Source organism: Canis lupus, chromosome 6 (genome assembly GCF_011100685.1).
Source record: "Canis lupus familiaris isolate Mischka breed German Shepherd chromosome 6, alternate assembly UU_Cfam_GSD_1.0, whole genome shotgun sequence".
NCBI lineage: Eukaryota > Metazoa > Chordata > Mammalia > Carnivora > Canidae > Canis > Canis lupus.
In genome coordinates this window covers 9,805,310-9,877,398 of record NC_049227.1, presented here as the reverse complement: position 1 = coordinate 9,877,398, position 72,089 = coordinate 9,805,310, and the positions used below count along the sequence as shown (strand labels likewise).

General features: G+C 40.9%; 2 protein-coding genes across 2 annotated transcripts; one reads left to right on the top strand and one right to left on the bottom strand.

Annotated features, from left to right (window-relative positions):
* Positions 1-28,030: 28,030 nt before the first annotated feature.
* Positions 28,031-65,892, top strand: CYP3A26 (cytochrome P450 3A26). Its single transcript, NM_001003338.1, is given in 13 exon segments — positions 28,031-28,182; positions 33,821-33,914; positions 35,822-35,874; positions 38,324-38,423; positions 45,681-45,794; positions 46,041-46,129; positions 47,310-47,458; positions 50,906-51,033; positions 52,703-52,769; positions 59,014-59,174; positions 60,974-61,200; positions 64,076-64,238; positions 65,489-65,892. Coding segments are annotated over 13 exon segments (1,512 nt in total). The 5' UTR covers positions 28,031-28,111; the 3' UTR covers positions 65,585-65,892.
* LOC102151885 (synaptosomal-associated protein 23-like) lies at positions 55,301-57,027 on the bottom strand. The gene is given in 2 exon segments (XM_038539353.1): positions 55,301-56,851; positions 56,854-57,027. Coding segments are annotated over 2 exon segments (585 nt in total). The 5' UTR covers positions 56,948-57,027; the 3' UTR covers positions 55,301-56,360.
* Positions 65,893-72,089: the final 6,197 nt, after the last annotated feature.

Sequence of the window (72,089 nt, the reverse complement as noted above, 5' to 3'; positions counted from 1 at the left end):
TTTTCTTATACCTGCGTTATCTAGAACCTGGGGACTTATTGTTTGCTTGGTAATAAGGAACTATGTGTTACTCACTTGATTTTCAAATGTTTGGCTCCAGACTTACATACATTCATTCAGTTCACCCCTCATTTGCAAAATGGTTTCCCGGTAAGTTCATGTGGCTAGGAATATGGGGGTTCTCCATGATCCTGGGTGAGCAGTGTATGATTCTACTACTTTCTACTACAACACCCTATGAAGTGGCAACCTCTATTATTTCCATTTAACAGTCAGGAAACTGAGCTATAGAGAAGACATATGACATTCTTAAACTATCACTAACTAGTAGTGTAGAATTCAAGCTAGGAGCCAAGTGCGTGGATCCTGATTGACCTCTAATCTGTACAATGTTGGGACTTACACAAAGCAGAAGTGATAGACATATATTGCCCACACTGTTTTCAGATCTCTGCCCATCCTGAAGTTCCTTCTTATGAAGAGACCTGACCCCCTGGGTCTGGAGTGGCCTGTTTGGCAAACAGTGAGACTCCAAAGTGACAACTAGGAGACCCTTCCAGCAACAGAGGGGTGGGGCTTAGAACAGGGTTCTGATCCCCTGTATTACTTTTCCTAGAACTGAAATTGTGTGCCCACAATTGGTAGCATCCAATGGTAGCCTTCTCTTGCCCCTTTTGCGTTGAAAGAAAGTAGTGTCTCCCCAAATTATTTAGTGTTTTTCTCCAAATATTGTAAATAGAATTGAAAAACTAGGAAGGCAGATATTTCAACTAGGACAGTTTATGAGGAAGAGGGGAGTTTTCTGTGGCACATTCTCCTTTCATGATACAGATGTGTCGCCCCTGTTTTGAAAGGAACAAAAGACTTCCAACAGATTTCATTTAAGATTAAGGGCCATAGGGAAGGGAAAATATGATTAAAACAGAGAAGGAGTTGGGATTCTGGGTGATGGGCACTGAGGAGGGCACTTGATGAGATGAGTACTGGGTGTTATACTATATGTTGGCCAATAGAACTTCAATAAAAACAAATGAAAAAAAAAAAACAGAGAGAGACAAGCCATAAGAGACTCTTAAGTATACGAAACAAATGAGGGGTTGCTGGAGAGGAGGTGGAAGCAGGGGTTAGGGTAGTAGGGTAATGGGGCATTAAGGAAGGCACTTGATGTAATGAGCGCTGGGTATTACATGAACTGAGCAGTCAGTTCTAATTCTAATTCTTCCTCTGAAAACTAATAATACACTATATGTTAATAAAAATTAAATTTAAACAAAAAATGTAGAAAAAAAAGGTCAAGGGTCACACTCTATTAGTCACTTTTGTTCACACACAGGAAGAAAAACCATTACCCTGGTAGTGGGAAGGGATTTCAGGCCCTGTGTAGGAGATCGTCATAGTGGTCTCCCCCAGTCATTACTATTGCTGCTTACGTCTATGACTCACATGTCAGTGAGCCATTGAGTAGATCAAAGGACATGCTAGACATTCAAATGTCCACAAATACCCTTTACCAAAATACATGATTCTTAGGTGTTCCTAATACTTCAGTAGTAGTATATACAGTGCATTGAACTTTGATCCCAAATCTCAATTTTTAAAAAGATTTTATTTATTTATTTATTTATTTATTTGAAGAGAGAGAGAGAGAGAGAAGGTAGAGACACAGGCAGAGGGAGAAGCAGGCTCCATGCAGGGAGCCTGACGCAGGACTTGATCCCGGGTCTCAAGGATCACACCCTACGCTGAAGGTGGTGCTAAACAGCTGAACCACCCGGGCTGCCCCCAATCTCAATTTATCAAAATCTGTTTCTTTCCTTCCAGGCATTGCCCACTTACGATGCCCTTGTGCAGATGGAATATCTGGACATGGGTGTTGAATGAAACTCTCCGATTATACCCAATCGCTGGTAGACTTGAGAGGGTCTGTAAGAAAGATGTGGAAATCAGTGGTGTGTTCATTCCCAAAGGGACAGTGGTGATGGTGCCAACCTTTACTCTTCATCGAGACCAGAGTCCTCTGGCCAGAGCCTGAGGAATTCCGACCTGAAAGGTACAGGGAACCCTGCAAAGGGGAAACCCACCCTCATATTGGAGGATATTCTGTATTTTCTTAGTATAGATGACAATCGTGTGGTGGTACAATGATTTATTTGTACATTTTTTATTCTTAGAAGTATTTTTCTTGTTACAAAAATGAACATTATTGTCCAAATTTTACAAACTCTAGTTGAGAATAGAGAAAATTAACATCATCACCAGTCACAATATATCAGGATTATTAATCATGTGATGTATGTCCTTGTGGATGTTTTTCTATGCATATATAGAAGCTTAAAAGTTAAGATGGCATTATATATTTTTGAGGTACTGAGTTAATGTAACAGTAAAGTATAAACAACGTACCATAATTGTGTTTGTGATTATATGTATATACATAATATACTTAACCATTATCTTAATTAAGAAAATGGGACTTTTTGTTACTTTAGTGTTTCTGTCCTCTTTAGGTCTCTGGATTTACTCCTTAGATTTTCGCATTCTGTGTTTGTAACCCTGCGCCACCATGTCTGCTAGGTATAGTGTGAGGACAGTGGCTGTGGTGCTGAGAGTTCACATCCCTGGCAGGAGGAGCAGCAGCCTGAGGACAGAGTGTGCTGGAGACCTGATAGGTCCTGTGCTGTCTGTGGTTGCAGTTCTAAGCATCTCTCATCTCTCTAGTATCTGGGATTTATCCAAAGTGAGGTCATCTGTTCTCTAGCCATTTAGACATCCTCCTTGGAGGGGTCTTGAGTTTTCTCTTCTGGGAATTCAGAGCAGAGTCTGGCTTTGGGTAAGCCTGAATTCTGCAAAAGTCCATGCTTTCCTGTTTATTGTATTGGTGGGCAAAATTTGGATGAGTTCTTAGAGACCTAGATGTTTAGCCCCCGACTCAAAGTCCCTGTTAACAGAGCTCTTTCTGGTCGCATGGTGTCCCTAGTGCTAGCAATGCGTCTACACATAGTACTTGCTGAAAGAACTTAGAGTTGACCAAGTCATCTGTTTTCTGGACCAGGAGACCTGTTGGCTCCCACAAGTTCAGCTGTTCAGTCTCCTATAGCTTCTCAAACAGAAACCAGTGATCACTCCTGTACTTGTTTATGATTCATTCAGCCATGAGAGGAAGTGCTTACCTACGTGTGTTAGGAACTGTGCCAGGTAGTGAAATCCATGTATTAAAAAATATCAATTATGAATAATTAAAAAGATTTTATTTATTATTTCAGATAGGCAGAGAGTGAGTGAGAGAGTGAGAGAGAGAGAGCACAAGCAGGGGGGAGGGACAGAAGGAGAAGCAGGATCCCTGTTGGGCAGGGAACTTGATGTGGGGCTCCACTGGAGTACCCTAATATCATGACCTGAGCCAAAGGCAGACACTTAACCAACTGAGCCACCCAGGTACCCCTTATGGATAATTTTTTAAAAAGATTTTATTTGTTTGAGAGAAAGCAAGCATAAGCAGGGGGAGGAGCAGAGGGAGAAGGAGAAGCCCCAATATGGGGCTTGATTACAGGACGTGAAGATCATTCCCTGAGCCAAAGGCAGATGCTTAACCATCTGAGCCACCCAGTCTCCCCTATTGCAGAGAATTTTTGACACATGCACAAACATTATATAGACACAAGTCTATGAAATACTTTTAATGAATTTATATATGCCCACCACCTGCCTAGTAACTACTAACCCATATCAGCTACTCCATCCACACACCATTATAATTCTTTTACTGTTTTCCATATTATTTTAAGGCATATCATGTAAACATTTCAGTATGTTCTTCATGATAAAAGGAGTTTAAATAATACCTCACCTAAATGCCATTATCATTTTCCCAAATCCACATGTTTCCTGACTATAAGTATTAAGGAATGAATTTTTAAAAAAGATTTTATTTATTTATTCATGGAAGTGTGTACAGAGAGAGAGAAAGGCAGAGACACAGGCAGAGAGAAAAGCACAGTCAGAGAGAAGCCCGATGTGGGGCTCAATCCCTGGACTCCAGGATCACGCCCTGGGCCAAAGGCAGGCGCTAAACCGCTGAGCCACCCAGGGATCCCAAGGAATGAATTTTGAATGAAGCATAGGTCTAACCCCAAAGGAATTTATAGTGTCTTAGAACAGATAGACAAAAAACTCAATGATTATAATGATTATACATAGATCTAAGTATCATTATAGTGGAGTAGCGTCACGTGCCCATGTAAATCATGTGAAAATCTTTTCCGTGTAAGTGGTTGGGAATGGTCCTAGCAGGGAGTGTAGGGATGTGAAGGGAAAAATAACAATGGTAAAACATAGGAGGCATTTCTCTACTTCCTTTTTCTATGAGCATGTGACCAACATAAGTGGGAATGGAGGCATCAACCTACCTTTCCTCCAGTCAGGCTCATTTCCTGCTTGCCTTTCAAAGTGTGAACATCACACCACCCTCAATATAATTCTAGTGTCTAAGGTAAATCTTTTCAACAGCTTTATGTCATGTCCTCAGCAAGACTGAATGCTCCCATAGGGCAAGGGGAATCCAACGACCTGTAGCTTACAATTGTCATAGCAGAATAAGCATAGCAGGATTACAGTAAACAACCCATCAAAGTTTCCTATATACTCCTGGTTGAGAACCCCAAACATGTACTTCTTGTGGTCTTTATGATTAACTAAACTTGTTTTCCACTTCCATTGTGGAGCCAGGTTCAGTAGGAAGAACAAGGACAGCATAAATCCTTATACATACCTGCCTTTTGGAACTGGACCCCGAAACTGCATTGGAATGAGGTTTGCGATCATGAACATGAAACTTGCCCTTGTTAGGGTCCTGCAGAACTTCTCCTTCAAACCTTGTAAAGAAACACAGGTCAGAGAGATAACGTTCTGCATAAATAGTGTTTTATTGGTTTTTTTTTTAACTAAGAGATATGAAATAGATGTGTGTGTGTGTGTGTGTGTGTGTGTGTTTGTGAGCGAATGTGCTCATTTATCCTTAGTAATTTGTTCTATCAGCCCAGTAATCTATTAGAGTCATCTGTGGCCTTGAAGGGTCCTTTAGCTCTTGAGTGCCACATCTGTGATTCATAACCGCCCAACCATAAGGGTCATCTGTCAGTATAGTTCACATGAAATTATTATGCACAGTCCTTTGATCTTGAGCAGTGTTTTAAATCTCTTTCAAGTCCACTGAAAGGAAAGGAACACGTTGTGCACAATCATGATGTGCAATGTGGTGATAACCATGATGTGACTTTTGAATGATGCTCTTCTCCACTACAATTTATAGACACTATTGTGACCATGGTTCTCAACCTTGGTTTTACTCTGAAGTCAGTGGGTTCATTAAAAATCCTATATTCTAACATAATTCACCCAGAGAATGGCTTTAAATGTGTCCCCACTGATTCTCAAGTGCAAGCAAGGTTGAGTGTCACTGGTGTGAAACATGCCTGACTGATGTGAAGGAGTCCCATGGTCCAGGCCATCCTAGCTACTTGGCTCCACCTTCTCCAGTCAGGCTGTGCTCCCTTTCCATGCTAGTCTGTTATCATGGATGGATGTTTCCATGGGAGAGAGTACAGGATGTTTATCAGTGTAGATGTTCATATGATAAAATGTGTAATAAACACTCAGGATGGCCTACAAGCTTCAACGTATACAAAATTATCTCTCTCACTTTTCAAAATTGTTTGCCATAATGGGTAAGAATCTGTCTTAAATTTAAATACTCATCCTTTTTACTTAAAATTTAAATATAAAAGTATATAAACCAATATGAGTTTGTCTCCAGCCTGGTACTGAGTGGGTGGTCAGTAGATACTCTGTTGAATGAGTGATGGATGAATGCTTACATACTCCAGTCTTGACAACTTACAGAATAATTTTAAAGAATCAGAGATATATGAATCTATAAGTAGTATTTATATATTTGTAATGCATTATTGTCCTTCATATAACTTGCCTGCTTTGCTTCTGTTGTTAGCTGGATTTTCATGGTCGTTTCTCATATACTTGTTTAAACTGTTGCAGATCCCCCTGAAATTAAATGCTCAAGGGATTATTCAACCTGAAAAGCCCATTGTTCTCAAGGTTGAGCCAAGAGATGGGAGTGTAAATGGAGCCTGACTTTCCCTAAGGACTTCCTTTTGTTCTTCAAGAAACTATCCCAGAACACCAGAGACCTCAATTTCCTTTGATTATGTGGTTTCACTCATGTAGGGAATATAAGAAATAGTGAAAGGGGTTGTAGGGGAAAGAAGGGAAAATGAGTGGGAAAAATTAGAGAGGGTGACACAGAATGAGAAACTCTTAACTCTGGGAAATGTACAAGGGATAGTGGAAGGGGAGGCAGGTGGGGGGATGGGGTGACTGACGGGCACTGAGGAGGGCACTTGACGGGATGAGCACTGGGTGTTACAATGTATGTTGGCAAATCAAACTTCAATAAAAAATATATTAAAAACCCCAGAAATGATCCCTGGGTGGCGCAGCGGTTTGGCGCCTGCCTTTGGCCCAGGGCGCGATCCTAGAGACCCGGAATCGAATCCCATGTCAGGCTCCTGGTGCACGGAGCCTGCTTCTCCCTCTGCCTGTGTCTGCCTCTCTCTCTCTCTCTCTCTCTCTCTCTCCCTGTGACTATCGTAAAAAAAAACAGAACAGAAATGAAGGTGGGCTTCATGTACAACCTGTGACAGATGACTAGGGATTCCACACATTCATTTAGCTTTCTCTGGTATCTGTGTAGAGCATTATATATTATGGGGAATAAAGGAAGTAGCTCATAAGTGCCAGACATGTAGACACAGTTTATCTGTTTCACACAGACTACCCCCAGTTTGTACCATCTACTACCCTGAGTGTTGATCTAGAATAAAACTTTATCAACAAACTTTAATGGAAACAGGAATTATTGTGGTGGTGGTGGTAATGACATTTATATCACATTCTTATTTGGAATTCTACATTGAATATTACACTTAGCAAGTCAATCAACATCTCTTTACAAAAGTAATTAACATGGTTTCATCCACATTAAGGGGGAATCTATAGAACTGATGAGTGAGAGCCAGTGAATGAATGCTTTGACCATTACAGTCCCTGGGTGAATGGAGCTTGTTCAGAACTCCATGTGCTCAGTTAAGATAGGTGAGAGTTAATCTACTGGTGACTTTGCCTATTGCTCAGAATGTATATTTCTAGTTTAATTCTACAGTTTTTGGATCACATGTTTTTTTTTATATCTCATTGATTGAGGCACTTAGTATTATAATTATTAGTTTTTGATTTAATATTTTCGTGTCCTCTTCCCTGCTGTTCTGGTAGGCAGCGAACATATTGTCTTTGTGTTCCAGCCTCAGCTCCCAAGTGTCCTGACACAATGAACATCAATAAGAGACGGTTTGGTGTCCAGTTGTTTGGGAAGAAAGGCCTAAAAGCAATTTGTCTGTGTTCAGCTGGTATCAGAAATGAATATGATTCTTCCTTTCCAACTCTCCCTTCCAGCCCTTCTTTCGCTTCTCCTCTCCTTTCCTTGTTTTCCTTCCTAGATAATTCAGTCCTTAAGCCATAGGTGGGGCACAGGGCGAGAGGGTAGCCTCACATTGGAGGTCAGGGACAGAGAAGCGAGTCACAGTGACTGACTCCAATTTAGAGACTGAGTAGGGTGGGGGAGGGGGTCCACATGGAGTGGTGTCCACATGGAGCATTCTGGGCATGGTCTGTGGGAGCCCAAGCTAGGTGAAGGGGTGTCCATATGGAGGTGTGGCTGGTAAGAGCCCCCAGAGCCTAAATACAGTGTATAGAGACCCAAGTAAAAATTGTGGGGGTATTCATGAGTGTTGAGGGATGGAGTAGGGATTAGTTTACATGGAGGTGGGGGATTTATCAAATAAGTAAATATATTAATGATAAAGTGGTTTCAGGAAGTTTTTACCGTAAGAGTAGGGAGTCATTGATTTGGAAAGGGAGAAAACCAAAAGAAGCCTATATAGTCAGAGATTGAAAGTGAGTGTGTCAATGTAAAGTCCTGCTTTTCTATAGATAGATGATAGATTGGTAGAAATGTTTGTCTCTCTGTGTGTAAAAACACATTTCCCCTACCTCTCTCCACAGATAGTTCTTAGAAATGGGTGACTTGTAAGAGCCTTAAGAACAACCTTGTATCCAAACCTTGGCTTATAAATGTCATTTTTCCCCACTAAAAAGAACTAGAGCTTCTCAGATACATGGCTGATTCCACTCTGAGACAGCACATGATGAAACTTGGAGCAGGTTGTGCTACACAGTGATAGGGACATGTCCAAGGAATGCAGAGCCAGCTTGAGGGGCTTCACCCACCCATAAAGCATGATTTGGGTATCATGATAACTAACAATAAGAAGAGATTATAACCCCTTGAATAAAATAGGAAAACAAATACACAAAGGTGGAGGATAAATACAGAGATAGATTACAATTGATGAGGACACTCACACAGTTTCAGAGTACTAATGCTGAAACACTCACGAGTTACCAAAAGGAAAGAGCAACTCATACAGTGGAGCCCTAGTTGACCAGTAAGCATCATCAGGAACAGGAGGAAATGATGGCAAATCACCCCTATAAGATGCAGTGAGAAAAAACTCAGTGGGCACCTCTGGGATATGCTTGCCAAGGAGGCAAACCTGAAAGAAATCCTGAAAAAAGTCAGACAAACTGAAGTTGAGGAATACCTACTCCTAATCTGTAGCTGGTGTGTATTCTTCTACAAAGTCAAGGTTCTTAAAGTTATAAAAAGAAAAAACAAGTCAGGATTGGAGTCACTTACCCCCAAACCTACCTCACCAGCAACAACACCTAATTATTAGGTTCAAGCTATCCCTGGAAGGTGACCTTCTCAGAAGTGCATCTGGCATGATACTTAATGTGGAAAACCCATAAGACTCCATCCCAAAATGGCTAGTTCTCATACAGCAATTCAGCATGGGGCAGGATATAAATCAATGCACAGAAATCAGTTGCATTTCTATACATTAACAATGAGAGAGAAGAAAGAGAAATTAAGGAATTGATCCCAATTACAACTGTACCAAAAACCATAAGATAACTATAGCCAATACCATAAGATAACTATGATAGATAACCTAACCAAAGAGGCAAAGAATTGGTACTCTAAAAACTACAGAACACTTATGAAAGAAATTGAGGAAGACACAAAGAGATTGATAAACATTCCATATTCATGGATTGGAAGAATAAATATTGTGAAAATGTCTATGCTACCCAGTACATTCTACATATTTAATGCAATCCCTATCAAAATACCACTGACATTTTTCACAGAGCTGGAACAAATAATCCTACAAATGTATACGGAACCAGAAAAGACCCTGAATAGCCAGAGGAATGTTGAAAAAGAAAACCAAAACTGGGGGGCATCACAATGCCTGATTTCAAGCTATATTACAAAGCTGTGAACATCAAGACAGCATGATACTGGCACAAAACAGATACATAGATCAATGGAACAGAATAGAGAACCCGAAAATGGACTTTCATCTCTATGATCAACTAATCTTTGACAAAGCGGAAAGGAATGTCCAAAAGAAAAAAGGGCAGTCTCTTCAATAATGGTGTTGGGAAAAATTGGACAGGCACATGAGAAGAATGAAAACTATACCATTCTCTTACACCATACACAAAGATAAACTCAAAAATGGATGAAAGACTTACATGTGAGTCAGGAATTCATAAAAATCCTAGAAGAGAACATAGGCAGCAACCTCTTTGACCTCGACTACAGCAACTTCTTGTTAGATATGTTCTTCAAAGACAAAGGAAACAAAAGCAAAAAACGAACTATTGGGACTTCATCAAGATCAAAAGCTTTTGCACAGCTAAGGAAACAGTCAACAAAATTAAAAGGCAATCCATGGAATGGGAGAAGATATTTGCAAATGATATATTAGATAAAGGGCTATTATCCAATATCTATAAAGAACTTATCAAATTCAACACCTAAAAAAACAAACGATCCAGTCAAGAAATGAGCAAGACATGAACAGACATTTCTCCAAAGAAGACATACAAATGGCCATAGGCACATGAAAAAATACTCCATATCATTTGTCATCAGGGAAATACAAATCAAAACCACAATGAGATACCACTTTACACCAGTCAAATGCTGAAATTAACAAGAGAGGAAACAGCAAATGTTAGCAAGGATGTGGAGAAAGGGGGCACCCTCTCACTCTGAGAACGCAAGCTGGTATAAGCCACTTTGGAAAACATTATGGAGCTTCCTCAAGAAGTTAAAAATACAGTTACCTTATGACCCAGCAATTGCAACCACTGGGTATTTAAAAACGCAAAGATACAGATGTATGAAACAAAGGGGCATCTACAACCCCAATGTTCATAGAAGCAATGTCCACAATAGCCAAACTGTGGAAGGAACTGAGATGTCCTTACACAGATAAATGGATAAAAATTATATATATAGTATTATATATATGAATACTACTCAGTCATTACAAAGGATGAATACTTACCATTTACAAACTGCTGTGGATGGAAGTGGAGTGAAATAAGTCATTGAAAATTAAAAAAATGATAATTATATAATGAGTATAATATATAATTATATATGATCTAATGTATAATGATGTAATTATTATATCATATAATGATATAGTATGATATAATATATAATAATATATAATTATATATGATATATATTATATATATGTAATATGTTTCACTCATATATGGAATATAAAAAAATAATGCAAGGGACCATAAGAGAAGGGGGGAACTGAATAGGGCAAAGTCAGAGAGGAAGACAAACTCTGAGAGACTCTAAATCTGGGAAACAAACTGAGGGTTGCTGAAGGGGAGGTGGGTGGGGAATGGGATAACTGGGTGACAGTCATTAAGGAGGACACGTGGGGAGGAGGGGCAAGATGGGCCGGAGGAGTAGAGTCCCCAAGTCACCTGTCCCCACCAATTCATCCTGAAAACCTACAAATTCGGCCTGAGATTTAAAGAGAGAACAGCTGGAATGCTACAGTGAGAAGAATTCGCGCTTCTATGAAGGTAAGAAAATGGGGAAAAAAAATAAAGAAATAAAAAGCATCCAAGGGGGAGGGGCCCCGCGAGGAGTAGGCTAAGGCTGTGGGGGCAAATGTCCCCAGGACAGGAAAGCCCCGACCGGAGAGCAGAAGCTTCACCAATCTTCCCGGTCGGGAAAGGTGCTTGCAGGGAGTTGGAGCAGGACCCCAGGAGGGGCGGAGATGCCCTCAGGCTCCAGGGGACACTAAGAGAGCTCCTGTGCCCCGGGAGGAGAGCACGCCACACACTGCGGCCGAGCTCCCTTAAGGCCTGCAGCGTGTACAAGGTGGAGCCCGGGAGCAGCTCCGGAGGCGTGGCTCCACGCGGAGGGGGCTGCGGGGCCCCAGCAGCTCGATTCCAGCAGCGCAGAGAGGCCCCGGAGCCCAGGGCGTGGTGGGGCCACAGCCCAGGATCCGGCGCTCCCCCGGAATAGGCAGAGGCTGGGAGAGCACAGAACAGCCAGGACGCTCCTGGCGCTGGCGGCTCTGAGCCGTGCAGATCAGCGCCCCTGCCCCCACCCGTGGAGCATCCAGGCCTCTGCACACTGAGAGCTGCGGTAGTTACTGCTGGAGCTGACTCCAGAGCTGGAGAGCTGGCCGCTGCCACTGTTGTTGTTCCTCCTGGGGCCTCACAGGATAAACAACTCCCACTGAGCCCTGCACCAGGCAGGGGCTGAGCAGCTCCCCCAAGTGCTCACACCTGAGAATCAGCACAGCAGGCCCCTCCCTCAAAGACCAGCTGGAAGGACAGGGGAAAAGCAAGTTATTGACCAAGCAATACTGGAAAGTTCCAGGGGAGTCGAGGGATTTACAGTATAAGAATCAGAGGATACTCCCCCTTGTTTTTTGTTTTCTGTTTGCCCCCCCTCCGCCTTTGTTTTTCTTTTTTTTCTTTCTCTCCTTTTCTCCTTTTTCCAGTACAACTTGTTTTTGGCCACTCTGCACTGAACAAAATGACTAGAAGGAAAAACTCACCTCAAAAGAGAGAATCAGAAACAGTCCTCTTTCCCACAGAGTTACAAAATTTGGATTACAATTTAATGTAAGAAAGCCAATTTAGAAGCACAATTATAAAGCTACTGGTGGCTCTAGAAAAAAGCATAAAGGACTCAAGAGACTTCATGACTGCAGAATTTAATCTAATCAGGCAGAAATAAAAAATAAATTAAATGAGATGCAATCTAAACTAGAGGTCCTAACGACGAGGGTTAACGAGGTAGAAGAACAAGTGAGTGACGTAGAAGACAAGTTGATGACAAAGAGGGAAACTGAGGAAAAAGAGAAAAACAAGAGATCATGAGGATAGGTTAAGGGAAATAAATGACAGCCTCAGAAGGAAAAATCTACTTTTAATTGGGGTTCCTGAGGGCGCCGAAAGGGACAGAGGTCCAGAATATGTATTTGAACAAATCATAGCTGAAAACTTTCCTAAATCTGGGAAGGGAAACAGGCATTTAGATCCAGGAAATAGAGAGATCCCCCCCCAAAATCAATAAAAACCGCTCAACACCTCGACATTTAATAGTGAAGCTTGCAAATTCCAAAGATAAAGAGAAAATCCTTAAAGCAGCAAGAGACAAGAATCTCTAACTTTTATGGGGAGAAATAATAGATTAATAGCAGACCTTTCCACAGAGACCTGGCAGGCCAGAAGAGCTGGCAGGGTATATTCAGCATCTAATGAGAAGAACATGCAGCCAAGAATACTTTATCCAGCAAGGCTCTCATTTAGAATAGAAGAGCTTCCAAGATAGGCAGAAACAGAAAGAATATGTGACCACCAAACCAGTTCTCCAAGAAATATTAAGGGGACTCCGTAAAAGAAAGAAGTCCAAGGGATCAATCCTCAAGAACAGGGACTGAATCAGTATCATGATGACGCTAAATTCGTATTTTTCAATAGTAACTCTGAACATGAATGGGCTTAATGACCCCATCAAAAGGTGCAGGGTTTCAGACTGGATAAAAAAACAAGACCCATCTATTTGCTGTCTACAAGAGACTCATTTTAGACAGAAGGACACTTACAGCCTGAAAATAAAGGTTGGAGAACCATTTACCATTCAAATGGCCCTCAAAAGAAAGCAGGGGTAGCCATCCTTATATCAGATAAACTAAAGTTTATCCCGAAGACTGTAGTAAGAGATGAAGAGGGACACTATAATCATACTTAAAGGATCTATCCAACAAGAGGACCTAACAATCATGAATATTTATGCCCTGAACGTGGGAGCTGCCAAGTATATCAATCAATTAATAACCAAAGTTAAGACATACTTAGATAATAATACACTTATACCTGGTGACTTCAATCTAGCGCTTTCTACAATCGACAGGTCTTCTAAGCATAACATCTCCAAAGAAACAAGAGCTTTAAATGATACACTGGACCAGATGGATTTCACAGATATTTATAGAACTTTACATCCAAACGCTACTGAATACACCTTCTTCTCCAGTGCACATGGAACTTTCTCCAGAATAGACCACATACTGGGTCACAAATCAGGTCTTAAACCGATACCAAAAGATTGAGATCGTCCCCTGCATATTCTCAGACCATAATGCTTTGAAATTAGAACTAAATCACAAGAAGAAGTTTGGAAGGATTTCAAGCACGTGGAGGTTAAGGACCACCCTGCTAAAAGATGAAAGGGTCAACCAGGAAATTAAGGAAGAATTAAAAAGATTCATAGAAACTAATGAGAATGAAGATACAACCATTCAAAATCTTTGGGATGCAGCAAAAGCAGTCCCGAGGGGGAAATATATCACAATACAGGCATCCATCCAAAAACTGGAAGGAACTCAAATACAAAAGCTAACCTTGCACCTAAAGGAGCTGGAGAAAAAAACAGCAAATAGATCCTGCACCCAGCAGAAGAAGAGAATTAGTAAAGATTTGAGCAGAACTCAATGAACTAGAGACCAGAAGAACTGTGGAACAGATCTACAAAACCAGTAGTTGGTTCTTTGAAAGAATTAGAAGATAGATAAACCATTAACCAGCCTTCTTAAAAAGAAGAGAGAAAAGACTCTAATAAAATCATGAATGAGAAAGGAGAGATCACCACCAACACCATGGAAATACAAACGATTTTAAAAACATATTATGAGCAGCTATATGTCAATAAATTAGGCAACCTAGAAGAAATGGATGCATTTCTGGAAAGCCACAAACTACCAAGACTGGAACAGGAAGAAATAGAAAACCTGAAAGGCCAATAACCAGGGAGGAAATTGAGGCAGTCATCAAAAACCTCCAAGACACAAAATTCCAGGGCCAGATTGGCTTCCCAGGGGAATTCTATCAAACGTTTAAAGAAACCATACCAATCTACTAAAGGTGTTTGGAAAGATAGAGAGAAAGAAGAAAGAAGAAAGAAAGAAGAAAGAAAGAAAGAAAGAAAGAAAGAAAGAAAGAAAGAAAAGAAAGAAGAAAGAAAGAAAGAAAGAAAGAAAGAAAGAAAGAAAGAAAGAAAGAAAGAAAGAAAGAAAGAAAGAGATGGAATACTTCCAAACTCCTTCTATGAGGCCAGCATCACCTTAATTCCCAAACCAGACAAAGACCCCACCAAAAAGGAGAATTATAGACCAATATCCCTGATGAATACGGATGCAAAAATTCTCAACAAGATACTAGCCAATAGGATACAACAATACATTAAGAAGATTATTCACCATGACCAAGTAGGGTTATCCCTGGATTGCAAGGCTGGTTCAACACTTGTAAAACAATCAGTGTGATTCATCATATCATCAAGAGAAAAAACAAGAACCATATGATCCTCTCAATAGATGCAGAGAAAGCATTTGACAAAATACAGCATCCATTTCTGATCAAAACTCTTCAGAGTGTAGGGATAGAGGGAACATTCCTCAGCATCTTAAAAGACAACTACAAAAAGCCCACAGCAAATATCATTCTCAATGGGGAAACACTGGGAGCCTTTCCCCTAAGATCATGAACAAGACAGGGATGTCCACTCTCACCACTGTTCTTCAACATAGTATTAGAAGTCCTAGCCTCAGCAGTCAGACAACAAAAAGAAATATAAGGCATTGAAATTGGCAAAGAAGAAGTCAAACTCTCCCTCTTCACAGATGACATGACACTGTCCACAGAAAACCCAAAGCTTCCACCCCAAGATTGCTAGAACTCATACAGCAATTCAGCAGTGTGGCAGGATACAAAATCAATGCCCAGAAGTCAGTGGCATTTCTCTACACTAACAATGAGACTGAAGAAAGAGAAATTAAGGAGTCAATCCCATTTACAATTGAACCCAAAAGCATAAGATACCTAGGAATAAACCTAACCAAAGAGGTAAAGGATCTATACCCTAAAAACTACAGAACACTTCTGAAAGAAATTGAGGAAGACACAAAGAGATGGAAAAATATTCCAAGCTCGTGGATTGGCAGAATTAATATTGTGAAAATGTCAATGCTACCCAGGGCAATTTACACATTTAATGCAATCCCTATCAAAATACCATGGACTTTCTTCAGAGAGTTGGAACAGATCATCTAAAGATTTGTGTGGAATCAGAAAAGACCCCGAATAGCTAGGGGAATATTAAAAAAGAAAACCGTAGCTGGGGGCATCACGATGTCGGATTTCAGGGTGTACTACAAAGATGTGGTCATCAAGACAGTGTGGTACTGACACAAAAACAGATAAACAGATAAATTCAATAAAGGAGGAAAGACTATCCATTGGAAGAAAGACAGTCTCTTCAATAAATGGTGCTGGGAAAATTGGACATCCACATGCAGAAGAATGAAACTAGACCACTCTCTTTCACCATACACAAAGATAAACTCAAAATGGATGAAAGATCTAAATGTGAGACAAGATTCCATCAAAATCCTAGAGGAGAACACAGGCAACACCCTTTTTGAATGCAGCCACAGTAACTTCTTGCAAGATACAAAAGCAAAAATGAACTATTGGGACTTCATCAAGATTAATAAGCTTCTGCACAGCAAAGGATACAGTCAACAAAACAAAAAGACAACCTACAGAATGGGAGAAGATATTTGCAAATGACGTATCAGAGAAAGGGCTAGTTTCCAAGATCTATAAAGAACTTCTTAAACTCAACACGAAAGAAACAATCCAATCATGAAATGGGCAAGAGACATGAAGAGAAATCTCACAGAGGAAGACATAGACATGGCCAACATGCACATGAGAAAATGCTCTGCATCACTGGCCATCAAGGAAATACAAATCAAAACCACAATGAGATACCACCTCACACCAGTGAGAATGGGGAACATTAACAAGGCAGGAAACCACAAATGTTGGAGAGGATGCAGAGAAAGGGGAACCCTCTTGCACTGTTGGTGGGAATGTGAACTGGTTCAGCCACTCTGGAAAACTGTGTGGAGGTTCCTCAAAGAGTTAAACATAGACCTTCCCTATGACCAGGCAATTGCACTGTTGGGGATTTACCCCAAAGATTCAGATGCAATGAAATGCCGGGTTACCTGCACCGCGATGTTTCTAGCAGCAATGTCCACAATAGCCAAACTATTGAAGGAGCCTCGGTGTCCATCGAAAGATGAGTGGATAAAGAAGATGTGGTTTATGTATACAACGGAATATTACTCAGCCATTAGAAACGACAAATACCCACCATTTGCTTCAACGTGGATGGAACTGGAGGGTATTATGCTGAGTGAAGTCAGTCAATCGGAGGACAAACAGTTTATGTTCTCATTCATTTGGGGAATATAAATAATAGTGAAAGGGAATATAAGGGAAGGGAGAAGAAATGTGTGGGAAATATCAGAAAGGGAGACAGAACATAAAGACTGCTAACTCTGGGAAATGAACTAGGGGTGATGGAAGGGGAGGAGGGCGGGGGTGGGGGTGAATGGGTGACGGGCACTGAGGGGGGCACTTGACGGGATGAGCACTGGGTGTTATTCTGTATGTTGGTAAATTGAACACCAATAAAAAACAAATTTATTTTTAAAGAAAGTTCCTACACCCAGCAGAAGAAGAGAGTCAATAATTGTCCTCTCTATAGAATCTTGTTTGAAGATGCAAATCCTTTTTTGTAAGTGTTTTAGTGGAAGTCTCTATGTAAGTATATAGGATTCCATATCTATCATCTAGTTACCTATCTCTATCTCTTTATCATCTATCCATATTCACCCTTTTATCTGTCATGTCTATCTCTAACTATCTGTCTATCTATCTACCCACCTATCATCTTTGTATGTATCTAGTAAGACAAATATCTGGGGAGCTCGAGGCATTCCAGGCCCAGCTGTTTGAATCTATCCAACTGGGACTTGTGAAGAGAGCTTTCAGGATGACCTCAGCCCTCGTCTTTCTGCAAACACCTGAGACTCCAAGTAAGGGCTGCCCCACTGAGTCCAGTCAACCCCAGATTCGTAAGTAAAATAAAAGATTATCCAATCCTTTGGGTGGTTATTATGCCACATTAAATCACTGGAATAGCCCTCCTTCATTTCAGTGCAGCCAGATGTATAGGACCCAGAAGAGAGTTGCCAACTGTGGGAAACTGGAAGTTATCACCTTTTATTTCCTGTAAGTCATGGGGGGTAGCAGTGGGGTTGTGGGTGAGGTCAGAGAAAGGAGTGTTGGTGTCTAAGCAGGGGTGGCCCTTAAAGTCTCATGGATCAGGTCAAAAGGAAGAAGGGAGAGGGCCGACTTTACTGGGCACCTGTTAAGTGCAGGGTCTCCTTCATATCAAGGCTTTGTGCCCCCAGCTTACCTCTCAGTAGAGCAACATTGTGGTTGTAGGCGTAGCCAGCTTTGAAGAGCATGCCAGTGTCTCTTTCCTCATGGTATATATTCTCCACCCCATGAACAGGGCTGGCCTGGTAATCGGGGGGATACTGTGGACATATCAGAGTGTGACTGTGGCTAATTCATAAGGGACAAAGATGCTTCCACCTTGCCCTATTTGGTCACTTGCTCTGGAAAGCCAGCTGCCATGTTGTGAGGATAGTCACAACCACATACCATGCACTGGAGATATCCTGCCATGGTTGGTGCTGACCTGCCAGGCCCATAAGTGAGTTACCCTTGAAGTGGGTTCCAGCTCGGTCCAGCATGCAGATTATGGCTTTAAAGACTCTGGTCAGAACTACTCAACCAAGTCACTTCTGAATTCCTCACCAAAAGATTCTGAGATAAAATCATTGATTTATTCCACTCAGTTATTTATTTTTAAATTAATTTATTTTTTTGTATATTTTTTATTGGAGTTCAATTTGCCAACATATAGTATAACATCCAGTGCTCATCCCATCCAGTGCCCTCCTCAGTGTCTGTCACCCAGTTACCCCCATCCCCCCGCCCACCACCCTTCCACTACCTCTTGTTCATTTTCCAGAGTTAGGAGTCTCTCATGTTCTGTCATCCTCCCTGATTTTTCCCACTCATTTTCTCTCGTTTCCCCTATAATCCTTTTCATTATTTTTTATATTCCCTATATCAGTGAAACCACATGTTTGTCCTTTTCCTATTGACCTACTTCACTCAGCATAATACTCTCCAGTTCCATCCACGTTGAAGCAAATGGTAGGTTATTCGTCCTTTCTAATGGCTGGGTAATATTCCATTGTGTGTGTGTGTGTGTGTGTGTGTGTGTGTATACAATTTATATTTATTTAATATATATTTATATATATTTATTCTGGATTTATATTTATTCTGCTTTCAACATCATTGAAGTCAGCAAGATCATTGTGAATATATTCTGAGCTGTCATTGCACTCATTATACACACACACACACCACATGTTTGTTTCAGCGTAATGACTGATACAGAAACAGAGGAATTGGGAACTCTTGGATGCCACAGCAAAGAACTCTGCAGACTGTCCAGGGTTGACTGTCAATTGGGCTTGCTGGGCAGGGACAGAAGTGGTGGTGGTGGTTTGTATGTGTGTGTGTCCAGGTGAGTGTATATGTACAGGTGTGTGTGTGTGTGTATAGGTTTGTGTATCTGTCTACAGGATTGTGTGCATTTGTATGTACAAGATGTGTGTGTACAGGGGAGTGTGTTGTGTGTATGGGTGTGTTTGTGTGTGTGTATATATGGGGTTTTTGTATATACACATAAAGGGTTAAGGTTAAAGCAGCTATTCTGTTGGGAGGATGAAGATTCCCGCCACCCGTAGACTCTGCTGGTTGAGGGGCAGACTCTTCTTGGATTCATTAGCCAGTTCTGCCAAAAAGAGCTGGAAGATCTAGTTATTCCACCTGGGGAGCCTCAGTTTCCCTATCTGTGATGCAGAGATGATAATAACACCTATTGGGGGAACTTGTGAGGACTGAAGGTATTAATGCAGATGATGCTCTGATGGGATTCCAGGCATGAGGCAAGCTACTAACACTGCTGTCCGTTGTCCCTGAGATTCACATTTCCTGAGCAGGCTCTTGTGAGTTACAGAAGCAAATGAAGTCACCCAGTTTATTTTTTATTTTTATTTTTAAAATTTTATTTATGTATTCATGAGAGACACAGAGAGAAAGAGAGGCAGAGACACATGCAGGGAGCCCGACGTGGGACTTGATCCTGGGTCTCCAGGATCATGCCCTGGGCTGAAGGCAGCGCTAAACTGCTGAGCTACCTGGGCTGCCCTGAAGTCACCCAGTTTAGCACAGATCAACATTTGCTGAATGACTCAGTCACTGGATTCCTGAGGATAGTTTCTGGTATTTCAGTTTTTCCCCCACCTCTTACCTCTGTGATATGAAGAAGGATATTTCTGTAAACGCACTTTACTATTTTAAATCAGGGCTTATATCCTGCCCTGACACCTAACTAACCCCTGCATTGTCCTTTCTTGGCCCACTCCACTGCCCCCATTCTGTGGGCATAATTAGTGCTTTGGCAGGCTTTTCCAAAAGGCCACTTTAGTGTTTTCTCCATTTCTGTGGAGTTATGCCTCTATCTCTAACAGAAAAATGAGAGTGATAGAGTATGCTAGATCTTAATGTCTTTCAGTTTTGGTGAATTGACTCATCTTGAATTAAGAGCCAGAGGGAAGTACTGGCTTGAAGTCATCAACTCTAGGTATCAATGTTGTCAAGGCTGTGGCCACATGGGCCAAAGCTTGACCTTCCCTATTCCAGTGACTTGCAAGGGGGATAACATCTTTAAGCCTCATGACCCTTCTGTTATGCAACCAGAACTGGTACTGATGGTTAATTAGTGGGTCTGTTTACAGAGTATGTGACTTCTGTACTCTCCATTTTACTGATATTTGAAGGTGATTGTGCAAAAAAAGATTATTCCATCTTTTGCCTTTGAAATTACCATGCCAGTTACAGCACTCTTAGGCCCCAAGAATATAGAAATGAGGAAGTTGTGATTCCTACCCAGGAGGATCTCATAAATTAATTCGAGAGACTGAAACATAATTACTGTACAACCAGTGAGCCTCATGCCCCCTGCTCTAGCCCACGAGAGAAGAATGGATCAGTTTTAGTTTGTTGGCCTATTGTAAAAAGTACCACCAACTGGGGAGCTCCAAAAATGGAAATTTATTCTGTCACATTTCTGGAGGCTGAAAGTCCAAGATTATGGGTTCAGCAAGTTTGGCTCCTTCCAAAGCCTCTCTCCATGGCTTGCAGATGGCCATCCTCTTCCTGTGTCTTCACATGGTCTGCCCTCTGTGGATGTCTGTGTTCTTATCTCTTCATGTTGGATTAGGGCCCATGCTAGAGATCTCATTTAACTTTGATTTCCTTCTTAAGGCCACATCTCCAACTGCAGTCACATTTTGAATTGCTGGGAGTTAGACATCAACATACAGATTGGGAGGGGGACACAATTCAGCTTACACCAGGATCTATGGGGAGAGTCTGTGAGCCGGTACATGACCACCACAGGAGGACAAAGAGACCTACAGCAGTGATCCTGCACTCTCATCAAAGCTGGGTGGAGGGTGGGGCTGGATCCTGGGTGCCAGTGAGAAGGGCCCAGGTCAGCGGGGGCAACTCCCAGGACTGATAGAACCACGGATATAGTCACAGATCATAAGGACCTTTGTAGAACCAGAGCAGGAAGCAAGTGTCACTGTAAGGCCCAGGGCAGAGAGAGGTTCTGAGGCCCACCTTCCCAGCCAGGAACATCCTGAGCTCATTCTGGGAGGAGCAGGGAAAGGGCAGTGGGGGATAAGATCAGAAAGACTGAACTTGGAAAATCTCATTACCTAAGTGAGACCAAGAAGTTGTTTTATGGGAACAAGAAATCTCCCTCCCCACTGTCACCACAGGAAACATCTCGTGGGGACAATAATGTCAAAGATGAAAAGTTAAAAGGTTACATTTTCTTTCAGTATCTGTTTGTTTTCAGAAGCAGTGTGTCTTTCATTTCTGCAGTTGGAACCATAACACACTTGATTGATTAACAAGATGAAAGAATCAGAGAGCTGGAAAGACTCTCACTATTTGAGTCCAAGGCCTTAATTTTACAGATTTATTATTTAATCCTCCTAACAACCCTCTGAAAAACCTGAGGCATGGAGAAGTTAATGACATGCTCAAGGTAAGAGAATGGGAATGATGGAGCCGTCTGACCCTGTGGCCTCACTCACTAGGTTGAGCTGCTTTCAGACAAGCTCATTAGTTCCAATGCTGGGCTGGAGCCCATAGGCCCCCAAAGGATAGGGATGGCTTTGTGACTAATGTTGACCCCACAACTATCCTCGAGGAGACTACACACTGCTGAACTCATAGTTGGCCTTCAGTAAAACATTGTGACTGTTTGTGAAACATATATTGGAAACAGCACATGGACTTCACCAAGTAGCTCTATCATTTTGTCACTTGGGCATTTCCCAATACCGGCTATCTAAAGATCATCTGAACCTCAAACATGCCTTAGAGGTCACCAGGAAGGTTCTTGCTCCGGCTTTTGTTTAGATCCACAAACATTTTTTACTTAGTGCTCCAGATCAGGTCCAAATGGGCCCTGTTGGTGGGGAAAATTCAGACCCAGGAATAGACAGTTTCAGTATGGTGGAAGGTCAGGCATGATGCTTTGAGAGTACAGAGAAGGAACACTTGTCACCAAAGAGGGTTGAGAGGAGCTGATACCTGGTCTGAGGCTAAAAATTTATTTTTAAAAATCAAATGTATAGATGTACTGCTTTAGAGAGTTGTACAGTACTAACTACAGTGGTTATAAAAAAAACTAGTGGTGCCTCACTCTTTCTGATCTCTTTCTGATGTTCTCCCTCATTTTGGCAGAGACTTCCTGTTGTTTTCAGAAGAATGATGCAGAGAAGTAAGTTTTTCCTAAGTATGTGCATGTCTGAATATATCTCTGCTCTACTCACTTACTTGATGGATGATTTGAGTAATAGACTTTTAGGTGGGCTGGAATTTTCTCTGTGAACTTGAAGACATAGAGACTTGTATCTAGTATCACTGTTGAGAAGATCAGTGCCCTTCTGGTTTCTGATTCTTTGCATGGGACCTGTGTCTTGCTCTCCTCACTCTCTCTGCAAACATTTGGAATCTTCTTTTTGTCCTTGGTGTTCTGAAAGTTCATGAGGTGTGCCTTCGTGTTTCTCCTGTCATGCATTATTCTAGGCAGAGCTATCAAAGAGTTTTTTTTTTTTTAATTAATACATTTTTTTTTTCAGAGAGAGAAAGAGAGTGAGAAAGAGAATCCCAAGCAAACTCCCTGCTGAGTGCCAGGCTTGACTGAGGGCTCAGTTCCACGACCCTGAGATGGCAACTGAGCCAAAACCAAGAGTCAGAAACTGAATTGACTGAGCCATCCAGGGGCTCACAAGAGGCCTTTCTGCAATGATGCAATGTTCTCTATGTGTCTTATCCAATATGCTTGCCTCCAGCTACATGAGGCTATGGCACACTTGAAATGTGGCCAGTGTGGTTGAGGAACTGCATTTCTGATTTTATATAGTTTTAACAAATTTATATCTAATGTAATTTGCCCCATGTGTCCTGGAGCTGTATATTGGACAACGCTGTATATTGACCTTTCTTTCTGGAGACTGTTGCTTGAGTCCAGAGATATTTTCTTGTCTCCTACTTTTAATTTTTGTGTTTTTCTTTCTGGGAGGGAGGGAGGAGGGGAGGGAGGGAGGGAGGGAGGGAGGAGGGAGAGAGGGAGGGGAAGGGAGGAGGAGGAGGAGGAGGAGGAGGAGGAGGAGGAGGAGGAGGAGGAGAGGGAGGGAGGGGAGGGAGAGGAAGGAAGGAGGAGGAGGGGGGGGTAGGGAGGGAGGAGGGAGGGAGGGGAGGGAGGGAGGGGAGGAGGGAGGGGGAGGGAGGGGGAGGGAGGGAGGGAGGGAGGGAGGGAAGGAAGGAGGAGGAGGGAGAGGAGGGAGGAGGGAGGCGAGGGGGGAGGAGGGAGGGGGGAGGGAGGAGGGAGGGAGGGATGGGGAGCGGGGGAGGGAGGACGTGGAAGGGAAGGAAGGGAGCGATGAGGAGGAGGGAGGGGGTAGGGAGGGTAGGGAGGGAGGGGAGGGAGGAGGGCGGGGGATGTGAGAAAAAAGAGGGGATGATGAGTAGGGGAGGGGTCTTGATTATTTCATCTGACTTGAAGAAGTACTGAAGAAGAATTCAGTCCATCAATCCCTCCCTCCCTCCTTTATTTTTTCTTTCTTCTTTCTTTCTTCTTTCTTTCTTTCTTTCTTTCTTTCTTCTTTTTCTTCTTTTTCTTTCTCTTTTTGAGAGACAAAGATGAACATGCATGCCAAGCAGTAAGGGAGGGGCAGACGGGAAGGTTGAGAGAAATCCAGCAGGTCCATGCAAACGGGGGAGCCCAGAATGGGGCTTGATCTCACAACACTGAGATCATGACCCTGAGCCAAAATCAAGTCGGGACCACTAACAGTCAGAGTCCCACCTTAGGCGTCCCGTGTTCTCATTGTTTCTATTCTTTGTCTGGAAACTGCTATTGGTCACTAACTCCTATTGGTGGAACTCCTGGAATTATTCCCTAGGTTTCTCCCTCTCGTTGTTTTTTTGTACTGAAATACTCACATTAAGTTCACCTAGTAAAGTGTCTTTATTTAAAATGTTGGTATTTTAACCCTTATTGATTTAATATTGACTTTAAAAATATTGTATTCAAATCAAGTGTATCATATATATGATTAGTTAGATTTTGGCAATTTGGCCCTCAAGTGGAATGCTTCACTCTCCTCTCTTGTCCTGATTCTACCTGGAAGTCCCAACTAAATTTTATAAACACATTGTATTTGTAAGGAAGATATGAGCTCTCCTTACTGCTGCTGTTTGTTTTTTTTAGGGTTTTTAGCTTTTATTGAACTATAACGCACTCTACTCTACTTAGGGAACCATTTAGAGACAAATTCTTCCCACCAGAAGGAGGACAAGTGAGTTCTCATCCTATGGTGTTATATCCCATGAGGGTAGAGAGAAGTGAGGTGTGATGGTCCTGTTCCTCTCCCTGTTTACACAGCTGGATAAACACTGCAGGCTCCAATTAGAATCCATGATGAAGTCTCTAAACATATACAACCTCAATACCTCTCATAGACAAGAGGTAAGAACCATTTAAGCACAACCACTAAGAAGGAAAAGAGTAAGCAGTCCACATCCAGCAAACTCTAAACCTTTTATTATGTTTGAACTAAACTTGAACTCATGTCACCTCTTCCTGCTTGAAACAGACTACATTGCATAATTTAGGGTTACTCTATAACTCTTGTCCTCTGTCAGCCATGTGTTGAACTGTTTATGAGTTCATACTGAATGAACATTTCTAAAGGGCCAGTGAGGGTCAGGTATTTGGCTGGACAAAGTCACCAATATAACAAATACCATTACTTTTTTTTTTTAAAAGATTTTATTTATTTATTCTTGAGAGACAAAGAGAGACAGAGAGAGAGAGAGAGAGAGAGAGAGAGGCAGAGACACAGGCAGAAGGAGAAGCAGGCTCCCTGCAGGGAGCCCAATGTGGGACTTGATCCTGGGTATCCAGGATCATGCCCCAGGCCGAAGGTGGTGCTAAACTGCTGAGCCACCTGGGCTGCCCACAAATACCATTACTTTATAGCAGGTTTTGATTTATAGCTCAGTAGTTGTGTGGTTATTTGTTTAGTGTCTCTCATCCTTTTAGAGTGTTGGGTTTATTAGACAAGAATTTTGACTTTTTAACATTTAGTGCTGGGCCCATGGATTTACTGCAGCAGATGTAGAGCCCAATCAACATCTAATGACAATGGAGCCCACCTCCTCCAATGCTGGGACTGTCCACAGATCACCACTTCCACACCAAAGTACAGGACCCAGCCACCAAAACTCAGATACCACCTAGGTATCGAAAATTGACAAGTCAAGTTTGGCCTTACTGGGAAGAATGGGAGCTTGACAGCTTAAGAACAGACACAGAATCTTTCTTTTTTGCACATTTTGCACACTCAAGATTATGATCTGTGCAATTTGAATTTAATGCACAAATCATTCCAGAGCAACACTGGCTCCTGTGCTGTGAGCAGTTCTCTTTTGGTCAGTAGAAATCAGGTCCAGATTCTGAGAAGAGGTGCCGCATGGGCTCAAGATATAAAGGGATGGGAATATTAGATGGCCAGGGCCCTAAGATTTCTCTGAGTGGTATTTGAGATTCAGTTTTGTCCAGTACCTAGGGAAACTGAGAAAGCAGATAAATCCTTCACTGTTAAGGAGGGAGGATAGTTATTTTTCCTTGGCTGTACTATAATTATGTTAGATTCTTCTAATTTCAACCTGAATGATGTCTGGGTCTTAGTTATATGTTTACCCATGAATTTATTATGTTATTTTTTAGAAGATTTTATTAATTTATTCATGAGAGACATAGAGTGAGAGACAGAGCCATAGGCAGAGGGAGATGCAAGCTCCCTGCGAGGAGCCTGATGGGGGACTCGATCTCAAGACCCCGGGATCATGACCTGAGCCAAAGGCAGGTGCTCAACCACTGAGCCACGCAGGTGCCCCCTACCCCATGAATTTAGAGCAGAGTATGGAAAGTACATGATGAGAGTATTAGTATAGGAAGGAGTAGATGACAGCCATGGGGTGCGTGGGGTATTCTTCCAACACACAGTGTCTTCCTTCACACATTCTGCAGGGCTCTGAGAATGCAAATATCATCATGTCAGGTGTCCCCTTCTGGAGAAGAATGGGACACAAAGTTCATGCTTCTATTATTTCCCCGTGTAGACAAGGGCATATGCATTGGTTCAGTGCCAGCTGAATTTTAGTCCCTAGCAATGACGAGCATATCACTGCAGGGACAGGTTCCAAGCAGCTAGATCAGAACCAGAGGTAAATAGGGCAGGTAGATGCTCATATTAGGCTTAGTTACAAATCATCATAGTGGAGCATGGGTTTTGGAGCATATTAGTTTCCGCAGAGGTTTGGTTTCCAAGTAAAATAAGAAAGGCTTTGTGCTTATGTGAAGGAATTAAGTTGTCCAGATTATCAGATGACAGGAATCTTCCCTTGTTTGCATGTATTCTGTGTACTCTGCTGGGGAACATAGGGAGGCAGATCCCACCCAACAATACCCTTACTACCATCTTGACTAGCATCTGTCTTTCCTGCTGATGTGAGGCGGAGTCCTTTGTCCTGGAAGACCCACAAGATAGCTGCTGTTCAGGTCACCGTGGAGGTAGGAACACAAATTTAACCACTTTGCTGTTGCAGCCTGGATCTCACTATTTATGTAGTGACCCTTACCAGGGAAGGGCAAGCATTGAATACTGATGTTTCAGAGCCCAGGAGACTTTCCAGTCTCTCTTCATGTTTGCTTATTTACAATTTGTTCTTGTGATCAATGGGTTGTTGGAAAGCTCATTGCAGTCACTGAGTCTCAGTTGCCACATCTATAAACAGGGAATATCATGACCCTATTGAATGGTGCCCAGTGAAGGCACCAAAAGGGGCAGAAATATTTCAGAATTCCTGGGACTTTCTCTCCTACTTTTCCTGGGTCCCATTGTTACTATTCAAGCTTGCAGCCACTTCTTTCTTAATTATCTATTTGTAGGGCTGTGTTGTCCCAGGGATTCCAGAGTCATGCCACATAATCCACAGTTTCTCAGGCCATGCAGACACAGAACATGGGTCAGAGTGATGATAATGAGCAGGTGCAATTTCCAGATGCTATGTTCTCAGATCTCTCCCATCAGGAATGTGGCCTGGTCACCAATGATCCACATGGAAAGGACACAGGGAACCTAGCAGTTTCACCTCTACCAACTCAACTCTACCAACTTTTCTGGGTAACTTCTGAGCATACAGCACTTTGCAGGTGACTAGGGACATAATGTCGATGAACACCCAGACTGCACCCTTGAGAAGCTCTCTATCTGTAAAGCAAATAGGTGTGAGACCATAATGGGGCTCAAAGGTAGAAAGGGTAGCAATAGAACTGGGGTTGGGGTAATAGGAATTTCCCAGAGAAGGAAGTGCTTATGTCTGTTCAAGTAAGTTGGTGACGAAGGACTCTAACAGAGGGGATTCCATTGGAACCGGGTGGGAGGATGAGTAGGATCCTTGTAGGGGGCACAGGAGCATTTGTAGGCAGAGGAAAGTACATGGGTAAAGATGTGTAGACCTAGCTTGTTTGAAGGATTTCAAATATTTAGGGGTGCAGGGAACCATGGTGACAAGGACAGGTTAGAGGGTTAAGGACAGTGATTTTAATGAGTTTCTGTAACCTTTGAGATTACTGATGACACTGAGTTGTTTATTGATTTCCACAGAGTATGAACTCATGGGAGATCAAAATGGAATTGTTTACCTTACTTTGCCAATGCTCATGGCTGGGGGGTTGCCTGCTGGTGGAGCACATGTCACCCTTCTGGTGGCTGTAGCTCCAGCCCTGCCCCCTTTCTGTATATATATATTCCAGTCTCACTGAATCCCCACAAGTGGGAATGAAGCTCTGCACAAAAGGCCAGCAAAGACTAGCACACACCGCTGAGTGAAAGTACAGAGAATTCACAGAGGACGAGTGGTCATGGACTTGATCCCAAGCTTTTCCACAGAAACCTGGCTTCTTCTGGCTATCAGCCTGGTGCTCCTCTATCTGTGAGTAACTTTCCAGGCTCATTGCCTCTGTATCCTTGATTTGGGTTGCTAACTAGCCTCTACCCTGTTTTCCTTTTCTGTTTTGAAGATCAAAAGTGTTAACAAAGGGGATGTAGCTTGTGTTGAATGCTTCATACATACTAGGAACACGTAAGAGGTTGTTATTGGCCTTACCAAATCTGCTGAAAAAGTGCTCCCCACACTGGACTCCAACTTCTGTAACTAGAAGGTAGAGTGATATTTCCTCCTAGGGATGATCTTCTGATTGCCTATATATTGGGACCTGGTTTAATTAAGTAGAATTTGGCTGAGGCACGGTAAAATCAACAGGTCCCTGTGCTCTGGGGTCCTCATCCCTTTTCCAAGCTGTGACGATTCTGGAGGTAGAGGGAGTGACTTAGGTCTTTGTCTTACTATCTTCACCTTCTCCTTTCTGTCTGTTATAAGAGACATTATAGAAGAATTGGGCTTGTGTCACTCATGTGGCTCCTGCTCCCCTCACTCCACCACCAGGCATCATATACACAAGGCACCTGGTGCAACCAGTCTTTGGGGGAGGAGGGCTGAGGATGTCTCATCTTCTTCTTCCCAAAGGTCTCTTCCCTCTTTTCTGCGCTTCTACTTACCATTCCCCACCCCTACCCCCCATAATATACAGTACTCCTTACCCCTAAATGAGCATCTTTACAGCTGAGGAGACTTGGCAGATTTCTTAAAATGTTATTCATTTCAACTTTTCCTTCTAGTCTCTGGGAGGGTTAACCCCCCTCTGGGAGGGTTAACATCAGTATAGAGATTTCTTTACCCCCAATATGAAATCTGCCAGTAGCCACAAGAAAGAGCCCTGAAAGCCAATTTGGATTTTAAATATGTTTTTGTCTTTATATTACAATACTGGAGGAGGAATCCAAACATCTAGCATATGAATTCCTTTCAGTGGTGGGATTACCAGCATCATGGAGCAGTTTGGGAAAGACTGAGTTTCACAGTGTGGGTAGGGACGGACCGTCCATGTCACGTTTCACCTCTGTTTCAATTTCACTTTCTTTAACAATAGGAAATCATGAGGACAAGAACATAGAACATGAAAACCTCATTTTCATTTCCTGAGAGAAAGGTTAGGATTCCCTGGTGCTATGGCAACACATTTTTTGTGTGATGACGTTTAAGATTAATTCATGTGGTTTATTTTTTTTTAAAGATTCTATCTATTTATTCATGAGAGGCAGAGAGAGAGACACACACACACACACACACAGAGGCTGAGACACAGGCAGGGGGAGAAGCAGGCTCCATGCAGGGGGCCCGATGTGGGACTTGATCCTGGGTCTCCAGGATCAGGCTCTGGGCCGAAGGCGGTGCTAAACCGCTAAGCCACCCGTGCTGCCCAGTTCATGTGGTTTAATCTCATTCTATTTAATTATAGATTTTTTCTGACATAAGACGCTTTCCAGCATGTTCTTTCTGAAAGATACAAGAGGGCTATTGGTTCAGCCTTTACTACAAAGGAGTGTAAATAACCTACATCTTCTAGAGTGATGTTGAGGATATGAAATTAGTGTACACACACGTAGTTCTGCGATATAGGTCATATATATTTTTAAATACATGTGACCGGGAGGTTATTTTAACCTCTCAGCACAGGGGGGTAGCGAGACTGAGCCAGTACTGATGTGAGAGGCATCCAGGTAGGACTGGGGATGGAGCGGGAGAATATTCTTTCCTCAGAGCAGATCTCCCAGAGATTCTTTTTGATCCTGGTCCCACAGGATCGTTGATGTGGTCATCAATGGACCACAGGGTTAGCATCTCATCTGCTTGCAGCCAGTTGTCAGGGTTACCATGTAAGTCATAAGTCACAGTGTGTGTGGTCTGTCTGGCAGTGGGGCTGTCACTGGATACTGTCATCACCAGGTAAACAACACTGTAGACTTAGAAGACACTGGTGTAGCCAAGATTCAGTAGCTGTAGACAGTGCCCTCTGCATGCAATGCAACGTAAAGGCAATAAAAATGAGTGGCTTTATTTTAACCCTTTCATTTGTACCAAAAGCAATATTAATCTACCGAGAAGAGGGAAGCTGGAAAGAATCAGAAAAATTTTCCTGGCCTATCCTCCATGACATATGGTGCCATGTGGGTCTAGACACTAGACAAGATCTTTCCTTGGGACACATCACGCACTAGTTTTGCCTCAATTGGGAGCTCATGTAGGAAACAAAACAGGAACCGATTTGTTGTGGTGGTGATGGCAAGGAAGGAATGGAGGTGAGACTGAGGCTACCCCGTCTCCTGGCAGTTGGTGCTCCTGTGTCCAACTGTTCTGGAGGAAGGATCCAAACACCCAGCTGGGCCCAGCTGAGGTGCCTCTGCTGATCCCTTAATGCAGTTTTGGAGTTTTATTTGATTATATAAGAGTTGCTGGATTTGTACAGAATATCTGGAATTTCTACTGCCTTAAAGGCTAACCTCCAGAAAAGAGAGAAGGTCTTCATTCCAATTAAAAATAACATTTTATCATTTCTAATAGCTGAGTAATATTCCATTGTATACATAAACCACATCTTCTTTATCCATTCATCTTTCGTTGGACACCGAGGAGGGTATTATGCTGAGTGAAGTAAGTCAGTCGGAGAAGGACAAACATTATATGTTCTCATTCATTTGGGGAATATAAATAATAGTGAAAGGGAAAAGAAGGGAAGGGGGAAGAAATGTGTGGGAAATATCAGAAAGGGAGACAGAACGTAAAGACTGCTAACTCTGGGAAACGAACTAGGGGTGGTAGAAGGGGAGGAGGGCGGGGGGTGGGAGTGAATGGGTGACGGGCACTGGGTGTTATTCTGTATGTTAGTAAATTGAACACCAATAAAAAAATAAAAAAAAAATAACATTTTATTAATAGTGAAAGGGAATGAAACTAGACCACTCTCTTTCACCATACACAAAGATAAACTCAAAATGGATGAAAGATCTAAATGTGAGACAAGATTCCATCAAAATCCTAGAGGAGAACACAGGCAACACCCTTTTTGAACTCAGCCACAGTAACTTCTTGCAAGATACATCCACGAAGGCAAAAGAAACAAAAGCAAAAATGAACTATTGGGACTTCATCAAGATAAGAAGCTTTTGCACAGCAAAGGATACAGTCAACAAAACTAAAAGACAACCTACAGAATGGGAGAAGATATTTGCAAAAGACGTATCAGATGAAGGGCTAGTTTCCAAGATCTATAAAGAACTCCTTAAACTCAACACCAAAGAAACAAACAATCCAATCATGAAATGGGCAAAAGACATGAAGAGAAATCTCACAGAGAATGACATAGACATGGCCAACACGCACATGAGAAAATGCTCCGCATCACTGGCCATCAGGGAAATACAAATCAAAACCACAATGAGATACCACCTCACACCAGTGAGAATGGGGAACATTAACAAGGCAGGAAACCACAAATGTTGGAGAGGATGCGGAGAAAAGGGAACCCTCTTACACTGTTGGTGGGAATGTGAACTGGTGCAGCCACTCTGGAAAACTGTGTGAAGGTTCCTCAAAGAGTTAAAAATAGACCTGCCCTATGACCCAGCAATTGCACTGTTGGGGATTTATCCCAAAGATTCAGATGCAATGAAACGCCGGGACACCTGCACCCTGATGTTTCTAGCAGCAATGTCCACAATAGCCAAACTGTGGAAGGGGCCTCGGTGTCCATCGAAAGATGAATGGGTAAAGAAGATGTGGTTTATGTATACAATGGAATATTCCTCAGCCATTAGAAATGACAAATACCCACCACTTGTTTCAACGAGGATGGAACTGGAGGGTATTATGCTGAGTGAAGTAAGTCAATCGGAGAAGGACAAACAGTGTATGTTCTCATTCATTTGGGGAATATAAATAATAGTGAAAGGGAATATAAGGGAAGGGAGAAGAAATGTGTGGGAAATATCAGAAAGGGAGACAGAACATAAAGACTCCTAACTCTGGGAAAGGAACTAGGGGTGGTGGAAGGGGAGGAGGGTGGGGGGTGGGGGTGAATGGGTGACGGGCACTGAGGGGGGCACTTGACCGGATGACCATGGGTGTTATTCTGTATGTTGGTAAATTGAACACCAATAAAAAATAAATTTATTATTAAAAAAATAGTGAAAGGGAATAGAAAGGAAGGGAGAAGAAATGTGTGGGAAATATCAGAATGGGAGACAGAACATAAAGACTCCTAACTCTGGGAAATGAACTAGGGGTGGTGGAAGGGGAGGAGGGCGGGGGGTGGGGGTGAATGGGTGACGGGCACTGAGGGGGGCACTTGACGGGATGAGTACTGGGTGTTATTCTATATGTTGGCAAATTGAACACCAATAAAAAATAAATTTATTATAAAAAATGAATAAATAAAATCTTTAAAAAAATAACATTTGTCATTACTAATTTTTGTTGTATAGCATGTATTCTGCTGTCCACTGGAGGTATCAGGACTTTGGAAAACCCTCTTGTAGCTGAAATCACATATAGGCTTGTTGAACCATTTCTACTCATCATCCTTTCCCACCATACTTTCTTAATTTGCCTTATGGGTCAAACCTCAAATTTGCCTATGAACCAACCTCAGCCTCTCTTCCTCTTCAATGCTGTCATTTCTCAGCAACACCTAATCACATGAAAGATGATTGTAGGCAAACCTGCCATAGGAAGCACCATCCATAATGGGTTTCTGAGATAGTTGACACACAGATTCAGTAAACTAACTGCTATGTGAGTAACCATCTTGAAAAGAAAATGAGTGTACCTGGGAGTGTGCTGAGCAGGTGAGTATCACAGATTGAAGGACCTGATGCCACGATGGGAAGAATGGTTTGGAAGTGGATTGTTTCCTTACCGATTCTTTTATATGGAATCATTTAGGGCACATATTTGTCAGTCCCCCTTCTCTGTAGCTCAAGAGAACCAGAGTGCCTGACAACAGAGACTTGGGTAGAGCTAAAAGTATCTCACTTTTCTATGAGGTCAGTGGAGCCTTGGACACAGTTTTCATTGTATAGAAATGACAAGAGTGTCATTGCTCAAAGTGTCTCAGTGAAGAGATAATTAAGAAGGACCAGATCTCACACAGTGATAGGTCCTACAAGGAAGGAAAATCACAGAAGTCTTTGAGCAAGCTGTATCAACATTTTCACAGTAGGCTCTTATGAACATTCTATCACTGAGTGAATATAATTAAGCAAAATATCATCTTTGGAGCAGAAAGAATTTTTTTCTCTTCCACTCTAGAGAAAGTTATGGAAGAATCATTTATTAAATAAGCATGAGTGAAATTCCTGGAAGAAGTTGGCATAAACCTTTTAGGAACCTTTTCCACACTCAACTGTTGAAACACTTATCAAATCTTCACTTTAGGATTGTGACTATGAAGCTTTCAGCTGCTCTTAGCTAATTATCCTGTTCCGTGAGTCTTATAGTGAAGGTGGCAAAGGAGATGATGAATAAGTGTGTTACTGTCATTGAAATTGCTATCATTATTTCTTGCCTGCGTGTTACCTCCCTCCCTTGCCTGTCCCAGTTCTCTGTCAATGACTGGCTAGCTCCAGCATCTATTCCACCATCCCTGTGACCTGGCTTTCTTTTCACTTTGTAGGTATGGGACCTACACACATGGGATTTTTAGGAAGCTGGGAATTCCTGGGCCAACACCTCTGCCTTTTGTGGGAACTGCTCTGGGCTACCGTAATGTAAGTGTTTGATCTCCCTCTTTTTCTTCTTGTGGTTGCAAATCACAGCTTAGTTTCATAATAAAAATGCTCCTCCTCATGAGGAAGTGCTTAGGTTTCAGACTTCCCATAAATGGTGTCAGTGGCTGCACACAGTACATGGCTAGTTCTACCCCAGGGCATTATTGTTTGTTGTTCTGAGCCTCAGGTTTTGCCACAGTGGGCAGCCCAGTTCTCTGGCTAATTCAACACGGAACTTGACATTCGAGCTTGTTAGCATTGTGAAGAGGCTTTTTGTTTCTGGCAGGTGCAGATTCCTAGGAGAGCATAATCATACTGTATGAGAAGAAAAGCATCAAGGGGGTCCATGCTAGTGGTCCACTAAGCTGTAGGCCAGAGTGAGACCTTTATGTTCACCGTACAAGCTCTGGGTAGCCTTTTGTTTTCCTGGAGAGCTCTGGAACTTCGGATTATTGGGAAGCCCAAGATTCACCTTTGGGGAATTTGCACATCGTTGAATTTTCACAAGCATTGCCAAGCCTCTGCAGTTATTTCCAAGCCCTAACTCTCCTTTTGCTAATGGTGACATCTCTTGGGATTTGAGAGGTTGAACCAGAGATCTCTGCTTTACTTCTCTACCTTCATTGTAGGTAACTTCTGGGTGAGTTGAGGAGGGAGGGAGATTTGGTAAGGGCAGATGGTACTTGTCTTGACCTTGACCCAAAGAATTTAACCTTTGAATGAGTTGTGTGTATATATGTTGTTTTTCATACAAAGGTAGAACCACTTATACAAAATCACTAGAAAAGAAATGCTTTGACAAATTTATTAAGAAGTTAATATACTGAATGGAGTGTACTAGAAGACACACAGACTGATGTTCATAGAGCTGTTGTGGCTAATCCAGCTTTGGTGCCTCGTCCAAGGTTCAGGCCCTGCATAGAAGGTTAGGAGCTCACGTCCAGAAGGCCAGCAGGCAGAGTCTCATCTGCAGGCTGCTTTCTGGTGTGGAGTTCTTTTCCCACAGATGTGAGGCTGGTTTCCCAGATCTCAGTTCTCCCTGCTGAGACCCTCCGTTGCCCAATTACTGTCTCAGAACTTCCTGGGCTTTTTCTTTCCAAAAAAGCAATAATTTCTTTTCCACTTGCCCTAGATCAATTCCTTAGTACCTATATCCCAAAAGCCACATTTATGGGACCCTGTTTTCATGGTTAAAACATCAAAATCACAGTTGAAACTTAGGGACAGGAAGTGTCTTGTTTTGTTTTAAGTGATAGAAGTGAGAAGTCATATCAAGTGTTTTAGTTTGTTTTGCCCTTTGTTGAGTGGTGGCATTATCCCCTTTTCCATGTTGAGATGGTGGACCGGAACGGGATTCCACCTTGTCATTCATTCATTCATCTCTCATTTGTTCAGTCAACAATAGTGTTAGAATTTGTACAACTGCTAGATTAAAAGAGGCCGCTGGTGTCTTAATACCCTAAATCCACTGACATCTCATAGGGCTCATATTGATCAATGAACAGAGTGGTAACTGGGTGTTCAGCGTGTGGAGGCCATGCTCACTTTCCTCAGCTCCCATTTTCCCATGTGGCTCCGAGGTAGTATTTCAGAGGGTTCTGAGATTTAGAGAAAAGACACACACAAGCCAAACACATCAGACAGACAGGGGTTACACAGTCCTCAGAGACAGGGTAAGATGTCCAGTATCTACAATACTCATAGAGAATTCAAGAGGGACTTGAAATTCTCTCTTCCAGGATCTCTTCTGTTTTCTTTCCTTTCCTGTAAGATGCCTATAAATCAGAGCTTCCCTCTGCCAGTGGGAGGTAGTAAGCCTTATTTCATGCAATCTAAGTCATATTGGTCCCTGTTACACATAGGGCTTAAACATTTAGGTGAGTAATATGTTTTGTTTCTTCTTGCAGGGTTTTTATGTTTTTGACATGAAATGTTTTAGTAAGTATGGAAGAATGTGGGGGTGAGTATTCTGGAACTTTCTATTGGATAGGCTTGTTGTGATGAGGCCCCTGTGGTGTAGATAGTTTGTTGAGAGTCACTAGGAATGAAGCCTGCTGTGGTAAAGCTTCTGAGTCTCCCTTCCTGAAATCCCATGTGTTACCAGGTGTGCGGGTCTAAGTATGAACCAGACCTAGGGAGTATAGTGTGGTGATGTGATGATCACAGCCAGTGTTGTATCACTCTGCACCTCTTTATCTTCTCTGATCACATCCTTAGAAATCGAATGTCTCTGAGTGGCATGGCCCATAGCAACATGATGGAGCTGAAAGAAGATAGATCTCTGAATCACCCTGGTTCAGCTCCACTGCCCCTTCCTATATTCAGTACTTATCAGCTCTGGATGGATCCAGTCTTACATCTGTAGCCCCAGTTCTGTCCTTAGTACTTGGTTCTCATCTTGGCTGTGGATAAGACCTCCTAGGAGAGCTTGTTAAAAATGCTCTTGTTTTTTTTACAAGAGTAAAAAAGGATTGTTGAGTCATATTCCATTGCATATATGTACCACATCTTCTTTATCCATACATCTGTCAAAGTACATCGTGACTCTTTCCACAGTTTGGCTATTTTTGACATTGCTGCTATGAACATCAGGGTGCAGGTGTCCCAATGTTTCAGAGACAAATACCCACCATTTGCTTCAATGGATGCTTCCAGTGGATGGAACTGGAGGGTATTGTGCTGAGTGAAATAAGCCAATCGGAGAAGGACAATCATCATATAGTTTTTCTCATACATGGAATATAAGAAATAGTGAAAGGATTATAAGGGAAAGGAGGGAAACTGAGTGGGAAAAATTAGAGAGGGAGACAAACCATGAGAGACTCCTAACTCTGGGAAACAAGTAAAGGGTTGAGGAAGAGGAGGTGGAGGGGGGATGGTGATAGGCAATGAGGAGAGCACTTGTTGGGATGAGTACTGGGTGTTATACTATATGTTGGCAAATTGAATTTAAATTAAAGATTAGAAAATGTAAAAATAAAGATTAAAAAATGTAAAAATAAAGATTAAAAAATGTATAAAGAAATGCAGATTCGTTTCCATCCCCAGGAATGCCAAATCTGAAGGATGTGGGCTGGGTCCCAAGAATCTGAATTTAACTGGTAGTGGAAACAATATTAGGGATGAATATAAAGAGTAACACAAAACCACTGTTCCTTGTCCATCCACATGTTTTGAACGAACATGATGAGACAAGGGGAATCATCCAAGACTTATGATCAGGCTGCTGGAAGAGCTGACATAAGTGCCCCCTCAGTAATTTCTATCACTGCATCAACACTAAATGTTGTCTTCACCCCTGAAACCTTCTGAATTTTAGAATGCCATTTGAGATAGTAGCATTTAGTGTAGCGATCTCATCCATTTTAGATGTGATCACAAAACCATTTGAGATTCCTCTGTGATGTCAAAGAAATAACAGGAGACTTGTGGAAAATCTTTCACTATGTTTCAATAAATGCAAATGATTTATAGTGGAAACAAAAGAAATTTTATTTATGGTGTAACTAAGCTTATAATAACCTGATGCTGGTGACAGATTCCTATTAACAGGTAGATCATACTGACAGACAGGAAGTCAGACAGGATTTGGACAGATCACATACAGTCAGCTTTGTGTGAGACATATCCAAAAGTTGGCTTGCCCTAATGCTATGGGTTGTCACCTACATGAAGCCCAAGGAACTTCCACTTGGAACCCACATATATGAAAAAATATAAGCAATAAAAAAGAAATATATCTAAAATGAGTTATATGTGTTTTTCTGTGTTTTTAAATTCTATTTTTGTATCAAATTTTTCTGATTTAATGCTCTCAAGGACCTCTCTTAAGATTTAAAATAATATTTCCTTTCAAATGTAACTAGGAAGCATATTTTAGAAAATAGGGCAAGGATATAATTTATAATATTGCCATCGCTTTTTGAGCATTCTAAGTCTTTTCATTTGTAGACACATCTTCCATATGTGTGATTAGTGTGTGCACAATCTTCATCTAATATTCTATCACATGCCTTTCATGTGTTTGATATATCTTCAACATTACAATTTTTAGTGACTGGGTAGGTGGATTCTCCTTTTTTTTTTTTTTTCTGTTCCTAGATGATTTACTTGCCTTCAGTTATTTACCAACCTAACTTCCTCTTTAATAATATTTGATAAATTATTTGAAATGCTTGACATAATTCTAAAATATTTGAGATATTTTAAACATAGAAAAAACCGTGGAGAATGGTCCAGGAACTATCCACGTACGCATGTATACTCAATAAATGTTCTAATGTTATTTCTAACCCTAATCTCAGAGAATGGATTAGGTACCACGAGGATAAAAGTCTGGACTGCTAGGCATGGCTGCAGCTGCAAAAACTAACATGTTACGTATAATCACATCTGTTTTCCCAACACAGGTTTTATGATGGGCGACAGCCTGTGCTGGCTATCACAGATCCGGACATGATCAAAACAGTACTAGTGAAAGAATGTTATTCTGTCTTCACAAACCGGCGGGTAGGCATGGGTTTATTTTAAATTTACATAGTTATTCATAAAACTTTTATTTTGAAATAAGAATAGATTCACAAGAAGTTGTCACAGGATGTCCCATGTAACCTTCAAGCTGTTTCCTCTAAGGTAAGATCCTGCATAACTATAGTACAAGGTCCAAGTCAAAATTGACATTGGTTCCAGCCACAGAGCTTACTCAGTTGTCAACAGTTTTATATGTACTCATTTGTGTATGTGTGTGTGTGTGTGTGTGTGTGTGTGTGTGTGTGTGTGCTGCTCTCTGAACATTTATCTTACATGTAGACTTTTGAATCCACCACTCCAAGGATGTTACAGAGCTGTTCCACCCCTGGAACTCTCCTTCTTCCTATTCTTTAATAGGCATGGTGTGTAACTTGTCTTTTCATTGACTCAGAGTCTTCAGCAGAGCAAACACTTCTTAAATTATTTTGATAAGGCTACTTTATCCTTTCTTTTCCTTTTATGGATTGTGACTTAAGCATCAAGTTTGAAAAATCTTCACCTAGCCATAAGTCTCAAGGATTTTCTCCAAGCAAATGTGTTACATTTAAGTATATAGTTTTACGTTTTATATTTATAGTGTAAACTCATATCTTCTTATGTTTCACATTTAACATTTTGTGTCAATTTTTAGTGTTAATGAGAGATGTGAAGTTTAGGCCAAAGATCTTTGGTTTTGGCCTATGGATGTCTAAGTGCTCCAGCACCATTTGTGAAAAGGCTGTACTTCCTCCATTGAATTGTTTTTCTACCAGTATCAAAACTGAGTTGGGCCTATGTGTGTGTGTACCTATTTTTCATTCTCTTCTGTTCATTGATCTCTGTATCTATCCTTCTACTGGTGCCACCGTCTCTTGATTACCGTAGCTATATAGTAAGTCTCAACGTCATGAACAGTGATTCCTCCCATTTTATTTTTGTTGGAATTGTTTTAGGTATTCTAGCTCCTTTGCCTTTCCAAATTTAGAATTAGCCTATCTGTGTTTATATAATATTTGCCAGGATTTTGTAAGACATGATTTAGACCTACCAATCATTTGTGCAAAATCTATGTCTTTACTATGTCATGTCTTTCAATGCACAAACACAATATGTGTTTATTTAGGTATTCTTTGATTCTTTTCACCAACATTTAGTTCTCAGCACAGGAAAACCATATATATTTTGTTAAATACACATCTCAAGTTCTTTTTCGTATTCCTCAAGATTTTCTACATTGACAATTAGGTCACCTGAAATAGGAACACTCCAATTTTTATCTTTCTAATCTGTATGCCTTTTATTTATTTGTTTTGTCTTATTGCATTAGCTAGGATTCTAGTATGATGTTAAAAATAGGAGTGGTGGGAGTGGACTTTTTTTTGTTCTGAAACCATTTAAACATTTTAATATATATTTTTATAATGGAAACTGTATATATTTAAGCATGATGTTTTTATTTATGTATACATTGTAAAGTGATTATGACAAATGAATTAATAGATCAATCACCACTCAGATTTACTTTGTATATGTGTGTCTTGTGTGTGGTAAGAACATGTAAGATCTACTTTTATTTTATTTTTTAAAATCATTTTATTCATTTATTCATGAGAGACACAGAGAGAGGCAGAGGCATAGTCAGAGAGAGAAGCAGGCTCCCCATGGGAAACCTGATGTGGGACTCAATCCCAGGACCCTGGGATCATACCTGAGCCAAAGGCAGACGCTCAACCACTGAGCCACCCTGGTGCCCCTAAGATCTGCTTTTAAAGCAAATTCAAGTATACAGCACATTATTAGTGATTAATATCACCATGTAATATATTCAGTTTCCAGAACTTATTCATCTTATAACTAAAAGTTTGTACTGCTTGATTTCTATCTGTCCTTTGCCCTCCTCCCAGTCTGTGATAATTACCATTCTACCCTCTGGTACTGAGCTTGACTTTATTTTTCTAGATTCCACTTATAAGTGAGATCATGGGATACCTGTCCTTCTGTGTCTGGTTTAGTGCTCCTACCCTGTTGTCCATGTTATTCAGGTTCATCCATGTTTGGAAATGGCAAGATTTCCTTCCTTTTTAAGCCTGAGTAATATTTCATTTTCTTTATCCACTCATCTGTCCACTTACATTTAAAGTAGTTATTGGTAGGTAAGTATTTACTATTGTCATTTCATTAATCCAGGTGTTTCATAGATCAATTGTCCCTTCTTTCTATCTTCTCTTGTAATTTCATGGTTTTTTAAAAATAATGACATGCTTTGATTGTTTTCTCTTTATCCTTTCCATATCTACTCTAGATTTTTTGCTTTGCAGTTACCAGGAGGCTTACATAAAACATCTTACATATAACCATCTATTTAAGCTAATAAGAACTTAGCTTTGATTACATTCAAATCTCAATGCTTTTACTCCTTCACCACCAGTTTTATATTTTTGTTGTCATAATTTACATATTTTTATATTGTGCACAAATTATTTTAGCTAGAGTTTTCAAAATTATTTGTCTTTTAACTTTGCACTAGTCATAAGTGATTTGCATATCTTAATACAATATCACTGTGTTCTGAATTTGACTATATTTATATTTACTAGTGAGATTTATACTTTAATGTGATTTCATGTTACTAGCAAGTGTCCTTTTTTTTTTTTTTTTTGCTTGAAGAATTCCCTTTAGTATTTCTCGTAAGGCAGGTTTAGTCATGATGAATTCTTTTTTTATTTATATATTTTTAAAAGATTTTATTTATTTATTCATGGGAGACACAAGAGAGAGAGAGAGAGAGAGAGAGAGAGAGAGAACGGTAGAGACGCAGGTACAGGGAGAAGCAGTCTTTATGCAGGGACCCGATGTGAGACTCAATCCCGGGACACTAGGATCATGCCCTGGGTGAAAGGCAGTCACTGAACTTCTGAGCCATCCAGGCATCCCTATGATGAGTTCTTTCTACATTTGTTTGTCTGGAAATATCTTTCAATTCTGAAAGCTCTGTTTTTCTGGGTAAGGTATTCCTTTTTAAAATTTTTTGTTTAAAGGTAATGTATTCTTGATTGATATTTTTTAAAGCACTTTGAATAAATCACTCACTCTCTTCTGGCTTTTAAGATTTCTGTTGAGGAATCCACAGATAGCCTCCTGGTGTCACCTCGTAGGTGATGAGCTCCTTTCCTCATACTGCTTTCACGATTTTTTCTTAGTCTTTAATTTTTGATTTTAGTTTTATTACAATGTCTTGATGAAGTATTTTTGGGATTAAATCTGATAGGGAACTCTAACCTTCATATCCCAAGATTTCCATATATTTCCCTAGATTTGAGAATTTTTCAGCCATTGTTCCTTTAAGTCAGCATTCTGCCCACTTCTTTCTTCTATTAGGGCTCCCATAATGTGAATATTGTTTCACTTTATGGTGTCCTATAAGTCCTGTAGGCTTTTCCCCCAAGTTCTTTCCTTCCCTCTCCCCGCCCCCCACTTGGACTGGATAATTTGAAATAATCCAAGAGGTCATGGTTGGTTCAGCAACTGCATGATCCTTAACAGCAAGTAGAGTGGAGGGTTCTTAGTAGCTGCAGGGCCTTCAGAAACACCACCAGATCCAGGGCCATGAGACCAGGGAAGGAGAAGAGTGGCAAGAGTTGGTGCAATAGGGCAGCCCTGGTGGCTCAATGGTGTAGCGCCGCCCTCAGCCCTGGATGTGATCCTGGAGACCTGGGATCAAGTCCCACGTCGGGCTCCCTGCATGGAGCCTGCTTCTCCCTCTGCCTGTGTCTCTGCCTCTCTCTCTCTCTCCCTCCCTCCCTCTCTCTCTTTGTGTGTGTCTCTCATGAATAAATAAATAAAATCTCTTAAAGAAAGAGTTGATGCAATGCACACACTCAGCTGTGGGGCTGAAAGCAAGCACATACCCCAACAGGGCTGTGGTGAGCAGTGGGGACTGTGACCAACTGTGGGACCCAGGTAACTTTGCGTGCCTGGGCTTTCTGTGTGCACTCATGTTGCTTTATGGTTAGCCACTACTGTATGCTCAGCAGTGGGGGTTCATGACTGGAGTTTGGACTGGCAGTTTGTAGATATAAAATTCAGGGTTTAGCTGTGGTCTCATGCGCCAGTTCAGTGTAGTGACAGGTGTCAGGCATGGCCTCAGGTACCTGAAAGCTAATGGGCCTGGGATGATGTTGTACATATGCCAAGGCTCCCTTGGTGAGATTCTGAGGCTCAGGGTATAGGTGGTGGCACTGCTGAGGTGACTCAAGGGAGAGTAGATGGAACTAAGCAAGAGTCTGGGGCAGCTGGAGTCTGCAAATGTGAAAAACTGTGGGAATATCAGTAACAACATCTTAGAGGGTACACAGTGCTGGGCTGGCTGTTGGTTCTCAAGCAGTTAAGGCTGCTAGGGTCCTCTGCAGTAAAGGACTCAGAGAATCATGGTCACTCATGCCACATGGCTAATGCTGGTAGTCTTGGTCTTCTTTGATCCTAGCCATGTCTAGATGTGTCAACTCTGCCGATCTCTGGAGGTTTGAAACTAAAGCAGGTCATTTGTATCATGTCCTGAAGGGCTGAGTCTAATGTTCTCTCTGCTGTTCCCCAGGACTGGGAAGTATCTCAGGTCAAGGAGTATCCTCTTGATGCTGAGCAGTGCTGGCCTGGGTCATGGAGTGATGCAGGCAAAATGAAGCTATTTTCTCTACTTTTTTTGTAGTTATCTTCAGGATTTTTTGGTATACTTTTTTAATTGGAGTTCGATTTGTCAACATATTGCATAACACCCAGTGCTCATCCTGTCAAGTGCCCCCTCGGTGCTCATCACCCCATCCCCCTGCCCACCTCCCTTTTCACTACCCCTTGTTCACTTCCCAGAGTTAGGAGTCTCTCATGTTCTGTCACCCTCACTGATATTTCCCACTCATTTTCTCTCCTTTCCCCTTTATTCCCTTTCATTATTTTTTATATTTCCCAAATGAATGAGACCATATAATGTTTGTCCTTCTCCAATTTACTTACTTCACTCAGCGTAATACCCTCCAGTTCTATCCACGTTGAAGCAAGTGGTGGGTATTTGTCATTTCTAATGGCTGAGTAATATTCCATTGTATATATATATATACCACATCTTCTTTATCCATTCATCCATCTTTTGATGGACACCGAGGCTCCTTCCACAGTTTGGCTATTGTGGACATTGCTGCTATATCTTCAGGATTTTGATCACTGTGCTGTTGAAACTTCTTAAATGGACTCACAGCTCTTAGGCCTATTTTTGCTTGTAGATAGCTGTCTAATTGTTGTTCTTTGTGGAATGACAGAGGATGAGTGACCTGTCTCATAATCTTGATAATATCACGTCAGTCTTTCATCATTGAGGTGATTTCGTCATTAGGCATAAAATTTTTTGATGCTCTTTATTAAGTTGAAGTGTTCCTCTGTTCTTAGTCTATGAGTTTTTATTGTGAAATGATTTTGGAAACATCTGAACCCTCTTGTACTCTTGGTGGGAATGTGAACTGGTATAGCCACTCTGGAAAACTGTGTGGAGATTCCTCAGAGTTAAAAAAAGAACTACCCTACGACTCCTACGACTCAGTAACTGCATTTCTGGGGATTTACCCCAAAGATACAGATGTAGTGAAAAACCGAGACACCCGCACCCCAGTGTTTATAGCAGCAATGTTCACAATAGCCAAACTGTGGAAGGAGCCTCGGTGTCCATCGAAAGATGAATGGATAAATAAAATGTGGTATATATAAATATATATATATATATGATGGAATATTACTCAGCCATTAGAAACACAAATACCCACCATTTGCTTCAACGTGGATAAAACTGGAGGGTAATGCTGAGTGAAGTAAGTCATTCGGAGGACAAGTATTATATAGTTTCATTCATTCAGGGAATATAAGAAATAGTGAAAGGGATTATAGGGGAAAGGAGAGAAAATGAGTGGGAAATATCAAAGAAGGTGACAGAACTTGAGAGACCCCTAACTCTGGGAAACAAACAAGGGGTAGTGGAAGGAGAATTGGGCATGGGGGGTTGGGGTGACTGGGTGACAAACACTGAAGGGGCCTCTTGATGGGACAAGCACTGGGTGTTATACTATATGTTGGCAAATCGAACTCCAATAAAAAATGTACCAAAAAATTCAACCACTGGACAGATACAGTTTAAATTAATTTTGTATTTCTCAGTCAAACATTTATTTCAGTAGTACATGACTTTTTCCAAACCATAAATGTCATGTGTCGAATTTGCAAGGTGTCTTACTGAATTTAATGCATCATTTTGTCTTCAAAGAGAAAAGAGTTGATGTTTTTTAAAAATCAGAACAGCTTTGCAACTGATATTCTTTTATTATAATTATTTTTTAAAGATTTTATTTATTTACTCGAGAGAGAGAGAGACACAGCAGAGGGAGAAGTAGGCTCCATGCAGGGATCCCACATGCAGGTCGATGTGGGACTCGACCCTGGGTCTCCACGATCACGCCCTGGGCTGAAGGAGGTGCTAAACCACTGAGCCACCCTGGCTGCCCGCAACTGATATTCTAAAGAAATAAAATAGAGTGCTGGACCCAGAAAAAAATATATGGTTTTGGAAGCTGGAGGAAAGTTTCCAGCTGGTTGGCTTTGTAGGCCAGTCCTAAGCTAAGAAATATAATTATATTTTTTCCTTCTGTCTCTTTGGGGACAATACAGGGGGGAAAGATTTCCATGTAATTGCATCATTTCTTCATAATAGCAAATGGATTCCTAATCTTTTTTAGTGTTAACTACATTTTTTTTCTATAAAACCCACCATATCAAGAAATCTGTTTTTTTGAGATACTCACGCTTTAGATACATGTAAAGACAGAACTGGTAGAAGCAACTTACAGTTGACAAGGCTATCTGACTATCTTCCATCAATCCAATTCCATTCTGCACAGCTTAGGAGAATATAGTAGGTGTTAATCATGTGAATTCCCCTGAAGGAGTGGTTTCCCTACCAAATTTTCCCATACCACATTTACACCGAAAAGGAGATTGGAATATAAGGGCTGGAAATACTACAGGTAGCTAGATGCCGCCTTCAGCCTTGCAGGAAGCACTGCACTGGGAACAAATATGTATCGAGCATCTGGCAAAAGCCCTTCTACTAAGTCAATGGTCACTAAAGATTTGTTTAATAATTTCTTCCCATTTAACAAACTTTCCGCAACCTTTGAGACTTCTAAAACTTATTTAGGGCAAAATGTTTTGCTTTGACTCTAGACTCTTGGTCCAGTGGGATTTATGAAAAGTGCGATCTCTCTGTCTGAGGATGAAGAGTGGAAGAGAATACGAACTTTGCTGTCTCCAACCTTCACCACTGGAAAGCTCAAGGAAGTAAGAAAAGAAGAAGACTTTTAATTAGGAAGTAAAGGAATACACCTGGGAATAAATATAAAATGAGATCATAGTCCATCTGCTGCATTTGGGCTTCCTAAAAATAGTCTTTTTATCTTCATCTCCTGGAAGAAATATGATAAAATTTGTTATTAAATGTCCCTTATAGCTACATGCTTGTGAAAGTCATGTCATTCTAGTACTCGGGTTTTGGATTTAACTTCAGGTGGTGTACTTTGTGTGTAGATGTTCCCCATCATTGACCAGTATGGAGATGTGTTGGTGAACAACCTGAGGAAGGAGGCAGAGAAAGGCAAGGCCATCAACTTGAAAGAGTAAGTAGGAGTGCAGCTTCTGGGATTCCAACTCTGTCACGACACTTTCCAACTGCTGCCACAGAGCCCAATTCCCACTGTTTAGTTACCACAGCTGAAGTAGACGTGTGGTGTTACAACAATGGGCCAGCCAAGGAGAGGTAGCTCACCTAAAAAGGCAGAGCAGCCAGGAGGGAGAGGGTCTTCTTTTGTGCACATGAGGCAGGATTAATTTATCTGCTATAATGTTACCTTGAATACCCTGGAAGACAAAAATATATGCTTGAATAAAGAAAACATGATTGTACCAAATCTTTGAGTGTAGGAGGTATGGAATGGTGGGGGCGGGGGGTGGAGAGCACTTGGTACAGATTGTGGGCACTGGGTGGGGAAGTTTTCATGTGGAATTTGGAACAACTTAAACCCCTTCCTGATTTTGTTGCAGATATTAGCAAAATACTAAATATTAACTCTTAAGATCAATTTTGGTGTGAATTAGTATGTATTTTTAAAGTAATAACATTCCTAGTTCTTCTATTTTCCAGAAGTGAGTGAGTCCCCAGGGCAATCTCGGATCACTGCAGCTGAGACAGAGTGGGTCATTCAGGAGACTTAGCAGGAGTATAGAGAAGGGAGGTGATGTTCCTGGCAGCACAGAACAGGGTGTTGGTGTTCTGTAACATACTATTGAGGAATCAGCTCTGAACATAGAGACTGTGGTAAGAGAGGATCCAGATCAGTTTCAACTTTCTTGACTCCCTGAGGAAGGGTTAATTATTCCACTATTTGTCCTGCTCAGATACTGTGATTATTACCTTCTATTGCCCATTCTCAAAACACACTACTGTAAATTATCCATCTTTGGATCTCTAGCCCTCCATGACTAGATCTCTAGCCCTCCATCTTTGGGTCTCTAGATCTCCATGGCTGAGATCAAGCTTCTTGATCTCAGAAGTCCGTCTAACTTGCCCTAGAGACCCCATCACCCCCAGGACAAGGTGAGCTGAATCACTGATAACTCGTGAACATCTCATGAATGAATGTGATGGGATATAGACTCTTCAGATGATCCAGCAGGTGGAAGTGTGGCTCTTGTCTTGCCTGGACATTAGAATCTACATGTACTTCTTGCTGCAAATGTTGGATAAGGATAGTAAAGAGGTACTGATTTTAATTATTCGCATCTTTATTTCTCTCACAGTGTCTTTGGAGCCTACAGCATGGATGTGATTACCAGCATATCGTTTGGAGTGAACATTGATTCCCTCAACCACCCACAAGATCCGTTTGTGGAAAATACCAAGAATCTCTTAAAATTTGATTTCCTTGACCCATTTTTCTTCTCCATATGTATGTACAGTATTATTTTTCTTTTTCTCCTCCCTTTCCTTTTTCTTCCCTTCCTTCCTCTCTCACTTCCTATCTTGCTACAACAATCTTATTGAGATATAACTTCATATAACTTATAAGTTCCCCTTTAAAACCTACAATTCAATTTTTATGGTGAGTGTTCACTGACCAAGAAATGGACAAAAAATGTATATACCATGAAATTTTATTCAGTCATAAAAATGGAAGGAAATCCTGTATTTGGACTGCATGGTTGGAATCTGAGGACATTACAATAAGTGAAGAGAGTCAGGCAGGGAAAGACAAATACTGTCTGACCTCAATTACGTGTGGACTGAGAAAAATAGCACAAGAACCAAAGTCATACAAAAAGGAGATCACATTTGTGGCTATCAAAAGCAGGGGTTGGGGGTGGTACTTGAATGAAGGTGACCAAAGTTACAAACTTGCAGTTATAAGATAGTAAATACTGGACAGTTAAATACAACATTATACCTATTGTTATTGCTGTTGTATGATGTATTTTGACATATTAAGTTCTAATTCATGATCATTGGATATTTTTCCATTTACATGGGTCTTCTTCATTTCAACAATATTTGTAGTTTTCACAGTATAAGCATTTCTTTTGTTAAAGCTATTCTTAATCATTCTCTTCTTCTTGATGTTATTGTAAAGGACTTATATTCCTAATTTCACTTTTGGATTTTTTTTGCAGTGTATGAAACAGAATTGATTTCATGTGTTGATTTTGTATCCTGAAACCCTGCTAAATATATTTATTAGTTCCAATAGACTTTTATTGCATTCCTTTGGATTTTCCATGTATAACATTATATTGCTGATAATAGAGATGCTTTTACTTCTTTACCTCCTTTATTAATAGCTCTTTCTTTCTTTCTTTCTTTCTTTCTTTCTTTCTTTCTTTCTTTCTTTCGTCTACTTTTCCTGGCTCAAATTTCTAATACGATGTTGAATAGAAGTGGCAATAGAGACTTCCTTGTTTTTGCTTAATCTGAGGGGAAAATATCCAGTCTATATCTGTTAAGTGCAGTGTTAAGTATGAGTTTTTTGTAGATGCCCTTTATCAGGTTGAGGATATTCCTTTCTGTTCCCAGTTTGTTGAGTGTTTGTATTGCTAAATGGTGTTGGATTTTTGTCAAATAGTTTTTCTTTTGCCTGTATTGAGATGACCGTGTGGTTTTTAAAAAAATTTATTGTTATATTGTATGTATAACCTGGCATTGCTGGGGTTAAACCTCTCTTGGTTGTGGCATATCCTTCTTTGGATATGTTGCTGGGTTCATTTGGCCAGTTACTGTGTTGAGGATTTTGTGATGTCATAAGATGACATGTCATAAGGTACATTGGTTGGTAGTTTTCTTCTTCCTCAATATCTTTGTCTGGTTTTAGTATTGAGTAACACTGGCCTCAAGATTGAGTTGGAAGTATTCCTACCTCTTCTGTTTTTTGGAAGAATTTGTGTAAAATTGGCATTGATTCTACTTTAAATATTTGCTGGAATTCATCTGTGAAACCATCTGGAGCTGAGCTTCTTTTTGTTGGTCCTTTCTTCACTATTAACTCAATCTTTTTTCTCATCTTTCAGATTGCCTATGTGGGTTTTTTTAAAAAATATTTTATTGTTATATATTTGAAAGAGAGAGAGAAAGAGAACATGGGGGGGCAGGGAGGGAGTGAGGGAAAAAGAGAAGCAGACTCTTGTTGAGCAGGGAACCTGACTGAGATTCAATCTCAGAACCCCGGGATCATGACCTGAGCCAAAGACAGATGCTTAACCAACTGAGTGACTCCGGTGCCCCTGCCTGTGTGTTATTTTTTTAAATGTCATCTTCTACTTTGTGTTGTTCTAGCAATTCTTCCATTTCATCTCAGTTATGTAATTTATTAGCTTACAGTTTTTCATGGTATTCTGTATGTCCTTTTTATTTTTGTAATGTCAGCAGTAATCTCCTCTTTCACTTCTAATAATAATAATTTGAATCTCTTCTCCTTTTTTGCTTGGTCCGTCTATCTATCTAAAGTTCTTTTGAAAGATTCAGCTTTGCTTTCTTTTTTTTTTAAATTTATTTTTTATTGGTGTTCAATTTACCAACATACAGAATAACTCCCAGTGCCCGTCACCCATTCACTCCCACCCCCCGCCCTCCTCCCCTTCTACCAACCCTAGTTCGTTTCCCAGAGTTAGCAGTCTTTACGTTCTGTCTCCCTTTCTGATACTTCCCACACATTCCTTCTCCCTTCCCTTATATTCCCTTTCACTATTATTTATATTCTCCAAATGAATGAGAACATATAATGTTTGTCCTTCTCCGACTGACTTACTTCACTCAGCATAATACCCTCCAGTTCCATCCATGTTGAAGCAAATGGTGGGTATTTGTCATTTCTAATAGCTGAGTAATATTCCATTGTATACATAAACCACATCTTCTTTATCCATTCATCTCTCAGCTTTGCTTTCATTGAATTTTCTCTTGTTTTTTATTCTCTATTTGATAGGTTTCTCCTATTGTCTGTATTATGTGCTTCCTTCTGCTTGCTTTATTTAGTGTGTTCTTGGTTTCTCAGCATGTTTTTGACAGAGAGGAAGGTAGTTGATTTAAATATTGGTTCTTTTTAGAAGTAGGCATATATAACTATAAATTTCCTTATGGTCACTGCTTTTACTACATCTTGTGAGCTTTGGTATGTGATTTCTTCATTTTTGTAATCTCCAAGTGATTGATTCTTAAGTGGCCTTTCGATTTCTTCTTTGCCCAGTGGCTATATAGGAATGTATTGTGTAATTTCTACAGATTCATGGGTTTCCAAATGTTGTTTGTGTTCTCGATTTCTCATTTTATTCCTTTGTGGTTGAAGGGCATACTCTGTATTATTTACATCCTGGCAACAATTTCTTAAACAGCATGATTAGTTATAATAGCATATTATGGTCTGGTGTTTCCAAAGAGACTCTAGTCCAAAAATAAAAGCCTAAGGGATCAGGAAATTGTTCCTGGGTTCCTTTGGTCACTCCAAAGATGTTCCAGAAGGCACAGATCTGACCTCTCTAGTGGTGGCCTCTATGTGTGACTTGCTCTGGCTCAGCCATTGGCTTGAAAGTTTAAGTAAAAGTCCTAGAAGGACAGACTCCTGGTCTCTTTTATTTTTAAAATTATTTTTAAAAAAGATTTTTTTTACGTATTCATGAGAGATACAGGGAGAGGCAGAGACATAGGCAGAGGGAGAATCTGGCTCTGCACAGGGAGCCTGGTATGGTACTTGAACCAGGATCCTGCGAGTCAAAGGCAGACGCCCAACTACTGAGTCACCCAAGTGCCTATCCTGGTGTCTTTTAATCTTCTGATTGGTAGACCAAATTATAATTGCTCCAGGTAAATTTTGCATTTTCATTATGCTTTCCATTGTTCTTTTTCCTTACAGTACTGTTTCCATTCCTTACTCCGGTTTTTGAAATATTAAATATCTGGCTATTTCCAAAGAAAGTTACTGATTTTTTCAGAAAATCTGTAGAGAGAATGAAGGAAAGTCGCCTAAAAGATAAACAAAAGGTAAATCTATTGGTGGTTATGTGTAGGTATTCACTTTAAAAACAAAGATTTTATTTAATTTAGAGAGAGTATGTGGATGAACAGGAAGACAGGTAGAGGGAGTGAGAGAGAGAGACTCTCTGGCAGACTCCACACCAAGTACGGAGTCCAACATGAGGCTTGATCTTACGACTCCAAGATCATGACCTGAGCGGAAATTAAAGTTGGGCACTCAACTGACTGTGCCACCCCGGTGTCCCCAGGTGTTCACTTTTGATAATTTATTGAGCTGCATATACCCAACATCTGCACTTCTATATGTTTTTATGGTAGGTAGAGAACTGTAGGGTTTAAAGCAGGAGACTTCTAACATTTTAGGGAGAATGAAGAAGGTGGAGGTCAGGGAAGGAAATAAGAAGATGAGTCAGACAGATTATGTTTAAAATTTATTATTTTTTTAATAATAAATTTATTTTTTATTGGTGTTCAATTTACCAACATACAGAATAACACCCAGTGCTCATCCCGTCAAGTGCCCCCCTCAGTGCCCGTCACCCATTCACCCCTCCTCCCCTTCCACCACCCCTAGTTCGTTTCCCAGAGTTAGGAGTCTTTATGTTCTGTCTCCCTTTCTGATATTTCCCACACATCTCTTCTCCCTTCCCTTATATTCCCTTTCACTATTATTTATATTCCCCAAATGAATGAGAACATACACTGTTTGTCCTACTCCGATTGACTTACTTCACTCAGCATAATACCCTCCAGTTCCATCCACGTTGAAGCAAATGGTGGGCATTTGTCAAACGACAAATACCCAACATTTGTTTAAAATTTATTAATAAACATGGCAAGTAGTATGTCACTGCATAAACTTCAGTGAGAAAAAAACTACCGCTTTCTTTCAATAAATTGTCAAAATGTAAAAATTACTGTGTAAAATCATTTTCCTGGTAGTGTAATTTTGCCAGATCTTACATTGGCAAAGAATCCCTTCAATTCAAAGCCTCTTATCTTACACCTTCTCCAGGGGAAGGTCCTATTAGGCACCTGGTGGAGTATATAGTCTATGTTAAATTTGACCCTGCCATAGTCTGGAATGGGTAGAAATCTTCTCTGGGCACTGAAGCTGCAAGCTGGCTAAGCCAGCTTTGCCTTCATGAGGCCTGATGGCCAGCTGTAGGACATGTGTAGGACAAGGAGACAGGGCTGATATCACTGAATATTGTGCAGAGTTCTGGGAGGGTGGGACATTGGAAGATGCTGACACAGAAGCTGCTCATGGACTCTGCAGAGGTCAGGGATTGGTCTATGTGGCTATTCATTAAGAATTAAGGCTGGAAGAAAGGACTGAAGTCAGGGACTTTCTCCTTAGCTAGTAGATGTGACAGGAGAGGGATCAGGCAACTCTTGGGCCAGGAAGGTATGTTCAAAAGTCAGAGAAGCTGAGGATCAGACAGAGACAGAGCAAGATCCAAAAAGCAATGAGACATAATGGCTGGATTCCTGTCAGGGAAACATCCTGCTCTCCAAGATTTATAGCTGAGCACTTTTGTTCACCGAGGACTCTGGCAACACTACTCTAAATTCGGGATGTAAATGGGCTATAGTCTCAGGATACTTCACGTCTGATTTACTTCTGACTTCACAAGTGATTTTTTGCCATGGAAATTTCTCTTTTTGTTTCTAGCACCGAGTGGACTTTCTTCAGCTGATGATTAACTCCCAGAATTCCAAAGAAATGGACACTCATAAAGGTAAGCGAGAAGAGCTTCAGAGGGCCATTGATGAGGTGGCTCAGAAAGAGGGGGTGGTTCCAAGGTGTGGAGGAAGATTTTTAGCAGATGGAATTTTGGCAAATTGAAGAAAGAAATATGTTCAGATACAAAAGGTAGACAGAGCATTTTCCAGAAAAACCAAGCCATACTACCTGTTCAAAGCTTGAAGGGGAACCATAGACAAAACAATCTGTGGTCTGCCACAGGGGAACTTGTTTCCAATGTCAGTCCTGCAGCCTAATCCAGACCCACCGAATCTGCCTGGAAATTCACATCAAGTCTTCATCACATAAGGAGGTACATGGCCCCAGTGTTGATGACCGTAACTTGAAACACTTGTGGTTATATTTTATTCACTAGCTTAATCTACTTCAAGTGTTTTTTCCCTTTTTGTAATTAAGAAGTAACTGGTGCAGGTATGTGTACACATTGTATTTCTCTTTAAATCATCATCTATTACTTTTATCATCCATGGATGGTCTTTGACTAAAACTATTATTACTATGATGGTTACAAAATGATGACTCTTTACTTGTACCATTTCTTCTATATTTTGAATAATAGTCCATTGTTAGGGTGAGCTTTCTATACGTCATCATTATTGTATTTCTTTCTTTATATATGTCGGTATGATCTCTTATATTACTAAGTGTCTTTTTTTTTTTTTTTTTTTTTTTTTTTTTTATGATAGTCACAGAGAGAGACAGAGAGGCAGAGACACAGGCAGAGGGAGAAGCAGGCTCCATGCACCGGGAGTCCGACGTGGGATTCGATCCCGGGTCTCCAGGATCGCGCCCTGGGCCAAAGGCAGGCGCCAAACCGCTGCGCCACCCAGGGATCCCCTAAGTGTCTTATATCATTTTTTTCTTAGATCCTTGATTCTTTCAGATTTTTTGTCTGGAAGCCCTTTAAGTGGGCACCTGTGTTTTTGTTTTTCCTTTCTTCTTTTTTATGTTTTCAATAGACTTTGGTTTTTAAAAAGATTTTATTTATTTATTCATGAGACACACGGAGAGAGAGAGGGGGAGAGAGAGAGAGAGAGAGAGAGAGAGAGAGAGATGCAGAGACACAGGCAGAGGGAGAAGCAGGCTCCATGCAGGGAGCCTGATGTGGGACTCCATCCTGGGACGCCAGGATCACGTGCTAAGCTGAAGGCAGATGCTTAAGTGCTGAGCCACCCAGGTGCCCCAGACTTGATTTTTTATAGCAGTTTAGGTTCACTGCAAAATCGAGTGAAAGACATAGAGATTTATCTCATATTTCCCCTGCCCCACCTACATACAGCATCCCGAATCAAAATCCCTCATGATGTGGTAATTTTTAAATAATCAATATACCTACAACAACACATTATTACCACCCAAAATCCATAGTTTATATTATAGTTCATCCTTGTTGATGTATATGCTATGGGTTTCGACATATATATATAATGATGTATATCCACCATTAAAAAAATAGAGTATTCTGTATCCTTTTCCCATATTATTTTCTGGGCATTACCTTGCATCCTGATGTCAGACATCTCAGATTTCTCTTCTGTTTCTCCTGATGAGCCCTGAACCAGCCATTTCTCCAAGAAACTCTGATTCCTTTTAGTTAAAATGGTATTTAGAAACCAAATCTGGGATCTAGGAGTACTCGTTGCTACTAGGGGTTATTTGCTTCTATTTCCTCTCAGTGAGCCAAGTTAACAACATCAAATATATCTACACAGCACTGATCAACACAAATATTTCTTTATCCATAACCCATGATGTAAGTATGCTCTCAGTATTTAAAAGAAAAAAAAAACAGGCTTAATTTATAGTTGTTTCTATGACAGAAATATTTCCATCATGGTTAATTTCAAGCCATCTGTGATTTGACAACAAGCTCACAAAATTGTTGAATATATAACAGTTGATTCTAGAGGAAAAGGATGGGCTTATTCTTTCATACCATTTATCTATCTATCTATCTATCTATCTATCTATCTATCTATCATCTATCTATCTATCCATTTATCCATCTCTACCTACCAATCTATCTCTACTTCTATTCTATCTATCTATCTATCTATCTAGTTCTACTTTTTTCTCTGATGGAGGAAATATTTTATATTTGCTTGGTCCTGTACAGAAACACTGCACACATGTGATTTTTGAGCACTTACCATGTGGCTAGTGTCACTGAGCTCTGAATCTTATATTGTATTTAATATAACTAATTAAAATTTAAATATAAATAGCCGCATCTGCCTACCTTATTGGAGAGTACAGCCCTGAACTTTTTTTTTTTTTAGTTAGTTATAAAATTTAATTGTAAAGATCAAGCAGTGGTTATTGGTCAAACCAATCCACATTAATAGCTTTGAAGTATGCAGACACTAGTTCTTAAATAAGGGTGACAAATACCAAACAGATTCTTCTAACACTGTTCAAGATCTAAATAAATGTGATTCTGGACATAATTCAATCCACAAGGCTAACTGAATGATAGTGCAGTCATCAATAATTAAACCAAAGGCATAATTTTCCAAATCACTTTTTAGTTAAACAATAAATTCTAGTTTTAAAGTCTAAAGCTACAAAAAAATTCAAAGCAATCTAACTATTTTTCTACCTGAGATCAAAACAAGTTTCTTTTAGCCTATCTAAACATAATTCTTAAAAAACAAAACAAAACAAAACATAATTCTTGGCTTTGAGGTAAATCTGAATTCACGTGATATACTTTGTCAAACTTCTCCAAAAAAATTTAAGCCCTGCTTTAGAGAGAAATTCTCATGTTACACATACATATTTACATATTTTTTTTCTTCAAAGACTAATGACAAATTTATGAGGTTAACAAGCATGTAATGGGACCATGATACTAATAACGTGAAAATAAAAAGCCATTCATTTATACAAAGTGTTCCTGTAAGGTGCAATATGAAATGGGATCACTATGTACATACACAAATCACCAGAAGTTCAGCAACTAAGCTCACTTTGAAAAAATTCTATTTTTTTTGGAGCAGAGGTTACCAAGTTATGATGTATAACAAAAATATTGTGTATAAAAGCTCCGTTACCAAGGATTAGCCTAAACTGGCAATAACTGCAGCTTAAATTAAAAATTAAACCCAGCTAGATCTTTACTGTGGCTATGCAATTTTTGCTTTGTGGCATGCAAGTTTTACTGAGGTAACAACCTCTTATCTCTTGCCTCTCCTCCTTATGCTCCCCTTGCCCCCAGTTTCCTTCTTCATGGCTGTCTTTGGCAATGCTTCCAAATCTTGAAAGCAAAAGAACCTGCTAAAGTAAATGAGAAGGATGAAAAATAACACGATATAAGATGTATAAAAACCAATCTAAAACTATGAATCAAGGAAAAAAAAATATACAAGGACAGACAAGCAATAGTGTACCCTCAAAGGAAAGAGAACATTAAAAAAAAATAGGGGATCTGTACTCCTGGCCCTTCTTGCACATTATCTCCTGATTTAGAAGAGCATGGAACCAAAACGTCAAACTCTGAAAAGGTAATGGCTTTGAAGGAGGAGCTAGAGAAGTGAATACATGAAAAAGAAGTACAGCAGCAGCTTTAGCTGTCAATGAGTTTCTTTGCTCTGGCATTGGCAATATCAATACGATCGTTGTTGGTGTCAGCCTTTTCTGTGATCCGGTCTATTTTTCGATTTTGAGCCTCGATCTCATTGCCCATTTCCAGGGCCATGTTTTTTAGGTTTCCTAGGATACTGCCCACTTGAGTCAGGTTCTCTTCCATCTCATCTTCTCTAGCATCATTAGTTATACGTTTAATGTATCCACCGCTAACTGCTCCAGTGGCTGGTTGTTGAGGCTGCCCATTTGTCACTCGGCCTGGCTGCTTAGATACTACATTGCTAGGAGAGTTGTCTTCACCATCTCCCCATGTTGCCTTGTAGGCCTTACTGGACTCAAAGTTCTTTGTCCTATTACATGGACAGACACAAAGGCCACAGCACTTGTTGAGTTCCGTTAAAGTCTTCTCTGCCTCTCTCATGTCTTTATTTATTTGGTCCATGCCTTCTTCTATGCGGTTTAGTTGCTCTCAATGGCTAAACCCAGGATTCTCCTTGTACTTTCCAGAGACTCATCAGTAACCTGGTGGGCTCTCAGCTGAATTTCTTCTGGTGACAGATTATCCATGATGAATTAAAACTTTTGATAAGCAAAGACACTGAAACGTGGATATTCAAGCAGTTCCGGCCACTCCTCTCGCGCGGCAGCGGCTCCCAGCCCTGAACTTTTATTATCATGGGGTTTGTGGTAATGGAGAGCAAGAATTTTTTTATATATATTTTTTATTGGGGTTCTATTTGCCAACATATAGTATAACACCCAGTGCTCATCCCGTCAAGTGCCAATGTTTATAGCAAAAATGTCCACAATAGCCAAACTGTGGAAGGAGCCTCGGTGTCCATTTAAAGATGAATGGAAAATGTGTATATATATATATATATATATATATATATATATATATACACACACACACATACACACACACACAATGGAATATTTCTCAGTCATTAGAAAGGACGAATATCCACCTTTTGCTTCAATGTGGGTGGAACTGGAGGGTATTATGCTGAGTGAAGTAAGTCACTTGAAAGACAAACATTATATGGTTTCACTACATGGGGAATATAAAAAATAGTGAAAGGGAATAAAGGGGAAAGGAGAGAAAATGAGTGGGAAAAATCAGAGAGGGTGACAGAACATGAGAGACTCCTAACTCTGGGAAATGAACAAGGGGTAGTGGAAGGGGAGGAGGGCGGGGGGATGGAGTGACTGGGTGAAAGGCAAGAATTTGATAGTTGAATTTACCCATAGCAGCTTCACGAAAAGTGTGACTAGGAAATCGGAACTTTGTAGACTTTTCTAGCACTTTTTGCATTGTTTTTAGCTGTGAATTATGGGTTTGTAGTGGGTAGGTGCTCTCAGTATCTAAAGGTCCTAACACAGGTTTTGTCAAATAGATTAGGACATGACCATGCTGAGTTTCTGCCAGGAGCAAATCAAAAGATATTCCAATTTATATTCAGAGTGGGGCCATTCACTAAGGAAGGTGAAATTCAGGCCATGATTGCTAATTCCATTCACTGGATTCAATTCGTCTATATTTCATGCTGGTCAGTACCTTGCCTTTGACACATTTTTTTCTTCTGCTTCTTTGGTGGCATTAATTAAGCCAGCTCCATTACCGGTCTTTTTTTTTTTTTTGTATATTTCAGTTTGTATATGTACTATATACATATAGTATAACACCCAGTGCTCATCCCTTCAAGTGCCCTCCTCAGTGCCCATCACCCAGTCACTACATCCCCCCACCTGCATGAACAGATAAATGAATAAAGAAGATGTGGTATATATATACCACATCTGTGTTGTAGTTTCTGTACATATTGGAGATCATGCACTTGCGAAGTTGTGTGCCAGGTCTTCTACTAGCTGAGACCTCTGAAAGGTATAATCCATGCTTCTCAAGCTAGGTTGTTCACACAAATCACCACATCTCATGAAAGCTCAGACTTTGATTCGATAGTTCTAGGGTGAGGTTTGAGATTCTGCATTTCTTTTTTTTTATTTTTATTTTTATTTTTTTTTTTGAGATTCTGCATTTCTAATAAACTCCCAGATGCTGCAGATGCTGATGGTCCATGGATCACTCTTTGAGCAACAAGAATTTATCAGTAGCCCAATATTGTTCTCTTCACTTTCCACAAATATGTTTGGATGAAAGATCATTCATTTTTTCTGACAATTAAGTCTTAGTATCACAAACTCTCTAAATAAATTTAAGTTCTCTTTTAGCTAGAAGAATATAAATTTTCTTGGGGGAGAATGGTATCCCATGTTACTTACGACTGAAGTACTTTTAGGATCCTCCAAAGGTCATGCTGATAACACCATGTACGTTAGACAGAAATGCCATCTCCTGAAATTACCTATCTGTGTTGGTGCAGAGGGTGGCACTAGCAGGAGCAGATGGCCAAGAATAGTATAGACCATAGGAAGAACCAGATCAAGATAACTTCTGGCTTTTCTGGCTCTGTAAGATAGACATCAGAGTGCAAACCACTCTGAGTTTGATTCTGAATTGCTTTTACATTTTCCCCAAGGGAATTGGGAGTTTCAAATGGACTTCTCATTATCTAAAGTGTGGTTTTTTACATTCACCTGTTATAGCTAATATGTGTTTCTTCTCCTTTTAGCTCTATCTGATTTGGAGCTGGTGGCCCAATCTATTGTCTTTATTTTTGCTGGCTATGAGACCACTAGCAGTTGTCTTTCCTTTCTTATGTATGAATTGGCCACTCACCGTGATGTCCAGCAGAAACTGCAGGAGGAGATTGATGCGACTTTCCCCAATAAGGTGAGTGGGTCATACCTGAAGAAGGGAGTCAGTGTAGGCTTGGTTATGTCTCAGTAATAGATTAGCCCTCAAACCTAGGTAGGTTTTCATAAAAAGGCTTACTCCTATTTCCACATTTGCGTGTCAGATATGGGCCTTAGCAGAAGATGGGAGTGAGTCTCTGCTCCAGACAGTTATTGGTGATACCAGGTAAAGAGGCTCCATTTTCTTATACCTGCATTATCTAGAACCTGGGGACTTATTGTTTGCTGGGTAACAAGGAGCTATGTGTTGCTCACTTGATTTTCAAATGTTTGGCCCTGAACTGACATTTGTCTCATCAGTTCATACCCCATTTGCAAAATGGTTTCCTGTAAATTCATGTGAGCTAGGAAATATGGGGATCTGCATGGATCCTGGATGAGCAGTGAGTTTCTCTACCACATACCCTATGAAGTATCAACTGTATTATCTCCATTTAACAAGTCAGGAAACTGAGCTACAATCTGTAAAATGTTGGCTCTTAAATATAACACCAAGTGATAGACACATAATTTCCCTCATTGTTTTCAGATCTCTGCCCAACCTGGAGTTCCCTGTTTATGAAGACCCCTGACCTCTGGGTCTGGAGTGACCTATATGGCAAACAGTGAAACTCCAAAGTGACAACTAGGAGACTGTTCCAGCAACAGAGGGTGGGGTTGAGAGTAGGGTTCTGATCCCCTTATTACTTTTCCTAAAACTGAAATTTATGTCCAGAATTGGTAGCATCCAATTGTAGCCTTCTCTTGCCCTATTTGGTTTGAGACGAACTAGTGTCTCCCCAAATTATACTTTTTCAATATAATGTTCCTCTCCAAATATTGTATATATAATTGAAAAGCTAGGAAGCAGAATATTTCATATGGAGTATTCTTTTTAAGATTATTTATTTATTTATTCATGAGATACACTGAGAGAGAGAGAAAGAGAGAGAGAAGCAGAGGGAGAAGTAGGCTCCATGCAGAGAGCCTGACTTGGGACTTGATCCCGGGTCTCCAGGATCACGCCCTGGGTCAAAGGCAGGTGCTAAACCGCTGAGCCACCCAGGCTGCCCCAACAGAATATTTCTACTAGAAGAGTTTATGTAGAAGAGGGGATATTTTGTGTTGCATGTTCGCCTTTCATGGTGCAGATATGTGGCCCCTGTTTTGAAAGGAATCAGTCACTTCAACATATTCCACTTAAATTAAGGGTCATAGGGAAAGTGAAATAAGACAAAAATAGAGAGGGAGACAAACCATAAGAGAGTCTTAAGTATAGGAAACAAACTGAGTGTTGCTAGAAGTGATGGGTTGAGGGGATGAAGTAACCAGGTGGTGGACATAAGGAACACTAAATGTAATGAACACTGGGTATTATAAGCAACTGAGGAATCACTAAATTTTATCCCTGAAACTAATATACACTATATGTTAATTGAATGAATTTAAACAAAAAACTTTAAAAAGATCAAGCGTCACACTCTATTAGTCACTTTTGTTCATATGAGGAAGAAAAACCACTATCTGGAAATGGGAAGGGTTTCAGGCCCTGTGTAGGGGATTGTCACAGTGGTCTCCCCTAGTCATTACTATTGCTCACAGCTATTTCTCACAGCTATTGCTCACATGTCAGTGGGCCATTGAGTAGATCAAAGGACATGGTAGACATTCAAATGTCTATAAATACTCTCAAAATAAATGATTCTTAGGTGTTCCTAACACTTCAGTAGTAGTACACAGAGTGCTTTGAGCATTGATCCAAATCTCCATTTATCTAAATCTGTTTCTTCCTTCCAGGCAGCACCCACTTATGAGGCCCTTGTACAGATGGAGTATCTGGACATGGTATTGAATGAAACTCTCCGATTATACTCAGTCGCTGGTAGACTTGAGAGGGTCTGTAAGAAAGATGTGGAAATCAGTGGTGTGTTCATTCCCAAAGGGACAGTGGTGATGGTGCCAACCTTTATTCTTCATCGAGACCAGAATCTCTGGCCAGAGCCTGAGGAATTCCGACCTGAAAGGTACAGGGAACCCTGCAAAGGGGAACCCACCCTCATATTGGAGGATATTCTGTATTTTCTTAGTATAGATGACAATCGTGTGGTGGTACAATGATTTATTTGTACATTTTTTTAATTTTTTTTTTCATTTTTTTTTTTATTTTTATTGGTGTTCAATTTACTAACATACAGAATAACACCCAGTGCCCGTCACCCATTCACCCCCACCCCCCGCCCTCCTCCCCTTCTACCACCCCTAGTTCGTTTCCCAGAGTTAGCAGTCTTTACGTTCTGTCTCCCTTTCTGATATTTCCCACACATTTCTTCTCCCTTCCCTATTTTTTTAATTTTTAGAAGTATTTTTCTTGTTACAAAATGAACATTATTGTCCAAATTTTACAAACTCTAGTTGAGAATAAAGAAAATTAACATCATCACCAGTCACAATATATCAGGATTATTAATCATGTGATGTATGTCCTTGTGGATATTTTTCTATGCATATATAGAAGCTTAAAAGTTAAGATGGCATTATATATTTTTGGCATTCTGTGTTTGTAACCCTGCGCCACTATGTCTGCTAGGTATAGTGTGAGGACAGAGGCTGTGGTGCTGAGAGTTCACATCCCTGGCAGGAGGAGCAGCAGCCTGAGGACAGAGTGTGCTGGAGACCTGATAGGTCCTGTGCTGTCTGTGGTTGCAGTTCTAAGCATCTCTCATCTCTCTAGTATCCGGGATTTATCCAAAGTGAGGTCATCTATTCTCTAGCCATTTAGACATCCTCCTTGGAGGGGTCTTGAGCTTTCTCTTCTGGGAATTCAGAGCAGAGTCTGGCTTTGAGTAAGCCTGAATTCTGCAAAAGTCCATGTTTTCCTGTTTATTGTATTGGTGGGCAAAATTTGGATGAGTTTTTAGAGACCTAGATGTTTAGCCCTGACTCAAAGTCCCCGTTGGGAGAGCCCTTGTCTGGTTGCATGGTGTCCCTAGTGCTAGCAATGCATCTACACATAGTACTTGCTGAAAGAACTTATAATTGACCAAGTCATCTGTTTTCTGGACCAGGAGACCTGATGACTCCCACAAGCTCAGCTGTTCAATCTTCTGTAGCTTCTTGAACAGAAACCAGAGACCACTCCTGGTACTTCTTCATGATTCATTCAGCCATGAGAGGAAGTACTTATTATCTATGTGTGTTAGGGACTGTGCCAGGAAGTGAATCCATGTATTAAAAATGCCAATTATGGATAAGTTTTTAAAAAATATTTTATTTATTTGAGAGAGAGAAGCAAATGAGCATGAGCAGGGTGAGGGGCTAAGGGAGCAGGAGAAGCAGACTCCCTTCTCAGCAGGGAGTCCAACATAGGACTTGATCTGAGGACTCTGAGATCACTATCTGAGCCAAAATCAGACTCTTAACCAACTGAGCCATCCAGTTGCCCCTATTATAGACAATTTTTTTTCTGTGAAAATTTTTTATTTACTCCAGTCTCAACTCCTTGATGTGTGACAACTAAACAGACAGACAACACAGAACTTTATTACTTTCAATGCTTTACATTACTTGGAAAATAAGTCACCTACTGCTTTGACATTAGCAACGTGACATGATACTCAAACAGCAATAATTGCATGTAAGGCTAGCCTAAAGAAGGGAGGAATGGGACAAAAGTCAATTGACTGACTGGTGTGTAGAATAGGATTTCATTTGTTTCAGGAGGATAGGGAAGCATTTATGGACAATTTTTGACACAGGTACAAATATATTCTATAGACACAAGTGTGTGAAATATTTTTAATGAATCTATATGTGCCCACCACCTGCCAAACAACCACTAACCCATATCAACTGCCCCATCCACACACCATTATAATACCTAGACTGTTTTCCATATTACTTTTTTTTAAAAGATTATTTATTTATTTATTCATGAGAGACACACACAGAGAGAGACAGAGAGATAGAGAGAGAGAGAGAGACAGAGGCAGAGACACAGGCAGAGGGAGAAGTAGGCTCCATGCAGGGAGCCCGACATGGGACTTGATCCCGGGTCTCCAGGGTCACAGCCTGGGCTGAAGGCAGCACCAAACTTCTGAGCCACCCAGGCTGCCCTGATTTCCATATAACTCGAAGGCATATCATCTATAAACATTCCAGTATGTTCTTCATGATATAAGGAGTTTATTTTTTTTGATATAAGTAGTTTAAATAATACCTCACCAAATGCCATTATCATTTCCCCAAATTTACATATTTCCTTAATATAAGTATTAAAGAAAGAATTTTGAATAAACTGTAAGTCTAACCCTCAAGTAATTTATAGTCTCTTAGAACAGATAGACAAGCCTCAGTGGTTATAGTGAGTATACATAGACCTGAGTATGATTATAGTGCAGTAGCATCATGTGCCAAATTAACTCATCTGAAAATCTTTTCTGTGTAAGTGGTTGGGAGTGGTCCTAGCAAAGAGTGTAGGGATGTGAAGGGAAAAATAACAAGGTAAATCATAGGAGGCATTTCTCTACTTCCTTTTTCTATGACCATGTGACCAACGTAAGTGAGAATGGAGGCGCAAACCTACCTTTCCTTCAGTAAGACTCATTTCCTGCTTGCCTTTCAAAGTGTGGACATCTCACCACCCTCAATATAATTCTAGTGTCTAAGATAAGTCTTTTCAATGGCATTCATCTCATGTCCTCAGCAAGACTGAATGCTTCATAGAGCAAGGAGTATCCAATGACCTGTAGTTTACAATTGTCACAGCAGAATAAGCATAGCAGGATTAAAGGAACCAGCCTATCAAATTTCCAATATACTCCTGATTGAGAACCCCAAACAGGTACCTCTTGTGGTTTTTATGATTAACCAACTTGTTTTCCACTTCCATTGTGGAACCAGGTTCAGTAGGAAGAACAAGGACAGCATAAATCCTTATACATACCTGCCTTTTGGAACTGGACCCCGAAACTGCATTGGAATGAGGTTTGCAATCATGAACATGAAACTTGCCCTTGTCAGGGTCCTGCAGAACTTCTCCTTCAAATCTTGTAAAGAAACACAGGTCAGAGAGATAACTTTCTGCATAAACAGTGTTTTATTCTTGCTTTTTTTAAACTAAGAGATGTGGATAGATGTATGTATGTGTATATTTGGAAATGGGCTCATTTATCCCTAATAATTCCTTCTATCACCAGAGAATCTATTTAGAGTTATTGTGACTTTTAAGGGTCCTTCAGCTCTTGGGTGCCACATCTATGGTTTATGATCACCCAACTAAAAGGGTCATCTGTCAGCGCATTTTGCATGACATGATTATGTGCAGACCTTTGATCTTAAGCAATGTTTTAAATTTCTTTCAAGTCCGCTGAAAGAAAGGGAACATGTTATGCATAATCATGATATGCAGTGATAACCATGACATGCCTTTTGAAAGATGCTCTTCTCCATCACAATTTACAGATGCTCTGGTGACTAAGGTTCTCAAATCCTTGCTGTACATTGAAATCAGTGGGTTCATTAAAAATACTGATGCCCAGATCATCTCAGATATTCTAACATAATTCACCCAGAGTGTGGCTTTTTTTTTAATTGGAGTTCATTTGCCAACATATAGCATATCACCCAGGGCTCATCCCGTCAAGTGCCCCCCTGAGTGTGGCTTTAAATGTGCCCCCTTTGATTCTCACGTGCAAGCAAGGTTGAGAATCACTGGTGTGAAGCATGTCTGGCAGATATGAAGGAGGCCTGCAGTCCAGGCCATCCTGGCTACTTGGCTCCATCTTCTGTAGACTGGCTCCAGTCAGGCTGTGTTCCCTTTCCATCCCAGTCTGTCATCATGAATGGATGTTTCCATGGGAGAGAATACAGGATGGTTAGCATTGTAGATGTCCAGACAATAAAATGTGTAATAAACACTCAGGATGACCTTGCAAGTTTCAACATATACAAAATAAACTGTCACTTTTCAAAATTGTTTGCCGTAATGGCTGAAAATCTCTTAAATTTTAAATACTTATCCTTTTTACTTAAAATTCAGATAAAAAAAGAACACAAACCATCAAGGGTCTCCAGCCTGGTACAGAGTAGGTGTTCAAAAGATATATTTGTTGAATGAGTGATGGATGAATGCTTATATGCTCCTGTCTTGACACCTTACAGAATAATTTCAACATATGAGAGATATATGAATCTAAAAGTAGTATTTATATATTTGTAATGCATTTTTGTCCTTCATATATCTTGCCTGCTTTGCTTCTGTTGTTAGCAGGATTTTCATTGATTGTTTCTCATATACTTGTTTAACTGTTGCAGATCTCCCTGAGAATAAATACTCGAGGGATTATTCAACCTGAAAAACCCGTTGTTCTCAAGGTTGAGCCAAGAGATGGGAGTGTAAGTGGAGCCTGACTTTCCTAAGGACTTCCCCTTTGTTCTTTAAGAAGCTGGATCCCAGAAGACCAGAGACCTCAATTTTCTTTATGAGTAAAACCCAAAAATGAAGATGGGCTTCACGTACAGCCTGTGATGGATGACTGGGAATTCCATACATTCATTTAGCTTTCTTCGATGTCTATGTCAAGCATTATATATTGTGTAAAGAAGTGACTAATAAGTGTCAGACATGTAGACTCAACCTATCCGGTTCACACAGACTACCCCCTGTTTGTACCATCTACTCTCCTGAGAACTGATCAAGAATAAAAATTTCTCAACAATTTTGTCAACGAACTTTAATAGAAACAAGGATTATTATTATTATTATCTTAAAGATTTTATTTATTTATTCATGAGAGACACAGAAAGAGAGAGAGGCAGAGATACAGGCAGAGGGAGAAACAGGCTCCACGCAGGGAGCCCAACGTGGGACTCGATCCCAGGTCTCCAGGATCACACCCTGGGCTGAAGGTGGCGCTAAACCGCTGAGCCACCCAGGCTGCCCAGAAACAAGAATTATTGTGGTGACTGTAGTAATGATGTTTATATAAAATGTCTTATTTTGAACATTTTACATTAAATATCACTCTGAGTGAGTCAATCAACATCTCTTTACAAATGTATTAACTAGTGGCTTCATGCACATTAAGGGGGAATACACAGAACCGATGAGTGAGAGCCAGTGACTGAATATTTTGAACATCACAGTCACTGAGTGGATGGGGCTTGTTCAGAACTCCAACGTGATATGTTAGATAGATGAGTTAATCTACTGTGACTTTGCCCATTGCTCAGAAATTTTTCTTTTTAAAGAATTTATTTATTTATTTATTTATTTATTTATTTATTTATTTATTCATGAGAGACACAGGAAGAGAGGCAGAGACACATGCAGAGGGAGGAGAAGCAGGCTCCATGCAAGGAGCCTGATGTGGGACTCGATCCCAGGAATCCGGGATCATGCCCTGAGTCGAAGGCAGATGCTCAACCACTGAGCCACCCAGATGTCCCCATTGTTCAGAAAGTTTATTCATAGTTTAATTCTACAGGTTTTGGAGCACATTGTTGTGCCCAAGATTATGTTCTGAGAAACCACCAAGGAGCTGACACCGATGCAAGTACACAAGGGTTTATTTACAAGCTCGAGCTTGGGTCCAAGTATACTCCACACAGCAGAGCAGGGGCTTGGACCCCGAAGTGGGTTACAGCGGGGTTTTTTATGGGCTGGTCTAGGGGATTTTCAGAAGGGGTGGAGGAATTTTTTCCATTCCAATATGGGGGACAGGGTGGGGGAGTTTCTTAAGATCTGATATGGGATTCTCTGCCAAGGGCATTTTGAGCTCTGTTGTCTTTCTGATATGGGATTTCCTGCCGAGGGCATTCTGCAGTTTTTCCTGTAAAGTTCAGCTCTTATTCACAGGGGCCTAAAATGGCTGTACTTGTGCTAATGCTAAACTTGAGGCGAAATGGCCTTAATTTACTCAGCCTCCACAACATGTTTTTTTATAATACTCAATTGAGGCACTTAGTATTATATTGTTAGTTTTGAGTTAACATTTTCATCTCTCTACCCTGTGTTCTGGTAGGTGGGAAACATGCTTTGTCTTTATATTCCAGCCTCAGCTGGGGAGGTGGGCGAGGCGGGGGTTTGGGGTGACTGGGTGACGGGTTCTGAGGAGAGCACTTGGCGGGATGAGCACTGGGTATTATACTATATGTTGGAAAAATCAAACTCCAATTAAAAATCTACCAAAAAATAGATTCCAAAAAAGAAAAAATAAAGTTATATTAATGGTGAAAAAAACAAAACAAAAAGGAACAGGAGGATGTGGTGGCACACCACCCAACAGGATGTGATGAGAAGAACATTGCATCACCTCTGGGATATTCTTGCCAACAAGAGAAACCTGAAAGTGTGGAGGCTGAGAAAATTAAGGCCATTCCACCCTAAGTTCAGCATTAGCACAAATACAGCCATCTCAGGCCCCTGTGAATAAGAGCTGAACTTTACCTTACTTCAGTTAAGCCCCATATTAGAATCAGAACAGAGCTCAAGCCAGTGGCAGAAAGTCTCATATCAGAATGAGAACAGAGCTTAATGCCCTTAAAACCTCCATATCAGAATGTAAACAGAACTTGAGAATGTAAACCACCCCTTCTGGAGGTCCCCTAGACCAGCCCATAAAACTAAGCTGGAACCCACCTCGGGGTCCAAGTCCCTGCTCCCCTGTGTCAGGTATACTTGGACCCAAGCTCGAGCTTGTAAATAAACCCTCTTGTGTTTGCATTGGTGTCGGCTCCTTGGTGGTTTCTCGGACACGTAATCTTGGGCACAACAAAAGTAGTTCCCAAAAAGATCAGACAAACCCAAGCTGAGGAATATCTACTCCTAATCTGTAACTGGTGTGTAATCTTCGACAAAGTAAAGGTCCTGAAAGCAAAAAAAAGAAAAAAACAAGCCCGAACAGATTCACTTTCCCACCAACCCCACCTCATAGCAATCATAACTAATGACATTTTCACCTGTCCCAGGAAGGTGAACTTTTAAGAGTCCTCCTGAAACTTCCTGATGGGCAGTAGTCAGTCATCTATAGGATAGAAACCCTGTAGGTCCACCCCCCAGAAAGAAGGGATCCTGACCTTAATCCTTTTTTTTCCTTCTATACACTTCTTGCCCCACCCTCCTTCCTATAAAACCTTGCATTTTGTACACCTCCTGGGAGTATCTGTCTACTTGCCAGGTAGGATGTGCCAATTCATGAATCACTTAATAAGGCCGATTAGATCTTCAACTTGTCTTGCTGGATTTTTTTTAAACAAAAGCCAGAGATAGACTAAGGAAGTGTTCCAGATTGAAGTAAAGAGACAACAGAGGGGGACATGTACCTCAGTCTGTAAGCAGGGTTCTTCTGTAATAAGGACATTGTGGGACAGTTGGGGAAATTGAGAGCTCTGATGGTTACATGGCAGTAATGTGTTAGCCTCCCTTTCCTGACATTGATGGAGAATCTCTTTGGAGGAATTGCAGGGGATTATGAAATATCAGGTCGGTATTTTACTCTGAGATGGGTCAGGAACAAAGTTCCTGGAACAGACTCTTCTGGAATATTGTGATTTTTTTGGGGAGAAGTAGGTCACAAAAGCAACTTGGGCCTACGTTGCTCAGCCCCATAGTCTGACTTGTATTGTTACATACAATGAGGCAGTACCACACAGTGATGAGAGATGGGGAGCTCTGAGGCTGGAGTTCCTAGAGTTTGAATCCTAGCTCAGTTCTAGACATTTCAGTGTCTTTGGGTAAATGAGGAAAAGGTGCCCCCTTTGCATAGTTTGGCCTGCAGGACTTGGGCTGCTTTTCAGCACCTTTATGCCCCTTAGTTGAATGCCACTGTGCACATACTAGCTTGGGCTTTGTCATTTTCCAGGTTGGGTCCCTAAAAGCAGAGCCAGAGTTGGGGATTCTGAAGCAAATGGTATCCTGAGACAGTGCTCTCAGGAGAAAGGATTGAGGCGAGCTGAGTAGAGCGGGACAACAAGCTGAGCAAAGCTGTGGTCAGGGGAGCCTGATCTCATGGGGAGCTTTGGAGGCAGAAATGTATTACAGAATCAATATCACTTTGAGGCAGGGGCTGTCATTTTGTACCCCATCAGTGACTGCATTCCCACCCCCCAACTCCTAGGTGAAGTGGATTCAATTTGGCCAAGGGTGATTCTCCAGAGAGTAAAGCAGCTATGAGCTAAGAGTGAATACTTCCAGAAGCTTAGGGATGAGTGTGCTGCCCAGTGACAGGAGTCTAGTACCTTGCTCCTCTATAGACACTTACACATGGGACCATGAACTAATTAACACCTTCCTGCCTCGGTACTCAGTGCCTCAGATTGTGTAAAATAGGGGAATAATGGCAGTGACTATCTGATATGACGATGAAAGTAGATGGTGTGTGTGGGAGGTATTTAAGACACACAAGCCATGGAGCATGCAGTGAGCATGTAATCAATGTCCCCTATTACTTTCATAACTGTATTATCCTCAGTCCTCAGGGGCCATGTTGGTCTGGACATTTGGGCTCCAACCTAGTCAAGTCCAGCTTCAATCTGCCATTTGAGAAAGTAATTGCATACATCTCTCCCAGAGGTTTAACTTAGAAAGTACTGATGTCTTGGCTGATGTTCTTCAGGAAATTTCAAAGAACAATATAAATCACCATTCCTTTTTTTTAATATATATATTTCTTATTGGAGTTCGATTTACCAACATATAGTATAACACCCAGTGCTCATTCTGTCAAGTGCCCCCCTCAGTGTCTGTCACCCAGTCACCCTCCCTGCCCGCTTCCCCTTCCATCACCCCTTGTTCGTTTCCCAGAGGTAGGAGTCTCTCAGTTAGGATGTTCTGTCATCCTCTCTGATTTTTCCCATTCATTTTCTCTCCTTTCCTCTATAATCCCTTTCACTATTTTTTATATACTCCGTATGAGTGAAACCATATGTTTGTCCTTCTCCGATTGACTTACTTCACTCAGCATAATACTCTCCAGTTCCATTCTTGAAATGTCTTTGTCAATAGAGAATAACGTGTATCACTGATATGGAATGAGGAGTTTTCAGCAGGGGCCACCCTCAACCATTCCACACAGACCCACCAGGAAGAGCTGGATTTGACCTTGCAGGGATTTGTCCTTGTTGTACTTTACTATCCCAGCTGCAGGAAGAAGGGCTCTCCTTGTCACCACAACCCTCCACCCTTTCTCCTCACAAGAGCTCTGCAAATGAGAAGCTGCCACACTTCTAACTCTGGGGTTACTCCAGTGAACTCCAGTTTATAACAGCCTTCCCAGCTTTCCTTTTTCTCCTGAAAAAAAAAAAAAAGCATACCTGCCTTTTGATCTTCAGATTTGGCTATGGTTTTGCTGCAGCTTGTTTGTCCTGGATTGCAATTCTCGTTTATTCTTAAATAACTCCCTTTTGGCTGGTTTAAAACTGGGAGTTTTCAGTTGTATAGTTCACAGTCATCACAACTAGATATGGGCAGTGTTGGAGGCAGAAATGCACTGCAGTGATTGGAGGGAAACACTCCTACCGTGTTCATGTGGGCTCTCTCGGCCCTCTCTTAGAATTGCTTTTCTGGTGACAGAGTTCTGCCCAGTGTATCTGGCCATGTTCAGGCTGTGCAGCGCTCAGGATGCATGAAAAGCTAGCATGAGAGCTGCTTCAATCTTTGGGGGTCAAAGATAAGCAGGGCCAGGGAAATGTCAAGTCAAAATTAGCTAATTCAGGGTTTTCCCTTCTCTCCTGTTACAAGCCTGCTTCTGCAGAGTAGGTGACTGTTCATTGGGCTGGAAGTTCACATCCATGTGTAAACTTCCATATTCACTTCTGTAGGCCAAGAATTTTCCTCCCCATAGAATCTTGTTTGAAGATGCAAACCGTTTTTATAAGTGTGGTAGTGGAAGTCTCATGTCATTATATAGGATTCTGTCTATCATCTATTTACCTGCCTCTATCTCTTTATCATCTATCCATATTTACCTACTACTTATCTGTCTTTTCTATCTCTCTATCTCTTTGTTGTATGTATCTTGAAACACAGAAATTTCTGAGGAGCCACGGGTTTCCTGGCCCAGTTGTTCAAGTGTCTCCAACTGAGACTTGTGAAGAGAGTCTTCAGGATGACCTCAGCCCTAATCTGTCTGCAAACACATGAGACTCCAAACAAGGGCTGACCAGCTGAGTCCAGTCCATTCCAGATTCATGGGTAAAATAAAAGATTGTCCAATCCTTTGGGGTGGTTGTTATGCCACATTAAATCATTTGAATATCCCTCTTTCACTTCGGGAGAGTCAGATTTATAGGACCCAGAAGAGAGGTGCCAATTGTGGGAAACTGGAAACTATCACCTTTCATTTCCTGTGAATCCTGGAGGCAGCAGTGGGGGTGTGGGTGAGGTAAGAGAAAGGAATGTTGGTGTCTAAGCAGGGGTGACCCTTAGAGTCCCATGGATCAAGGCCAAAGGAAGAAGTGAAAGGACTGACTATTGAGAACCTGAAAGTGTTGGGTCTCCTTGACACCAAAGCTTTGTGCCCTCAGCATGCCTCTCAGTAGAGCAACATTGTGATTGTAGGGATAGCTAGCTTTGAAGAGCACCCTACTGTCTCCTGGTATGTATTTTCTATCCCATGGATAGAGCTGACCTGGGAAACCAGGAGGATATTGAGGTAATGTCAGCATGTGACTCTGTGGCCAATTCATAAGAGACAAAGATTCTTCCACCTTGCCCCTCTTCGTCACTAGACTGGGGAAAGCCAGCTGCCATGTTGTGAGGGTAGTCAATTGGCCACATGCTACACATCTGAGACCTCCTGCCACAGTTAATATTAACCTGCCAGGCCCACAAGTGTACCACTTCTGATACGTTTCCAGTTCTGTCCAGTATACAGATAATGCAGCCCCAGGCAATAGCTTGGCTGCAGCCTCATGA